We start from the raw sequence: 72,089 nt of genomic DNA on the forward strand, positions 1-72,089 counted from the left end.
TCGCTGTGAAAGCAATAGAAATATCTGCACAGCTCTGATCTTATCTGTGTATAAGCCAGAATGAGACAGAAGTCTCATACTGGGTATTATGTGTCAGTATAGAATTCATAGAATCATTGAAAGGTTACAGGACGGAAAGAGGCCATTCGGCACAAGAGTCCGTGCCGGCTCTATGCAAGAGCAATTCAGCTAGTCCCACTCCCCCGTCCTATCCCCGTAGCCCTGCACATTTTTTCCTTTCAAGTACTTATCCAGTTCCCTTTTTAAGGCCATGATTGAATCTGCCTCCACCGCTCCCTCGGGCAGTGCATTCCAAATCCTAACCGCTCGCTGTGTAAAAAGGTTTCTCCTCATGTTACCTTTGGTTCTTTTGTCAATCACCTTAAATCTATGTCTTCTGGTTCTTGACCCTTCTGCCAATGGGAACAGTTTCTCTCTATCTACTCTGTCTAGACCCTTAATTAAATTAAAAATGGCTGTACCTGTGAGTGCAGTCTCTCTTAACAAAAATGGATTCCTGGGAAGATGATAGATGCATAAGGGCTGAAAATTGGCAGGTTGTAATCCCACCAGTGCCCTCCCTGAAGTTCGTGGGATTAGCGGGAACAGTGCAAATGCCACTTCGGGTGTACCCATTTTCCCGGATCAGGGTTCATCCCGTATGCCAGGTGAGCTCCTGGCAGGATTCCCACTGTCAAGAGGGAGTCCTTCAGTGCCGGGTCAGCAAGTCCTGAAAAGGTGGCGAGGGACTTTAAAGGTGCAGCTGCATCCCAAAGATGACAGCAAGGCTTCCATTGAAGGCCTTTGCCTGATCTGAAGAGGATGCCACAAGGCATTCTTCCTCTACTGGGGGAATTTGGGGTCTTTACTATCGCTTCACCATCTTTCACATGGCAGCCCTGGGAAGTGGCAATAAGATGGGAGGGGAATCCTCTGGGGACTCGGGCACACACCCCTGTTGCTATTTTCATACATTGGGTAGAGGAAGGAAAATCCTGGTCGGGGTAGTGAAGCAGCGGAGATTTCAGGTGGGATTGCGGATGAGAAATCCCCCCCTCCCCACTGTTCAAGCTTAGACCTCAAGCCTTGCGCGAGACGGCTGTTGGTGCCTTTGGAACTCTACCCAGCGTGGGTCACCACCCTCAGAGAGAAGAAAGTACTACTGAGATGCTGGGAAACTGAAGGTATCAATACTTGTATTGAAAATACAAAACAAACAGGCAATTACATTTAAAAACCTTCATGTTTAATTGTTCCTGTATCATCCAGGGAAACAGTATTTAAATCTTATTTATAATATTCATATTGTAGGTATTGTTTTCTCATTAGTAGGATGTAATGAAAAGTCTTTTGAGTCTTGTTGCACTTTCATTTTTTTTAAGACAGCACATAAATGCATTGAAAACATTCTCCCAGGTCTACACCCTGACAGCAATAACAACCTAAGTATTTTTGGAAGTTCATAATTTTCAACAAAAAAAAAATCAGTGCTCTCATTGTAAAGTGACAAGTACGATTGCCTACACTAAAATCATGAACATTTACTTCATCAGGGCTGGAAACTGATTTTTATTAAAATTGCCTCAAGCTTGCTACATAATTCAGGTCGTAGGTTTTTTTTGTCAAATTGTACTAATCAGGACTGGATAAGATAATTTGCAATTCTCCATATGTGGCAAATAAAATTAAATGCTACCACTGTTCTGAATTACATTCAAAGATCCTGTGGCATTATTCAAAGAACAGGGGGTTCTCCCTGTGCCCTGGCCAACATTCCACCCTCAGCTTACCATCAAAAAACAGATTAATTGGAAACTAATCTCCTCACTATCCGTGGGTCTTTGCTGGTGCAGAAAAGCTCCATAGCTGCATTTCAAGATAGTTCATTGTGAAGCACTTTGCGATGTTTAAATATGATAAAGCATTATGAAAATGCACGTATTATTTATGTTCTGAGTAGGAGACAGAAAAGGGCAATGATAGATGCGATACAGTTAATATCCCCGGCTTAGTAAGAGGCAAATGTTCCGTTTCTGTTCTCTCTTCAATGACTCATGCTGGAAGTACGTGTGTGAGGACTTTAGGCGAGGGCAAGATCTGGGTTTGGCTCTGATACCCCACCCCCCTCCCTGTAGTCAAGTATCCTGCCAACACTCAATGTCAAGGGTCACACATGAAGATCAGCCACTTGGGAAAGATACTGGATAGTACCAACGATGGTGGAACTGTATTCCAGCAAAAAGTCAATAGACATAACTGTCACTTTTGGTACGGGCAGAAAACTGGCAGTTGCCGATTGGCCGCCCGTTCGGAAAAGAAAATCGGGCGGGTGTGTAACGGGTGGCTGATCCGCAACGAATAGGTTTCTGTCCGCACTCAGTGGAAATTACCCCCAATGTCTCTAGGAGAAGAGGGGCGGAGAGGAAATTGGAAAGAAAAATGCTGAACATTTGAGGTGTTTGAAAGAAAACTCTAATAAAACCTCTATTTACTTTCTCACAGTAACAACAGTGTAATAAAGATTTCAGGACTCATGAATAAAACAGAACATTAACTTGCAAGGATGAAGGATTTCTCAGTTGGATGTCAAGACATACACACACTGTGTGTTGCTTCCTCACAGCTCAAAAGGATTCCCGAGCTATTTGCTTGCCTTGAGGAAGGCAGCATTTATTTGTGGGACACTTAACAAGCCATATTTTCCCATTGAATTAAGCAAAAGACTTTTCTTAATATTTTCAAGTAAGGTAAATCCCAAAGTGTGGTTAACGAACTGCAAGAATGAGTATGCTACTGAGTCTAAAATATTGAAAATTGCCCAAATTCAGCTACTCTGATAAAATAGGTCACAGCCAACCTTTTTCTGGCTTGTCTCTGATTTCCCTCAAGGCAGATTGTTCTGTTCATCCAGGTATATGAATCCTCATCTGACAAAAACAAACTCTCGCTAGCATTACAGACTCAGCTGAGAAATCTCAGAGGATCGTTATATAGCTATTTTGTGCTTGATGGACTGGGTTCATTTCAGTTCCAAAACTGGCACAAGCCTTAGAATAGATACTGGGTCAATCAATCCTGCATTAAACTCAGTACGGGTGAATTTCCTTGCTATTTCCAGCACACTTACTATACAGGAATTTTTTCACTGATGAGAAAGTTTCCGCCCGATTTCTGCCTTTAAATGGTCTTACCCGGGTTTCCTAGTGCTTCTGGAGCCCTCCTGCGATTCACCCGCCAAGTCACCATTGCCCTCATTCGCATATGCCAGTGAGAGCCAGTGGCATACCAGCTCCAAGTTTCCTGGATTTGCACTGCTCATGCACTCAGGGTAAGTCACACCAAGTTATATGAGGCACAGCAACTTCCAGGATCAGCTGATCAAGGTGGAAGTGAGGAGTTCCTGACACAGAAGAAGAATCTGGAGATCTTTGAATACAGATTTCTACAAGTAGAAGATGATTTTTAAAGTAGCTTCTTTTTGCCATTCTGCCTACAGACATCTGCACTTGCTACTAACTGCATCTCATATGGTCAGACCACCGGCAGATTTTCAGACACCCCCTAACATTACCCACAGTCAGGGCTTCTCAGAAGCAGGTATGGCATTCCCTATGGGTATACTCTTGTGTAAATTATCATGGACAGCCAGCAGCACCACAGGATGGAGCAAAGGAAACGCGGGCAGCATTTACTACAAGAGGCATCAAAACACATGTCATCACTGCAATCACTTCATGGGACAAAGTCTACCTTTGACATCACAGCCTTACTGACTTCTCCTTCACTTTAAAATAATGGGACATTCCCTCAAACCACAACCCATTCTACTACATGATAACACATCAGTCCTTTTTACCCCTACATGACTGCGCCTATCATCATCTGAGTGAAGACGTCAACTCCATGTAAATACACCCTTTCCTGTTTGGCTCTAACCTCCATCAGTAATGAAGTGCCTTGTCAGTGCACATTCTATTTTATTACAGTGAATTTCAAAATTCACACAATCAACCTATTCTTTCTTAACACCATGGTTCCCCTGGAAGCCTACATGTGCCTTTTTTCCCCCTAAACTGCTGCTTATTCTAGGTGCTACCTGAGGGCCAGGATTGCTGGAAGTGGTTGGCTGTACATGTTGTACAGAAGACTCATGTGACTGAGATGGCCCTCATCTCATGCTAGCTTGTGCCTTGGCAGCTTGGTGGCACCTCCAATGTTCAATTGGTGTAATGCTATGAGGGGGTCAACTGGAGGCCTGGCATGTGCTGCTGTCCTGAAGAATAGCAGTATCATGCATCTTCGATTCCTGGGTGGATTGGTCTTCATCCTCTTCACCATCATCGTCCTCTTCTACCTCCTATGCCCACTGCTGTGGTGGATCTGCCAGAAAGAAGGGTAGAAGCTAAGAATCGGTGAATACCACCCCCTTGGGATTAAGGAGGTAGGTAAGGGGGTGGAAGGTTGTGCTGTGTGGTACTTCAGAGGGATACCAGGGTGACAGTGCAGGTGCTCAGTCAGTAACCTGGTACCTGCAAGATACCACTGTCCTTGCCATCTCCCATGGCAAGAGCTGAGTGCCTCCCCATGAGCTCCATGGCCTTCTCCTTGAAGTGTGTGAAGTACTTAAGGTTGGAGAAACCCCTCCAGTGCTCTGTGGTGGGCATTGTGCACCAAATGGTGATGGAAGAAGGCTATCAGTTGAAGAGTGTGTGCCAAGTGGCATGGGAGAGGTAAAGTAAGAGATGTGGGGGTATGAGGCGGTTAAAGTTGAGGAGGCGGTTTTAGGGTTTTACATATATTGCTGTGAGAGGAGCTGGGTAGCCATAGTTCAAGACGCTGAACTGGGGACCTCCTTTAGAAGACAGCACTGTGAAGGGTTAGTTGAACTAGTATTGTTGTAAGAGGGTGAGGAGTGTGCTGGTGCCCAGGGTGGGCAAGAAGAATAGGGAGAGGTTTGCAATGAGTTACCTTGCCTGCCTAGCGGAGGATATGGAACTTTTTGTGGCACTGTTCTGCAGTCCAGGGGTTAAAGAATTGGTAGTCAGTGTCACCTCCCTTCAGATTGCACAAACAATAATTCTGGGTGACTTGGTGGCATGCACACCCAGGGACCTGTTCATCTTGCCTTCAATGCTATCCAGGAGGCTTGGAGGTCTGAATGAGTCTGAATGAGCATTCCTCTTCTCTGGCTTGGTGCCATACCCTGTTGCCCTCTGGGAACAGATGGTGCTTGAGTGGTCATTATTCTGTTCAGATATGACAAAAATATTGCTAAGACAGACATTGAAGTTATTTGAGAGTGATGTGAAAGAGCCAAGCACTGTTCCTCTCTTATCTGTTCATCGCTCAGTCTGCTGCTGAAGATTGCAGGCTGAACTTTGTTTTTAAAAGCTGCACAGAAGTTTCCAGGTAGTTCAGCTGCTTACACCCGTTATATACCAGTTTCACACGAATGCTTGCACCAATGGGAATGCAAATGAGTACGTGTGTAACTCCCTCCAGAGGCCACCGGTGGGCATAATTTTTAAAGGGGCAACAGTGGTGTAACTCATTTAAGGAAATTCCAGGCTAGTAGCTAGGTAATGTGGTTCTGTTCCAACATTTGCAGAAGACAATCAATAGAAATAAATTAATAAAATTATACATTACAAGATTCCAAATCTACCTGAGAAGATCCTGGATCACTCCTGCCAACTCCTAGTGTTACAGGAAGGCCTCCACTGCAACCACTGCTCTGTCTGCTCTTTTTCCACACCGCCTGAGGAAGGGGGAAGCCCCCGAAAGCTTGTGGGATTAAAAATAAAATTGTTGGACTATAACTTGGTGTTGTAAAATTGTTTACAACTGTCTGGAGTAGTGCAATCAGGAGGTCTACCTCTACATTGGAACTAGGGCCAAGCACAGGTGACCTGGGATCCTCATGGATGAGTTGTAAGGTATAAAATATTATAACAAGAATATCGTTTTAAAGAATTGTATTTAAAAAATCATTAAAAAATAAGCAGAAGCTTTACCAGTGCAGCCACAGAATATACGATTTGACCACAATGGCGTCACAGTACACAGAATGAAGTACAGGAAGGAGAAATAGTGCTGATAGTGGTTTAAAAAAATGTAGCGTAACAAGTAGGATTTTTCCACTACTCACAGCATGATTCAGAACATTTGGTGGAGAATTTTGTTTGTGAGTGAACTTTTGAAATGTACCAGTTCGATTTTAAAAAAAACAGTAGAGTAGAATTCCCATTTAACATGCTTTAAGGATCTGGTAACCTGTGCTTTTGTTTAAATAAGACTTGTGCTTTTTATTCTGTCTGCTCTACCTTCTTTGTCTCCTTGTTCCTTCCGCTGAAACCGAATGTAATAATTGCACAAAACATTTTACCCTAGTAATTCCCCAAAAATCAGTCTTTACAAGCAACTTCTAACAGGATCAGTATATAAAGATCTTTGGTACCAGCAGAAAGGGCACCTTTACGTTTTTACAGTTCACATTCAGCACACCACATAAGACAACTTCTTCACATTCTTTGAGCTATAAAACTACCGACGACACTGAGCAGGGGTGCTATCAGCCCTTAAGTCCTCTTGTGGCCTTTTAATTCTTACAGCTGATATTACCCTCGGCTGATTCACATACGACAAGAAAGATGTGTCTTGAAACTGTGACTCAGTTGTAATTATAACACGCAGATAGCACTTTGGCATTGATCGCTTGGTGAGACGGCTGCTCAAGACAAATACTGACCACTAATTAACACTAAGCCCCATTAAGTTCTTAGGACTTCTGAGGCCACAATGAATGCAGAGCCCTACTAGTGATGACAGAGCTCACAGACCTGAAGCATTCTGTCAATCAATATTCAATCATTGTTAACACAGCACTTCTTGCTTTTTGCTCCTAACAGTGAGACTATATTATTTCATTACAACAGTCTGAGGCTGTAAACTTAGCTGGGCGATGGGCACTTTACAGCATTGTTGTAATTATCACTGAGGAGTTGTCGTTTCACAGAAAATCTACAGTGTGCAAATATCGCACCAACTCTGCTTTTTGAGCTGTGACATTTAGGGTTACACGCATTTCCCTGTTGTTAACTTCAGAGCTCCTTTGTCGTGTAACGATTTTAACGTTTTGAACTCCAGTGGCATTCGGTGTGGCCCAGCATTAGAAAAATATCTGTATTTTAAGTTGTCATAGTAGTGGTATTTAACTAGTGCCCCCTTTGCGTCTTTCGGGAAGGGCCAGTATCCGTAAAGGTGGATCTCATCACAGAATCGAGTTGCAAGTGTGTACATCAGTAGGCCTGTGCTTGGTCGTTTGATGTAAACTTTGTTTGTCAGCCAATATCTGTAAGAAAGACATAAAGAGACATTGATAACTACAGTTCAGAGTAACCTCCTTCATGTTACTATTTCATAAATGTCAGGAACACTCCTGACATAGCTTTAGCACCATACAAGAGTGGCACACTTAACTCCACCTACCCAAATATGGTAATCACAAAACTATAATGACGCAATCAAATACCATCAGACATTTACTACATTAACATAGCACACCCTGAGGTAGATTTTGACTTCTGGGTGGCTGACCACCGTTGCGTGTCGGCAGGCAACCTGTTCCAGTGGCGAAGAGGCCCCCAACCTTGTTTGAAACCGATTACCGAGCTGCAGACACCAAATGAGCCCCCCAAGGTGGCTCGCTGGCTTTGGATCACAGGAATTTCGTCTGGCTGGGGCGCCAGCAGTACCTACAGGTAGGTCCTGGGAGGGCAGGGGTTGAGTCCGAGCCAGGAACGGCTGTGGTAGTTTTGTGGGGCCCAGAGGAGCACTCCTGCTCCTCCTGTACGGAGGGTACGTGACAGAAGGATTCAATATTCAGCCCCCTAACTCTACTACCACTTCTCAAAATCAATTGCTGGGGTTGCACGCAGAATATATTGGAAGGTTTATTTATTGTCACTCTATACGATACATTCTGTGGGAGAAACTGTGGCAAATCTATAGGGTTAACTTCTTTACATAACATAAGCCAGTCTAATGGAATTTGAACCCTAAACATAGAGGTGAACAAAAATCTGCAGATCAGATTAAGGAGAGTTTCTTCTTGTACAGTCAGTATTGAGACTTGGGATGGTTATACCTATAGTAACGTGCACCTTGTTAACTTTTAGACAAGCATGTAGCAGAGGCAGAGTGATTTTAATGGGGGATTTTAACTTTCATATAGATTGGGATAAGCATACGAGCTCATGTCAGAAAGGTAGCAAATTTCTTGAGTGCGTTCAGGACAGCTTTCTGCAACAATATATCCTAGAAGTAACAAGGGGGCAGGCCATATTTAGATTTAATAATGAGTAATGAGCCAGATTTAGTTAACAGCCTAACGGTGCATGAGCATTTATCTAGTAGCGATCATAATATGATCGAGTTCAAAGTGGTGTTTGAAAGGGAGAAACCCGTAAAAGCTACTAAAATTCTAAATTTAGGTGAGGCCGACTTCAACGGGATGAGACAGAGACTGTCTACAGTAAACTGAGCAAATAGACAGAACATCAGTGGGAGGTGTTCAAAAAAGAATTTAACATGTTACAGAACCAGTTTATACCCCTAAGGGGCAAGAGCTCTACTTGCCAAACAAAACAGCCATGGACAACAGAAGAGGTAAGGGACAACATGAAAATAAAAGAAAAAGCATACAAATACGCAAAAAATAGCCCAGATCCTGGTGACTGAGAGAGATACAAAGAACAGCAAAGGGTGACAAAACAGATAGTAAGAGCTACAAAAAGGGAGTGTGAAAAGAAACTTGCAATGGTATCAAAATCAACACAAAAATGTTTTACAATTATATTAGGAAAAAGAGGGTGGTCAAGAGCAATGTGGGCCTCTTAAAAACTGATAATGGTGATATTGTAAATGAAAATAAGGAAATGGCAGACATGTTAAATAATTACTTTGTGTCAGTATTTACAGTAGAGGAAGAGGATAGCATGCCGGACAGCCCAAGGATACTCCAATCATTGGTGTTGAATTAGCTAAGGAGGAGGCTGAAAGAGATATGGGAATAATAGTAGATTCAACATTTACCATGTCCACTCATTGCAAAGCAATAATCAGCAAAGCGAACAGTATGCCGAGTTATGTTGCCAAATTCGTAGAGTCTGAGGCCATCGTGTTGAACCTGTATGGTGCCCGTGTCAGGCCACACCTTGAATACTGCATTCAATTCTGGTTAGCAAAGCACAAAGAAAACAACCATTCCCTTGGAAATGGTATAGAAAAGGGCTGAAACATTGATTTTTAGTATCAGAGGACTTGGTTATAAGGAAAGATTAGAACAACTGCACTCTTCAACCTTAAAGAGAGGACTTTAAGAGGTAAAATAGAACAGATTAATTCTGAGCTCTTCTTCAAGGTGAAGCATGATTGTAGGACTTGAACACATATGTGCAAATTGAAAAAAAGGCAAGTTCAGGAAGCAGTTCTTTATACACAGTACATTAATCGCAATGCATGGAATGGTCTTCAGATAGGGTAGTGGAGGGTACCCTACCCGAAGACCATTCTAGGGTAGGATAGCGTATTTAAGAAAGGTAAGAGAGGGAAACCAGGGAATTATAGACCAGTTAGCCTAACCTCAGTTGTCAGGAAATTACTAGAGTCTATAATTAAGGATAGAGTGACTGAACACTGTGAAAATTTTCAACTGATCAGAGACCCAGCATGGATTTGCAAAGGGTAGGTCATGCCTGAAGAACCTGATTGAATTTTTGAAGCGGTGACTAAAGTAGTGGACAGGGGAATGACTAGGGATGTTGTTAATATGAACTTCCAGAAGGCACTCGATAAAGTCACTCATAAGAGACTACTGATGTCCCACAGGGATCTATGACGGGGCCTCAACTATTCACTGTATTTATTAATGACTAAGATGACGGGATAGAATGCCACATATTCAAGTTCGCCGATGACACAAAGATAGGCAGCATTGTAAGCAGTGTAGTTAGAAGCATAAAATTACAGAGAGATTTTAATAGGTTATGTGAATGGGCAAAGCTATGGCAAATGGATTTCAATGTGAGCAAGTGTGAGGTCATCCACTTGGACCCAAAAAGGATAGATCAGAGTACTTTCTAAATGTTGAAAAGCTCAAAACAGTGGAGGTCCGAAGAGACTTAGGGGTCCATGTACATAGATCATTAAAATGTCATGGACAGGTACAGAAAATAACCAAAAAGGCTAATGGAATGTTGGCCTTTATATCTAGAGGATTAGAGTACAAGGGGGTAGAAGTTATGCTACACCTATACAAAGCCCTGGTTAGACCACACCTGGAGTACTGTCTTCAGTTCTGGGCACCGCACCTTAGGAAGGAAATATTGGCCTTGGACGGAGTGCAGCGTAGATTTACTAGTGTGATACCTAGACTCCAAGGGATAAATCACGAGGAAAGATTACACAAACTAGGGTTGTATTCCCTGGAATTTAGAAGATTAAGGGGTGATTTGATCGAAGTTTTCAAGCTATTAAGGGGAACTGATAGGGTAGATTGAGAGAAGCTATTTCCGCTGGTTGGGGAGTCTAGGACTAAGGGACATAGCCTAAACGTTGGAGCCAGGTCTTTCAGGAATGAAGTTAGAAAACACTTCTACATGCAAAGGGTGGTAGAAGTTTGGAACTCTCTTACGCAAACGGCAGTTGATGCTAGCTCAATTGTTAATTTTAAATCTGAGATTGATAGATTTTTGTTAACCAAAGGTATTAAGGGATATGGGGCGAAGGCGGGTATACGGAGTTAGATCACAGATCAGCCATGATCTCATTGAATAGCGAACAGGCTCGAGGGGCTAAATGGCCTACTCCTGTTCCTATGTTCCTATGTAATTAAGTGCAGTTGTGAACCACCTGCAGAGATACGTTCGTCGGACAGTTGATGGTTCATGTCATTGACATGAGCTCAATGTTATCTATTTTATTTAACAGTTATAACAACCGTAGCAATCTCATTTTCTTATCCTGAGATAGGCAGGGCTCAGTATAAGCAATCTGGTTCCAAGCATCTTTACAGTCGAATTTTATTGAGATCCACGGGCTAAATAGCCTGATAAAAGTCAACAACAATGTTGTTTCTGACTACAAAGTGATTGTTCACAAGAACTGAATCTACCAATTATACCGCAGAACCTTGTGATCTCTATAGAATGCTTTATTTACAATACATTTACATAGATTAATATCGCATTATAAGAACTATTTAATTTGAACTGAACAGATCCATTATTTACTAATTAGAAAGAAAGTAATTAGACCATTAAACCTCAACATTTAGGTACATCATCATAATACAGGATGTGAGTTACTGAAGAGAATTAAGGACAATTACAATTAGAGTGCCAGACTTCAGAAAATTAAATGTTAATGCTAGGAGAAGAGATCACGGAGGATTAATTGGAAGACTGCATTAGATGATAAAGTAATTGAAGAGAAATTGCTTTCAGAATAAAATTAGGAAAGATGCAATTAAAATATACACCACTGAGAAACAAAAGAATAAAGAATCCATTTTGTGAAATTCTGCTACTGGCGCAGGGCCTTGCTAGCACTGAGCATGGGTCAAAGAATTGGGGCTATAGTGTTCCACCCCTACTACTGACTTGCACTAGCAGCGGAGTCTTGCAAAACTGCCCCTAATATTTAGACCCAGGCCACTGCGGTTGAACAAACAGGTAAAGAGAAGCCCACATGAACTTGTGTCATGGAGCCGTGTTCATTAATTGTTTAAATCTGCCGTCATACTCTGACTTTCTACATCATGCTGTGAAATAAAACCTGATATGATCATGTGATACAACTAACATGTTTCCATTACGATGACCTGCCACCCAATTGAAGCAAATTTGAATTTGTAAGAAATAATTAAACCAATGTATATAAGAAGCAGTATTTTTATATTGATAGCTTGCTGTTAGTGGCAGGTGCAGGGTACTCACTGCCTCCAAAAGGATTCAAAGCCCAACTTTTCTTGTGCCTCCAAGAACGGCCATTAGAAGCAGCAGAAAAAGTGGGCTGTAGTTCCACTGCTCCTCAAACAGGCCTAATAGGAAGCAGCCTTAGATTGCTCCATTCCTCCAGTTCATTGAGAATTTTACTATTTAGGGCATATTTCACTCTCTGTTATTTCAAGTCAAATGTACTACTTCACATTTATCTACACCGAATGGCATTTCCCACCTACCTGCCCCTCTTATACTTATCTGTAAACTGTTCACTTTGGAGAAAACAGGGATTGAAGCAGCTCAATGTTATGTTTTCTTTTGGGGAGAATTGTCAACTGAGTCACTTAAGTCTTTTGCTTTTTTGTTCAACAGATAGATAGAAATTGAGCATGTAAGTACACAATCTAAGAGCCAAGAAAGCTAAATTTTCATCAAAGTCTTCACTGAGTTTCAATTTTAGCTCTGTACAGTCAGTTGCATTCTTTTCATTACATCTGAATGATTTCCACAGTTTTCTCCATGAATACTATTTTTTTGAAAGGAGGTGGTATTTGCAATGCTCGCTTTTGTAGTTAAACCAACTTCGCAACAAATTAAACAGTATTCAAGATAATTTAAAATTGGTTCTTGGAGGAAAAAGGTAAAAGAAATATTGGATAGATCAAAACTGCTCTTTACTGTCTGCTTAGCAACCTGTAAGTAAGACTGCTGGAGACTCAGTAGTACATCATTTACCAGTGCAATGATTCCACGAGCACTTTGCTGATGTTGTATTTTAATAGCCTTAATAGAGCTTGGAGGGAAATATACCTTTTTCTAAATCTGCCACTCACCTTTCATTAATGACAATGAAACAGTACAATCAATGTTTAGTCTGCCTAGCCTGCTGTTGATCAAATCTCCATTTAACACTAAACGAATCTGAGCTACTGCAAGTGATCATTTTTGTATCTGTCCGAAGCATTCTTCTAACAACCCTGAGCTCATATTGATTCACAATTACAGAAAGACGGACTTATTAGTCTACACTAACATTCTGTCACTATTGCTTGCATTAGTCTGAAGCACTTAAAATTTAAAAAAATGATCTGTAATTGGTAAGACTATTTAGTGACTTGTAAGAACTCTAAAATTACCTCAGTTGATTCTTGATGGAAATGGATACATTTTCTGATGGATGAAAAGGAAGTTTGATTTAATGAATAAACAGAAGATCCTGCATTGATCCACTATGAGACCAGGCATCTGCTGAACCTTTTAACATGTCCCAGACACCATTAGGCAAATGATTTATCGTTTGCTTATTTTTGGTGGGATTTTGTTCTGGAAGACAATTCTGTTAAACACCAATTGCAGCCCTTGGTGTTTTGATCCTGTACAACAGTCAGTACTTATACAGGAGTTATTTTTACTCTTATGAACATGTTACAGGTTCTGACCTAAAAGAAAAACAATACATTTTGAAAACCCAAAATAAAAAAAACATGCTAGAAATGCACACCATATCCATCAGCACCTGGAAAAAGAGAGGGGTCTACATCCAAAATGTAACTTGTCCTTTTCCTATATTGAAATGAGGCCTATGCTAATTTCAGATGGGCCCCAAGGCTGCCTAAAAAAAGGCTTTCACGAATTTAGTGGTGGCCCAAACACATGTGCAAATCGAGTGCGAGTTGACGCTCAGCTAAATTCGACGTCGTTGCACCTGTAAATTGTGCATTTCCAATATTTTCTGTTTTTTATCATAAACTTTGGCTTTTCTGTTCTCCACTTCTTTATAATAGGCAGCTGCAACTGCAAATCAAACACACTCACTATAGTGAGCTTAACTTTAAAAATATAATAGAATTAAACTATTTTAAATTAAACTAACTAGTAGATACCAATAGTTATTCTAAATTACAGTGGCACAAAACCCTAGGTAAGTGTACGCTAGTTTATCGATTCTGGAAAAATCCGTGGGTGCACATGCCGATGGTGCATGTGAAACTGTGCATGCTGCAAGAGAAACTGCTCTGGCCAGGTTATTTGATTCAAATCCCAAACCCTCATTCGAATGAGCTCCCTGCAGGTTGGCTACCAATAAGAAAAGGAAAGACACTTCCCAACAGGATTTTGGAGCCACAGGATGCTATTAGGATTTGCTGAGACGATGGCCTCTGGGAAGATACCATTATTCAGCTCTGATGCCTTGGAACTGCTCATGATGGAGGTGTGGCAAAAGGAGATTTTCATCCTCAGATGAAAAAGTCACGCCTCAAAATCAGAGGGCCATGCTGCCTGGGAAGAGGTTGCCCAGAGAGTGAACACAGTGTACCAGGATCTGGGAACGAATAAGGAAGATGTTTTGTGGCATCAGGAGAAGTGCCAAGGAAAGTGTCCTCATTTTAGCATACATGCGTACTCTTCCTGCATATAAGTGTTGGTCCTAATACAAATGACCATTTGCTATACCTTCTGGGAGAGCAGCTGCTTTCAGAAATATGTCCAACCTGAGTTGGCAATCCTAGTCACAGATCACCCACAAAAGAAAACTAAAAGGCAGCATGCAAATTACTGGGAGAAGCTTACGCCGGGGGCGGACATGCTCAAGACACATGGGTGTAGTTTCCAATGTTCAGTCACAAAGTAACATGTTCGTCAATGTGCTCCTGTTACAGACTCCGCGGCCTTTGTAAAGCCTTGAAAAATTTTCCTCCACATTTAAGTTTGACTTTAATTTTTAATCAGAAACATCTATCTGCATGAAAGTCTAGCTTCTAGCATGTCTGTCATACTTCAGATATCACACTTCCAGTGCTACATTCCAGATTTCAAATTTTGATCAAATCACAACTGAACAATCTAAAATATATACACAGAAAGAAAAGAAAGCCAGTCATTTTCTGTTTTTTCTTGTGATCTTCAGATATCCTGGCTACTTTCCCGGAAAAGGACTCAAGCGGTTGCCAATCTGGAGAAACTCGAGGCAGCAACTTCAGAATGTGCCTATTCCGATGATTTCAACAGATCAGTGGCCTTAAAAGGACAGGCCAGGTTAGTACCTAAAAATCACAACCACGTGCCAGATTCTAGACTGTCAGTGAGCAGCGCCGCAGATTAGCTGGTATTTATAAAACAATCAGCCTGGTGATTCTAGTATGTGCAAGTCTATTTTAGTTTCCTAACATGTTAGCTTCAAATCTGACAGGGTTAATAGCCCATTTGTATCACAGTGCTAGCTTTCTTGTGCTACAATATACCAGAGAGAATGTGGAATCAATTATCAGGAGCAAACTGGAGGATCAATAACCTAGTTAGCAGCAGTCAGCATGCATTCAGATGGGAAAGAACCTGTCTGACCAGCTCATTGACTTCTTTAAGGAAGTGACAACCCAAGTGAACTGTGGAAAGTCAAATGACGTGATGTACCGTGACTTCTGATAAAGTTCCACACTAAGGGCTATGGGATTCAGGGTAAACCTTGAGAATGGATTACAAACTGGTTAATGGGTAGGAAGCAACGAGTACTCGTTCGAGAAGTTTTGTCAGAGTGGGGAGGTGGGGGTGGGGAATAATTAGTGGAGTGCCTCAGAGCTCAGTGCAGGGACCACAACTGTTTCTAATTTACATAAACAACCTGGGTACAGAAATTCAATGTAAAGTGGACAAATTTTCAGATTATACCAAATTAGGAGGGACCAACAAAATTGGAAGAGTCAGTTCAGAAATTACAGAGTGAGTGGGACAAGATATATAAGTGGGCAGAGCCATAGTAAATTAAATCTAATGCAGACAAGTCTAAAGTGCTACATGTAGAAAGGAAAAATAGATGGCATGCGTACTCCGTGAATGCCGTTAAAATAGCTAAGGATGAAGCTGGAAGAGACCTAGTAGTCTTAATCTACTCTATGCTAAATATGTCCAACCAATGCAGAGCAGCAATCAGCAAAGTCAATAGGATGTTGAACTACACAGCCAAAACAGCAGGATGCAAGTCAGAGGTAAAGTTATAAAACTTACTTTAAAGACACTATTCATGTGCAAACCCTACCCATGCACAGTTGTTCTGGTGTTGCTGCTAATCTCTGATTCTGCCCTGTAATATAAGCACCGAAAACCGCAGGAGCTCATTATGAAACTTTTCCAAGCTTTCTTAGGATCAGATGTTGCCTCATCTTTAAACTGACATATGAGGTAAATAAATGAGACTGCATCTCATTCTTGCTATTTTTGCCACAATGAGCCTGGTTCAGTAGATAAAAGCAGGAGACAGCTGATAGCTAATTGAAACCCGGGTCTGCATTAACATGTTTAACATTAACCCGTTTATTCTCGTTTGTTTTCATTGTTAAAAGTATGCATCAACTTCTTCATTTTAAATCCTCTGAGTTCATGGGCTCGATTTTCAAACGGTGGCGGGATGGCAGCGGGGGGGGGGGGGGGGGGGTCAATGGGCGCGCGGCACACCCGGATAATAAAATCTTACCGTTCCCCACGTGATCGAGAGGTAATTGATGCTCATTAATCTTGTTTCGGGTTTCGTGCCCGGCAGCCAGCTTGATTGACAGGCTGGCTGCCGACAGGAGCTGCAACGCCGAGGGGAGGGGGAGGAGAAAGAGAGAGAGGTCTTCTGGCGCTGGATCAGGGAGTGGGGGGACAAAGATCGGGGGAGACATCAGACATTGTCGGGGGGGAGAGATCAGGGGGTGAGACATCGGAGAAGAGACAACGGGGGTTGAGAGATCAGATAAGAGACATCGGGGGGTCAGATATCAGAGTAGGGGGGTGCAGGTGAGATTGTTTGAAAGGTAGGTTTATTTATTTTTTTAACTTTGTGAAATGTTATTTTATTTCATTTATTTTTGCCTGATCCGGCCCTTCACATCTGGTTTCACCAGGCATGAATCGGAAGCCGTGGGAAAGCCGCCCAGGTAAGTTGAAAATCGTTGTAACTACCTACTATGTAACAAATAAAGTACCTTTAGTATCTCAATGAGGTACATTTGCTTCTTTAAATATCTTCCTGCCGGCTTTAATTGTAGGGTTGTAGCCGGGTTCCTTACCCGCTCGGGATTTTCCCGATTTTTGCTCCCTCCCCAGCTCCCGGACTTTGATTTGAAAATCGAGCCCCATGAGTCTGACCCACCTCACTGATGTCATTAGTGCCAGGCAATTTCCTTGATAACTTTGGTTTTAGTCACTGGCTATTTTGATGCATGGAATAGGTTGCCTTCTCAGAACAAAGTGCACTTTGAGGATGAAACCAATATAGAAGACAATAATGGCAGAAGATAAACTAAAGATTCTCAGTTTTGAAATGTTCTGCTTGTGGAAGATATTGGGTATAAATAGACTGAAGTCACAATGGAATGAGGACTGAGGACACCAGGCAAAAAAAATCAATATGGAAACAACTCTAGTTCACAGAACTGAGGCAAGACAGCTACAACGTGGTTGAATTTTAACTGCCCTCTTAAGTGGGCTAGCAAGCCACTCAGTTGTATCAAACTGTTACAAAGAAGAAGAACAACAACTTCCATTTACATAGCGCCTAGTAAAATGTCCCACGGCGCTTAGTTTATGGTTACAGGACCGTTACAAACAAAATTTGACACCGAGCCACATAAGGAGATATTATGGCAAGTGGCTAAATGCTTGATCAAAGAGGTAGGATTTAAGGAGCGTCTTAAGAATAAGAAGAATAAAACCAGACGGACCACTCGGCTGCAACCAAAGCATAGAATTAGGACAAAACAAATGGAAGATGGATTCGAAACTCAGGTCTGCTGGCAGTTGCAACAGACAACTCATGCGCTCAAGGAAGCTCTCATTGCTTCAAAGTCAGCCATTGGTGCCCATGTGAGAACCTCAACTGTGTCAGATGAAGCCGCTTCCTCTGGCAGTGGGCTGAATTTGCACTGTTGAAAGCAGTAAGCAATGGATTCTCCTCTCAGATCCTCACAATGAACGGATCAAATGTGTTGCCTGTAGAATATCCAAATAAAATGGCACTCCAGCATCATGCATGGCCACCACTTTCTGCACCAAACATTTCTTGCAGCGCTGTTTCACAGCATAAGTGATAACAACATATATTGCCCGGTTCACAGACGCCATGTTTGGCAATAGATATATTCGCTCTGTTGCACATAGATTAAACCACTTCACGTCATCCACAAAGTTGTCCACTATCAAGGTGATTTTTCAACCTTGCAATGCCATGCTTCAGTTAAAATGACATCGCCACTCCTCAAGAAGAACACCAGTCATCCATGATTTCTTGTTGTTTCTGTAAGTTACAACCAGAGTAACCACACCACAAAAACATTGGGGGTGAACATTGGAAGATTTGGAATTCCCAATCACCAGCAGCTTTATCTTTTCCCAGGTCATAGTAGTGGAAACCGCTGTGTGGCTTTTTTTCCACCTAAGTATTTTCATTGATGGAAGTTAGTATATTGCTTTGGTGCAGCTCGTAAAAAAGGCCAGTTTTATCAGCATTAAAGATGTTTTCAGGCTTGCAATGAGACAAAATTTCATGAATTTTATCATGCACCCAGTTGTCGATACTTTCTAAGGGAATGCTAGTTGCATGGAGTCAGTTCCAAGCTCTTCAGCAAATTCATTTGTCTTTTCCAGAAAGACGAGGCCAGACAGACCTGAAAAGTTAGCTGCTCTGGCCTGTTTGAACCAGCTTAGCAAAGCTTTAACAAGTTGGAGAGTGCATCCTTGGACACAGGTTGGAAAAATTCTGCTAGTAATCAGCGAAGATTCCTTCCTTCTTTTTCAGGTGATGGAGGGAGGGATGTTATGTTTCTGCACCACAACTTTCTTCATCTCTCCATGGTGCTTCTCAACATATTTAATGACTTTAGCCTAGAAGTTCCTGCAGCACCATTATGCCAGTGGAAGTGCAGCGGAGTGGAACTTCCACATACTGGTCTGGTTTTGCTGTAATTATGTTCCAAATCTCGGGAACTGCTGGGGAGCCCACCCCGTGAACCTGGTGATATTTCAAAGCAACGCTTTGATGTTCCATCAGGTCAGAGGGGTAGGCGACTAGCCTGATCTGCCCAAAGATCTGCAAGCCCCATAACTTCTTTCTTGATGCTCCTATTCAAATTGCAATCTATCCAAGTTGAATCAATTGCCATTTGGATAGGGCGTTGTGGAGCCCAGATGCTTTACGGAGGTGACTGTACTGGAGGTATAACTGGTGGATTTAGGGGGATTCCAGCAGACACCCCCAAAAGTGGTGTTGGGATGAGGAGGAGGGGGGGGACGTGGAAGAAGTAACTACCCCCACCCCCCAACCCCCTTGGGAGTGAGTTAGAGGTGGAAACCCAGCAGAAACTGATTCTACCCCAATTTCCTGATTCTCCACTCCCAACACACTTGATTTTATCCCCCAAAAAGAGCAATATTTCTTGGCTTTTAATTTTTCCTCAACGGTAGGTGTCTTGCGAACTGTTCCCAAAACTGCTCGCTCTCTCCACTCAATGTGCTCAGATGGGGAAGGGCTGTCACACCAGGCACCTGTTGTTGACCGTGGGGCTGAATTCATATTAAGCTGCACATTTCACTGGTCAGGACCCGTATGGGGTGATTTTGATTTAACCGATAGTTTGAATTAAGAGGTTTTCAATTAAGCCACAATTTTCAATTGGAGATACTTATTGCAGGATTTCAATTTGAACTATCAGGTAATTTAAATTAAGTAACTTCAAGGAGTAGACGATATTCATTTTCAGATTGGTCTTCAGAAGGCTAAATAGGGTATTATGTGAAAATACAAACTTTTAAAAAAAATCATGAAAACTACAAGTGGAAAAATTAAGCAGGAAACTTAAATTTGTTTATCTGAGATGTGAACAAATAAGTAAATAGTTTCCACCCCATTCTGCCAGTACTTCAAGTGTTGAGATCAACAATGGTGAATTAAGAGCTAGCCCAGGGAAAGGTTTTTAATCTCAACATCCATCGCAACCCTGCAGGGAGCATTTTTTGTGTTACTGTTTGCATATTGTTGCTGATCCTTTTAACGAGCGTTGCTCTCAGTTATTTTTAATATTGTTGTCTTTGAAGTTCGAATGCGTCTTTGAATGCATGTTCAACGGTTTTTCCATTCTTGGTAATCTTTTTTGCCTTTTCCTTTAGCACTCTTGAAAGCTATTGGAAAATATGTTTCACCATGTAACTTCCTTTGGTTTCTTAGTAGTTTAAATTTTATTTTTCAAGCGTCCTGTGAAACTTGTGAAATGAGCTGGGCCTAGAATCTTATATTTGCTGTGCATTGTTGCTAAGAATTTAAAAGTACATGTGTTTATGAACTATCAGTGTGAAGAACTAAATTAGTAATGTGCTACTTTATCACCAAAAGAATATTCTTACCATCTACATTTTTCATTCGCTTGAGTCCCATTTTGGTAGCCCTCCCATGATGTGGTTAAAGGGTAGTCTGGCCTGGCTGGATCTCCTGGCCAGCCTCCCATCTTCCACCCTCCATAAACTTGAGCTCATCCAAAACTCTGCTGCCTGTATCCTAACTCGCACCAAGTTTCGTTCACTGTGCTGTGCTGTGGACATTGGATCCCGGTCCGGGAATGCCTTGATTTTAAAATTCTCGTCCTTGTTTTCAAATCCCTCCATGGCCTTGCCCCTCCCTATCTCTGTAACCCCCTCCAGCCCTACTATCCTCCGAGATCTCTGCGCTCCTCCAATTCTTGCCTCTTGCACATCCACGATTTTAATTGTTCTACCATTGGCAGCCATGCCTTCAGCTGCCTAGGCCCTAAGCTCTGGAATTCCCTGCCTAAATCTCCCTGCCTGTCTACCTCTCTCTCCTCCGTTAAGATGCTCCTTAAAACCTATCTCTTTGACCAAACTTTTGGCCACCTGTCCTAATATCTCCTTATGTGGCTTGGTGTCAAATTTTGTTTGATAATTATTCCTGTGAAGCACCTTGGGATGTTTTACTGCATTAAAGGAGCAATATAAATGCAAGGTGTTGTTGTTGTTGTTGTTGTGCTTTGTGACCTGGAATGGGGTTTCTTATGTTTACTGTGGTCCGACTGCAGCCAAAACACACCAGTGGTTCATTCTAATCTAACAGCTTTACTGAAGCAATATATCATGGCAGAAGTAAAAATATTACACATATATTGGGCACGGTAGTGATGTGGTTATGATAGTGGACTAGTAATCCTAGGCCTGGACTAATAATCCAGAGAAAGTGCGAGTTCAAATCCCAACATGACAGTGTGAGAATTTGAATTCAGTTAAAAAAATCTTGAGATAAAAAGCTGGTATCAGTAAAAGTGACTGTGAAGCTGCCAGATTGTTGTAAAAACCCAACTGATTCACTAATGTCCTTCAGAGAAGGAAACCTGTCGTCCTTACCTGGTTTCCCCTATATATCACTCCAGTCCCATGCCAACATGGTTGACTCTTAACTGTCCTCTGAAGTGGCCTTGCAAGCTGTTCAGTTGTATCACCACCTTCTCAGGGCAACTAGAGATGAGCAATAAAAGCCAGTCTTTCCACATCCCAAGAATGAATTTTAAAAAACGTACTGATATTGAAAGGTACAGGTCTCACAGATAGAATTTACTTTCCACTTTTAAAAAAATTGCTTAATCATGTAACTTTGTTTGTCTCCCACTTAAAACCTATTTTTCTCAGTTATTTACATTATAAGTATTTTTTGATCTTTTTACAGTGGATTTGCTGAAGATGAAAATATTCCATTTGTTATTCTTCCCTCCTCCTTCTCCAAAACTCAGTTATTTACATAAGAACATAAGAAATAGGAGCAGCAGTAGACTATCCGGCCCCCCTGAGCCTGCTCTGCCATTCAATAAGATCGTGGCCAATCTTCGACCTCAATTCCACTTTCCCGCCCGATCCCCATATCCCTTGATTCTCCTAGAGTCCAAAAATCTATCCATCTCAGGCTTGAACATATACAATGACTCAGTATCCACAGCCCTCTGGGGTAGAGAATTCCAAAGAGTCACAACCCTCTGAATGAAGAAATTCCTCCTCATCTCAGTCTTAAATGGCTGACCCCTTATCCTGAGAGTATGACCCCCTAGTTCTAGACTCTCCACCCAGGGGAAACAGCCTCTCAGCATCTACACTGTCAAGCCCCCTCAGAATCTTGTATGTTTCAATGAGATCACCTCTCATTCTTCTAAACTCCGGAGTATAGGTCCATTCTACTTAATCTCTCCTCATAGGACAACCCTCTCATCCCAGGAATCAATCTAGTGAACCTTTGTTGCACCCCCTCTAAGGCAAGTATATCCTTCATTTAGTAAGGAGGCCAAAACTGTACGCAGTGCTCCAGGTGAGGTCTCAACAAAGCCCTGTACAATTGCAGTAAGACTTCCTTACTCTTGTACTCCAACCCCCTTGCAATAAAGGCCAACATGCCATTTGCTTTCTTAATTGCTTGCTGTATCTGCACGCTAACTTTTCTTGTTTCTTATACAAGGACACCCAAATCTCTCTGAACACCAACATTTAATAGTTTCTCACCATTTAAAAAATATTCTGTTTTTCTATTCTTCCTACCAAAGTGAATAACCTCACATTTCCCCACATTATACTCCATTTGCCACCTATCAACATATGGTAAGAAAATATATTTTTTGTCCCCTTGATTCCCCGTATTTTTTTTGGAGTGGTGAATCAGTAAATACTGATTTCCTCCCAAATTTGAGCAAAAAACCCAGTAATTTCCATTGTTTTCTTACCAGACAGAAATCAGGTCTGGAGATGTGCAAGCACTGCATCCATAATGTCAGGACACGCGTTGAAGAACCTTGATAATGACTACAGCTATGTTATTACCAAAATGGATACACTGCACACAATGATCACAATACACCATTCATAGCCCATACTGCAAAACAAACTGTAACATCGGCTATTTCATATTTGTCGCACTTTACAAGTATTTGCTTCACGATACTATGGTGGTGCGACTTAAACTTACATTCTATCTGAGCAGTTGACGTTTTATAGCACACAGTCCATTCATAAATAAAAGATGTATTTTACTGCAAAAGTAGTGAAACTTGTACAAACGGATATCCCCAAAAAGCAGACACCTGCAAAAAATGGACACTTATTGACAGTCCCAAATAACTTACATTGTAATAGATACAAGTTGCACCTTGAAACCACAAACACTCTCAAATTATGAACTACAGACAGCGTTCAATGCACCAAGTCCGTTTACAATTTAAAACAGACAGGCAGGTAAGTGCGAGGCGGCTGCATGTGAAAGAACGCTTTGCGGAACAGAGATCTCTTTAGCCAGCATCCACAGCGGCAGAGAAACCGCTCTACCTCTGGGATTGAATGTTTGCATAGCTCCATCCCAGGGATAGAGCAGTTTCTCTACCGCTATGGATGCTGGGTAAAGAACTCCCCATTCTACAAAAGCTGGGAACTGTAGGTTGAGGGCCCTGAAAGCATGGCGGGGAAGAGGGCTGAAATTGCGGGGGGCTCAAGAGTTGGGGGGAAAGGAGGGAGGCTGGGAAATGGAGGTTTGGGAGGAGAGGGAGACTGGGGAATGGGGGCTCCCCTCTTCCGCTGCTCACGGGTGGCCTCCTGGTTCTTGGAACATCTCACACAACAGCTGCTGGCTCGAAACTACAAATAAAGATTCTCAACTACAGGGGACCAACCTTTATTAAGGAAATCCAATAATATTTGTAGAAGTCATGTGATCCAATGTCATATGATCAGATGTCATGTGACCTGACATCACATGATCTGATGTCACATCGTCAGAACATCACGTGATCAAACCTTCAGGAAAGCCTCCATCCAGAGTTGGCAACCCTACTCCACCAGTACGGTAAGTTCGGATGAGCTGCTAACAGCCCCCTACCCACCCACCCCCCAGCACTTCAAACATTAGCAGCTGCAGCACATGGAGGGAGTGGGTCCCAGACAGGGGTCTGCAGGACATTAATCCTCCACCTTTTTTGCTGGGATCTGCCAGGCAATCCGGTCGTACAGCAGCTCCCTCGCCCTGTGCAGGCGGCCAATGTAGCAGATCACAGGATCAGGACATCCCTCCCTCAATGGAAATGAACTGGAAAACCCAACAAATAGAAAATGATCTGAAATCACATTCCGTTGGCAAGGCTCCAGAATTAGGCACAATCCCAGGTGAGGACGAAGAAAAGAAGAAACACTGTGGGAGATACTGCCAATCCCGGGATATGTGGCTCATCCAATTTGCTGTACGTACAATGACCATTTTGAAAATAGGGACATCTGCAAATAAAGGACACCTGATGCAAGTCCCTTAGGTGTCCCTAATTTATTGCTTTCACTGTAGCTTGACAGTATTTTATAATCATGGAAACTAATATTACATTACTAGAGAACTACCATTGAGGCTCACAAAAGTGTAGTGTGTGAACTGTGTAAATAATTGTGGATAGTCATTTAGCTTAATTGTGCCTGGTTAGTCTCTTGCTTGTTTTCTTGAGATTTAGTAATGTTCAAAATATATTTTTTACTAATTTCCTGTGAATTTAGCCAAGTTTTTGGGCTCTAATTTTTCTCCCCAAACTGAAACTGGAAATTACCCAAAAAAATCTGGGGCTAGAAATTTGGCCGTGCAGTGCCCATTTTTCAGGCGCTACGCAGCCACCTGAGATTCCAAAATGGCATCCGGAATGCTCACGCACGCTTCTAGCGTGACGTGCGCCGGATGCCATCTTGGTGAAAGGGTTCGCACAGGCGCAGATACCCAACGCCAGCAGCATGTAAAGTAGGGAGAATATGCATTTAAAGGGATAGATACCATTTTGGCACTCAATGCTCCAGCCAATGCTTACCATGTCTTAGAGGGCCTGAAGGACCCCCCCCCCCCCCCCACCGGTGCAATTTAAAGTGACCATGCAGGATTTACAGGTTAGTTGCTGGATTATTGCTTCTTGCTGCTGATGCATTTGTACCTGTTTTTGGAAGTCTTAAATACTACGACGAGGGGACATAGCCTAACATTTAGAGCCAGGACATGCAGGAGTGAAGTTAGGAAACGCTTCTACATGCAAAGGGTGGGAGAAGTTTGGAACACTCTTCTACAAATGGCAGTTGATGCTAGCTCAATTGTGAATTTTAAATCTGAGATTTCTGTTAACCAAGGGTATTAAGGGATATGGGGCTAAGGCAGTTATATGGAGTTAAGTCACAGATCAACCATGATCTCACTGAATGGCGGAATAGGCTCGAGGGGTTAAATGCCACTGCCACTTGCTGCCTCCTGTAATGTGTCACCTTCTCCTGCAAGAAAGCAAGAAGTATGTTGGTAAGTGTCCTATAGGACGTCTGGGTGATGTGCCTGTCATGGTTGACTAGCTGCCGGGTTGTGTGACCTGAGATGTGGGTGTACGGCTTGCAACAGTGGTAATGTGTGAGGGCAAGAGGAAGCATCTGATTGGAAAAGTTGAGTACTGATTGAAAGAGTTTGTTGGTATGTGGGTGATGTGGGGTGTAGTGCGTGGAGCAGTGGATGCGGCTAGTGGTGCAGTTGGTAGGAGATGCCACTTGACAGTTGACCTCACTCACCTTAACCACTCGTGTCAAAGCACTGAACTTCTTCCTGCACTGCATCCATGTTCATGGTGCTATGCACCTGGCATTGACCTTGTCCCCTACTGCCTCCCACTGCCTTTTGAGCATATGTCTGGAGGGCCTCTTGCCCCCCACCCCCCCCCCCCCCCCCCCCACTACACCCGGATATAAGATGCCCCTCCTTCTGTCCACCTCTTGCACCAAGGCCTCTAGTGCATCATCAGAGAACCTTGCTGCACACTCTCTTGCAGGCCTGGTATTAACTCAGATCGGCAGATTGGTGAGGCCTGGCGGCAGATTGGAGGATGTGGGATTTAGTAGTGTGCAACCTTTATTCAATGTTTTAACATAACTCAACAGTTTGTAAACATCTGTGTTTTACATGTGCAATGTCTGATCTCTGTTTGAACCCGTTTCTTAAATTTTGCACATAAGAGGTGCAAGCTGCCTTTAAGAGGTGCAGGCTGCCTTTAAGAGGTGCGAGCAACTCACTCGATATCTGGGCCCCCCTGCTAGTGAGAAGTGGGAAGCTGGTGAGAACCTTGTAGCTAGGTCTGATTGCTGTGCTACAATCAGATGAGCGAGGAGGCAGCACGTGCTGCCTGCATCAGAACGATCGGGCGCTGGTTAATCACACACTGCAATGTATACGCCAGGATTCGGGGAGGATTAATCAATTTAACCCCCCCTGGATTTATAAACTGGCACTAAAAATGGACTTTAAAGGTCCTTACAAAACAGCAGTTAAAGAGAAAGTATATTCCACTGAGTTGCCTCATTGTCCCTAAAGGTTGTAAAAGGAAGAATTTTGCACATTTACTGGGTTCTCTATTTGTCACTTATTATGGTATTTTATGTTTTAGAGGGAGTCTGGGAGTGGAAGTTTTGTATAGAAGTCCTCCTTATCAAATATCATGAGCTTCCACTCCAGTGGAATGGAAACTGTGGGATGAATGAAGAAAACCTGCTTCTACTGAACAGTTTTAAAGCATAAAAGATGACAACAAGGGGTTACTGAGAGTAAGCATATATGCATCCTCCCTCACCACATTTAGGGATTTTGGGGGGAATTCAGTTCAGTGTACTTCCTCTTTAAATCGAAAGATAAAAAAATGTCATTTTTTTTTACAAAGCAAAATTTAAAATAAACTGGTGGATAGAATCAAGAACAGGGAGGCCTATATAACCCACTTATGACTTTATTTATATGAGTAATAGGATGAAATGTTCCAAGACCATTTACCGCTGAGGGGTGACCTTGCACTTAGCTGAGTGCACCTGCAATTTTCTGATAAACTACCTGCGATGTGCAAGGCTCCACTGGTGGGGTGGGATCGCTGAAATTTTACCTATACGGCCAGCCTGACTTGTACAATAAACAATGTTTCACTCCCATTTGAACCAATCGTCCTCACTATACAGCAGATTCATTTATATCATATTCTTTAAGACAGTGATGTATGTGACTTCCACAGTAATTTTTTAAATGTCAGTAAAGGTTATTTACACATCTAAGCCCATTAGTAGCATCTACATCTTCATAGAGGCAGACTTTCATCAGACAGAAACTTATGGCAGAGGCGTGAACGGCTATTAACTTTTCAGTAGTTATCTTTTCACTTGCACTGCCTTTGAATGTAGCTGATAAACGAGTTTATGATCGGGAAAGATTTCAATTGCAGAAAGTTTAAATTATATTATCAATCATAAGCCCTTTGTGTACTACTATTTCACTGAGAATGGATTAATTTTTTCGCACTGTTCTAAATAATGCTGGGGTACAATTAGTTCTTCCCTCATGCCACATGTTCTTTGTCTCATTTAGTGTTGGGAAGGTTATACACCAAACCTTATAGATTCAAGCACTATAGCTAGAGGATGATTAGTTTGAATGGAGGTGATATATTGTTTATTACACAAGTCAGGCTGGCCTTATGGGCAAAATTTTCCAAAATCCTAGGCCACTTTAATCCAATTATTTTTTTTTCTATCTAATTGTTTGGAATAAACTGGGGTGGGATCTTAGGAAATTAGACAAAAAAAACAATTTTTTATCTAATTGTTTGAATTAAATTTGAACTTATATTAACAGCTGAGTGTTTAAGGTTTAGGAACACAGGAACAGGCGTAAACCATTCAGCCCCTTGAGCCTGTTCCATCATTCAATTAGATCATGGCTGATCTGTATCTCAAATCCATTTACCCGCCCTGGCTCCATAACCCTTGATATACTTGCCTAACAAAAATCCAACAATTTCAGTTTTGACATTTTCAATTGACCTCGCCTCAACAGCTTTTTGGGGGCGAGAGTTCCAGATTTTCACTACCCTTTGTGTAAAGAAATGCTTCCTGACATCACTCCTGAACAGCATAGCTCTAATTTTAAGGTTATTAAGGACTCCCCCACTAGAGGAAATAGTTTCTCTCTATCTACCCTATCAATTCCTTTAATTATCTTAAATACCCCAATTAGTTTCTGGTCTGATGTCACACACCTCTGACCAGCATACGTTCAACTTGCTGTCTGCTTCATGGTCCAAGATTTATACCTAACTTAGTCTGAGTCATGGAGAGATACTTACCCTCGTACAGCATGTATGAGTCGCAGGGATGGATAGGCTGTCTGTATGCTCAGTCTGTTTTTCAGAATCAGCTCATTTACATACTCGATGTGTTTTTCTCCACCTTTAACCATGAACGCGGGGATCCATAGAACGCTGTCATTCAACACTGCCAGTCTGTCGACAAATTTCTCTCTGTCTGTCTCACTCTGCAGACTTCCAAAAGCTCTTTGCACAACTGATGGATTCATAGTGACAAAATCAGATTTGAGTCCAACATCATCAGCGTATTCCACAAGGGGCGCAAGATTACACCTACAACAAACAAAATAATTGTTTTTTTTTTGCATAAGATTTTGTTACCAACTAACATGTTTATTAGTATTTAGAAATAAATAACAGACAATGTACGTGATCAAAAATTACTCAAAAGAACAATATCGCTTCATACTTGTTCTATCATATTTTATATCTATCTATATTAATAATCTATGAAAGGCAGTGTGCGTACATATCACTGCCATTTTCCTGTAATTAGCACCTGGAAATTGCCTATTCTCTAGGCCTAAGTGAAGGAAATAGGGGCTATGACCCATGAAGTCAGGTCACTGCCCCCTTGAGGTTGCCCCGCGATTTCCGAAGCTTCTCCTGATGGAGGGGGGAGGAGGCAGGCTGAGGCAGTCATTCAAATGAGGCAGATGGATGTGTTCCTGGCCCTCCCACCTCATTCTCCTTGTTCCCTTACTAGTCAACACCCATTTGGAGGGGTGTCTAAAAGTAGCAGGGCTTAAGGCCTTGTGCCCAGTCCCTCTCTGATTAGGGAAGAGCAAACACCAGCTCTGCAGTAGGTCCCTTTTCTGCTTTTGAGAAACGTCAGACCAGGGATGGAGTTTTTGGACAGCAGCCAGAAAGCCCCGATCACAGCAGCTATTGATGCTTTTTTCACACTTTTCAAGGATGTAAACTAATATTTAACTGGTATAACTAATGAAAATTTGGTATTGTGAAGTGTACAATACTTGTGCGTAATAGCACCTCTAAAATGGAAAACAAATGACTTACCAACAAGACCCTCTAATTCCAATTTAGCTTTATAGTCAACCTGCTGTAATTTATAACAGGCACTGAAACTGTTAATGGGATAGTTTGCAATTTTTTGATGTTTAAATTAAACAGAATTAAAATAAATTGAAATAAACAACTTTAGAAATAGCTGGTCATGTAATCAGTGTTTATAATTTTTTACACATAATTTCACTCAAAAGCCTTATGTGAAAAGGTTCAATAATAAGAATAACAATAATATTTTCAGTTCAATAGAACAGGAGAAATGGTTCTAAATGTGTTTCACATCAACAGCTTGAAATGTATTAAATGGTTACAGCAACTTACATTTTCTACCAACTACAGAAAACTCAACTGGTTCAGTGATAGGCATTCAATAAATTTCCAGTGCGAAATGTCATGTGTTTACTATAAAACAATTGGTGGCATTGGGGTCCTTGAGCTGATATAGATAATCTCAGGCATTAGATTACAACAATAAGACTGCCCACGAGACATTAAACAAACATTTGAAAAAGATGGATGAAATCTGGAAATCAAAAGTGATAACGGTGCATCTGAAGTCATGGCTTTATCAAGTCTTATGATTCCAGTCATCCTTTATGGCAGTGAGTTGGAGACATTAAAGGCAGAAGATAAACTAAAGATTCTCAGTTTTGAAATGTGGAAGATACTGGGTATAAATAGACTGAAGTAACAATGGAATGAGGACATCAGGCAAAAAAATCAATACAGCAACAACTCTGGTTCACAGAACTGAGGCAAGACAGCTACAACCTGCCATCTGAAGTGGGCTAGCAAGCCACTCAGTTGTTACAAACTGTTACAAAGAAGAACAACAACTTGCATTTATATAGCACCTTTAACATAATAAAACGGCCCAAGGCACTTCAAGGGACCAAACAAAATTTGACCCTGAGCCACATAGGAGATAATAGGACAGGTGACCAAAAGATTGGTCAAAGAGGTAGGATTTAAGGAGCACTTATGAATAAGAAGAATAAAACCGGACGGACCACGTGGCTGCGACCAAGGCATGAAATTAGGACACAACAAAGACACACCCAGCCCAGTCAACCCTGCAAAGTCCTCCTCACTAACATCTGGGGACTGGTGCCAAAATTGAGAGAGCTGTCCCACAGACTAGTCAAGCAACAAGCTGACACAGTCATACTCACAGAATCATACCTTTCAGTCAATGTTCCAGACTGCTCCATCACCATCCCGGGGGATCGGGCGGGAAAGTGGAGTTGAGGTCGAAGATCAGCCATGATCTTATTGAATGGTGGAGCAGGCTCATGGGACCGTATGGCCTACTCTTGGTCCTATTTCTTATGTTCTTATGAAACCTCTTGCTGATTTCGACCTATCGCCCTCCCTCAGCTGATGAATCAGTAATCCTCCATATTGAATATCACTTGGAGGAAACATCGAGGGTAGCAAGGGCACAGAATATACTCTGGCTGGGGGGCTTAAATGTCAATCACCAAGAGTGGCTCGGTAGTACCACCATTGGCTGAGCTGATAACATAGCTGCCACACTAGGCTTGTGGCAGGTGGTAAGAGAACCAACACGATGGAACAACCTACTTGACCTCATCCTCAGCAATCTACCCATCGCAGATGCGTCTGTCTATGATGGTATTGATAGGAGTGGCCACCATACAGTCCTTGTGGAGACCAAATCCCAACTTCACGCTGAGGACACTCTCCATTGTATTGTGTGGCACTACCACAGTGCCAAATGGGATAGATGAAGCTGCGACTATGTGCATGTGAAATGGCGGAATCAGCATGCTATAGACAGAACTAAGTGATCCCACAATCAACGCATCAGATCAAAGCTCTGTAGTCCTGCTACATCCAGTCCACGAATGGAGGTGGCAATTAAGCAACTAACAGGAGGAGGAGTTTCCATGAACATCCCCATACTCAATGATTCCAGATCCCAGCACGTAGTGCAAAAAACAAGGCTGAAGCGTTCGGAACCAGAAATGTCGAGTGGATGATCCTTCTCGGCCTCTTCCTGAGGTTCCCACCATCACAGATGCCAGTCTTCAGCCAATTTGATTTACTCCATGTGATATCAAGAAATGGCTGAGTGCACTGGACACAGCAAAAGCTATTTGCCTTGACAACATCCTGGCTTTAGTGCTGAAGACCTGTGTCCTGTGCTCCAGAGCTAGCCAAGCTGTTCCAGAACAGCTATAACACTGGCATTTACCTGATAATGTGGAAAATGTCATAGGTATACCCTGTTCGCAAAAAGCAAGACAAATCCAATCCAGCCAATTATCGCCCTATCAGCCTACTCTCAATCATCAGCCAAATGATGGACGGTGTCGTCGACAGTACTATCAAGCGACGCTTACTCATCAATAACCTGCTCACCGATGCTCAGTTTGGGTTCCGCCAGGACCACTCGGCTCCAGACCTCATTACAGACTTGGTCCAAATATGGACACGAGCTGAATTCCAGAGGTGAGCTGACAGTGACCACCCTTGACATCAAGGCAGCATTCGACCGAATATGGCATTGAGGAGCCCAAGTAAAACTAAAGTCAATGGGGATCGAAGGAAGACTCTCCAACGGCTGGAGTCATTCCTGGCAATCATCTCAGCCCAAGGGCACTGCTGCAGGAATTCCTGGGCAGCATTTAAGGCACATCTATCTTCATCAATGACCTTCCCTCCATCATTAGGTCAGAAGTTGGGCTGTTTGTTGATTATTGCAGTGTTCACCTCCATTCACAATTCCTCAGATAATGAAGTAGTCCATGCCCGTATGCAGCAAGTCCTGGACAACATCCGGGCTTGGGCTGACAAGTGTCAAGTAACATTTGCGCCACACAAGTGCCAAGCAATGACCATCTCCAACAAGAGAAAGCCTAACTACCTCCCCTTGACATTCAATGGCATACCATCGCTAAATTCCCAACCATCCACATCCTGGGGGTCACCATTGATCAGAAACTCAACTGGATCAGCTACATAAATACTATGGCCACTAGAGCAGGTCAGAGACTGGGTATTCTATGGCAAGTTGCTCCCCTCCTGACTCCTCAAAGCCTTTCCCCGACCTGCAAGGCACAAGTCAGGAGTGTGATAGAATACTTTTCACTTGCCTGGATGGGTGCAACTTTAAGAACACTCAAGAAGCTCTACACCATCCAAGACAAAACAGTCTGTTTTGATCAGCAGCCAATCCTCTAGCTTAAACATTCACTCCCTCCACCACCGATGTACCGTGGCTGCAGTGTTTACTATCTCTAGGATGGACTGCAGCAAGTCGCCATGGCTTCTTTGGCAGCACCTCCTAAACTCGCGACGTCTACCACCTAGAAGGACAAGGGCATTAGGTGCATGGGAGCACTTTCACATCCAAATACCCCTCCAAGTGACACACCTTCCCGACTTGGATATATATTGCCGTTCTTTCATCATTCCTGGAACTCTCTACCTAACAACATTGTGAGAGCACCTTCACTACATGAACTGCGGTAGTTCAAGAAGTAGGCCCACAACCACCTTCTCAAGGGAAACTAGGGATGGGCAATAAATGCCAGACTTGCCAGCAACGCCCATATCCCGAGAATGAATATATTAAAAAAATATTTTGGGCCACAGAAAGACCGCTTCTACACACAATGAACACTTACGTCAATGGCACCAGAATTTGCGGAAGAGCGTAACAAGTGATAGATTGGTTCTATCAGTGAAACCGTGAATGGAAGGCAAATGACTGCAAATTGTACAGTAGAGAGATGAGTGGTGCATGCCCAGAATGACTGTAAATAGCAGCAGCTTTAGACCAAAGTTGGATGAAAGGGATAAGTTAATGATGAATAAGATATTATAAACACTAATTTCTCAATTTCAAATTAAAACAGACTGAACGACAGCTTTGGATGTTTCTCAAATTGTAAGAATCACAAATTCTGTTTTTACCATACATCAGTATATATATTATGAATGCAATCTTTTCCTGTGGTTTCACACTCATTTATAATTGAGAAGTACAAAAGAACAATTTTGGGAAGCAAAGATAGATAGTGCAGGATACTCTGCAGCTGTAGTGAGCCTATGCACAGCAAGATCCCACACAGAGCACTGAATGAATGATCAGAAAAGCCAACAGTCTAGAATTTAAATAAAAGCATCTGAACTAAAAATTATAAAAACTTAAATGTCAGTTCATTTCAAATACACAGTCTGCAGTGTAACATCGCTGTGAAACTATTTCAGTAAAGTTGATATATAAGGGTAAATTCACCAATCCTGTTTTCGAAGTAGGGAACTGCGCTCAAAGAGATCATGGACTGGATAATCAGCACTACAGTGTTGTAGCTCTATCTCTCACATACGCTACCTTGAAGCCTGGCTTCCCACTGGGAGAATGGAATCATAGGAACAGGAGTAAGTCATCCAGCCCCTCGAACCTGTTCCGCCATTTTATTCGATCATGGGTCAACTCCATTTTCCTGCCTTTTCTCCCTATCCCTCAACAACCTTACCTAAAAGAAAATCTATTTTCCTCCCCTCCTTGAGTTCATGCACCACTCTTTAATAGAAAAATGCTTCCAGACCATTGACAATGTAACTCTTATGATGTTTTTGAATATATTAGAATATATTTTAATATACTTATTACTAGGAGATGCACGACTAATATGAAATATAGCCTCCTATTTACTGCCCCATCCTTAGGGAAATAGCTTTCTTATGTGCACTGCATAGATAACCTGAGTGAAATTTGGAATTCTCCAAGTGAGGCATTATGCAGATGAATTAGTATTGCCCCCTTCGCCCATGATTAACTAACCACATAGTACAACAGTCCAGCTTGATACCATCAGCTACAACATTTAACTATTACTTGACAATGGGCCGGCTTTTGCTCTGAGTGGCGAACGAACGTCGCCCACTGTTCGGTAGACTTGCACTTGCCCGTAGACTTTACATGGGAAGTTCCTCTCATGGGGCCCTCAGTCCTAAGCGGCGTCCTCTCCTGGGCATCTAGGACCTGTGTGAATGGGGCAAGCAACTGTCTATCCCTTTCCATAATCAATCAGATTGATGCATGTTAATAAGCTACGCAGTCTCAGAACCAGGAAGTGTAAGTTAGAATAGTAAATTAATGTCAAATCAGGTACAGAAAGCAAAATAAATAGAGTATAAGAAATTATGAATTAAAAACCAGAGATGAAAGAAAAAATAAAAAAATAAAAAAAATTTTTTTTAAATGTCCATCAACAAATAAAATCGAAAGGAATGAGATTCAACACTTGTAAAAGTTAATTTTCAGTGCCAGTGAGGTTGTTTGACAGTCATTAAGACTTACCACACCATTAAAACTTTACTTAGACTTAAAAAACTTGACATACCTATTTTTGGCGAGATTACTTCATTTCCATCAGGGCAATAGAGGAGCTTCATGCTGTTGCATTAATTTTAACGGGGAGCCAGACGGTGAAATATTGTTCTCGCGAAACTTACGAAGGAGCAAGGCATCTGGTAGAGGAACTTCTGGATTTCCGCGTTTAACTGTGCATAGGCGGTCGCCAGAAGTTGCTGTACCAGATGCACAGAAATAACAGTGAGCCTTGTTAACCTCGCCATTATTTTCAGAGCAAAATCCAGCCCAACATATATAGTTAAGTAGACAGATGCTGAAGGCTTCATCTTGTCCATTTGCTCTAAGTCTGGGCATTACTAAATGAGGCAGCCAGTTACAGGAAACACAACGACTGCAGTTAATATTACAAACTTAATTAGGATTTTTATATTAGGAAATATAAAGATACCATTACAGTTATAATGGAAATTTATTGATTACTTTCCAGTAGTATTAAATTCTCAAAAATTAGCAAACGGAAGCTGAGCCTCGTTCTGTAGACCCTGTGGTGAGGGTAGTGCCCTATGCGAAGCATCTCTCTCTGCGGTTGCCCTCCCTCCTGCTGTGCAGGTGGATGTGTCACAGCACTGTGTTGTGGAGCTCCACGTGTCCGAGGTGGACGGCGTGGCTGGTGATGCTGTTCGCCCTCCGAGGAGGTCATGACTGCAGCTACAGCGGCCCCCATCCAGAAGATGTACATTTGAGGGGGTCCGCAAGGTAGGTAAATGTGTCTGGACACCGGGGTAAGTGTGCAAGTTTATGCATTTGATTGTTAGGAGGAGGGTGGTGGAGGCCAAACTTTGTCCCAAGTGACAGAGTGGCCTCCTGCAATGAGTGAGGGTCTCCCCCACCACCTGCCAAATGGACCTTTGCAGCTGCCACAGGCTGATGGCTGCAACACGTCCATTTCAACTGGGAGTGTTTCCCACAGTACGGGAAACAGTCTCAATTAATTGCAAAATCTGATCCCTCCTAAAATATCAGGTCAATCAGGTCTGTAAACAACCTGAAGTATCTGTTCAAGTACTTTATGTGGCACCCCTCTGGCTTTAATTGCCGGCAGGAGTCCCACATGTGGGGGCTGCACGCGCATGTGAGCGCGTCACTGGGGAACCCGGAAATGGGTGGGTTGGAGCCGGGCTCCGGACCCGCCCCAGGGATCCCAGATTTTCGCAGCCCCCCCACCATGAACGCAGCCGATCGCGGGTGCGAAAATAGAGCCGTTTGTCTTTTCTCAGAATTAACAAACCATTAACAAAATTGTGGGAACAATCGACTTTGAAATTCTGATTTTTTTTTAAGTTCTATAATTTATTTTTCAGCAAAATAACAGTGCAATATAAAATCTCCCTATGTGTTTTATATAATCAATGATGGTAACTTTAGGACACTATGGCACAATTCAAGTTTTGCAGAAACTTTACCGATTCTTCAAGACTCCTAAAGTCTAATAGACTTAAGAAAAAATCTCATTTGATTTTATCCTACTTGCTAAATGTCTGCTGTTTGCTTTTAAGTTCTTCATCTGGTGTAAGCTTCCAATACGTTTGTATATGATGCATGATGTGAAGATTAAAGAATTGACCATTTTCAAACTGTCAACAATTTTATGACAAGAACAACTTGTATGGTAGGGACATTCGCACTCTGTATATACAGTTTCTGTATTCATGTAACCGAGATGATCAGCTGTCCAAATGAAAATCGGGCAGTTTCTATAACGGGCTGCTGGTCCACCACACCAGTTTTACGCCCGTTGAAAATCTATTCTACTATTTTTACAACATGAAAAGTAATACTGAGTCATAGTGAACTCCAAAATCAGCTATGAAAACACTTTGAGCTATAAATTGGGCCGTGTAGCGCCCTTTTTTTAGGCTCTATGCGGCCTCCAAAGGTCCCAAGATGGCGTCCGGAATGCACGCAAACATTTCTAGCGTGACATGTGCCGGACACCACCTTGGTATAGGTGTTTGCGTACACACAGATACCAAACGCCGGCAGCATGTAAAGTAAGGAGACTTTGCGTTAGATCAGCATGCAATTTGGCACTCAACGCTCCAGCCAACACACGGTCTTAACCACGAACAGCTGAATATGTCGTAGATGACCTGGAGGACCCCCCATCAGTGCAATTTAAGGGGACCATGCAGGATTTATAGGTTAGTTGCTGGATTTTGCTTCTGGCTGCTGATGCATTTTTACCTGTTTTTGGAGGTCTCCTCATCTTGAATACTAGGACTAGGGGACATAGCCTAAAAATTAGAGCAGGACTTGCAGGAGTGAAGTTAGGAAATGCTTCTACACACAAAGTGTGGTAGAAGTTTAGAACGATCTTCTGCAAACGGCAGTTGATGCTAGCTCAATTGTGAATTTTAAATCTGAGATTGATAGATTTCTGTTAACCAAGGGCATTAAGGGATATGGGGCTAAGGCGGGTATATGGAGTTAGGTCACAGACCAACCATGATCTCATTGAATGGCGGAACAGGCTCGAGGGACTAAATGCCACTGCCACTTGCTGCTTCCTGTTATGCGAGAAAGCGGGACGTGTGTTGGTGAGTATCCTGCGGGATGTTTGGGTGATGTGCCTGTCATGGTTGAATAGCTGCCAGTGTGTGCGACCTGTGAGTTGTGCAGCTTGCAACAGTGATAATGTTACTGATTGAAAGAGTTTGTTGGTAGGTGGGTGATGGGGTGTAGTGTGTGGAGCAGTGGATGCAGGTGCAGTTGGTAGGAGATGCCACTTGACCTCACTCAAATTGATCACTCCTGTCAAAGCATTGAACTTCTTCCTGCACTGCATCCATGTTCGTGGTGCTATGCGCCTGGCATTGACTTTGTCCCCTCTGCCTCCCACTGCCTCCTGAGCATATGTCTGGAGGGTCTCTTGCCCCTCTGCGGATATAGGATGCCCATCCTTCTGTCCACCTTTTCCACCAAGACCTCTAGTGCATCATCAGAGAACCTTGGTGCACACTTTCTCACAGACCTGGGTACAAACTCAGATCGGCAGATTAGTGAGGTCTGGTGTACAGATTGGAGGATGTGGGATTTAGTAGTGCGCAACCTTTATTCAATGTTTTACCATAACTCAACAGTTTGTAAACATAGGGACGGGACCTGCATCTATGTTTTACGTGTGTGATGTCTGATCTCCGTTCAGACTCCGTGCGGAACCATATCTTACTTTTTGCAAATAAGAGGTGCAGGCTGCCCTTTAAGGGGTGCGAGCCACTCAAACGATATCTGGCCCCCCAGCTTGTGAGAAGTCACTGAATAACACAGCTAGACCTGGCTGCTCGCGCTGGAATCAGGTAAGTGAGCAGGCAGCACGAATCTCGCATGCTGGCTGCATCGGAACCACCGGGCACGGGTTAATCGCGCACCGCAACCCCCGTGCCCGGATTTGGGGGTTATCGAATTTAACCCCCTTTGTATTTGGGTCTTGATCTGAATTTCAAATATCAACATTTTCTGGGGGTTCTATGCCCAGACCAACCCTAGAAAATAAATCTAAAGCTTTCAGCACCCATATACTCGCTTTGAAATGTATAAATCCACTGCCGCTGGCCAGTTGCTTCTAACATAGCCAAGAACAGCCATCAATTTGCTAGTTAGGTCAATCAAGTTTTTTTTAAAAATTGTTTTGGTTTCTTTCTTCTCCCAGAGAATGCACCAAGCACAGTTCTGATCAACAGAGCGATCCCGTAAGAATATTAGAAACGAGAAAAGACTACTTGCTTCATTGAATCACATCCCTCCAGTTCCCGAACTCTCCCATTTTAGCATTTAACTGAGTGGATCTATAAGCTGTTCCTAGCCTCTGCCTGTGGTGATACTCCAAAATCTTCCTCTTCATTAAGTTCACTAACGCCAGGTCTAAACTGAAGTAAAATACTGATTTTTCAGTTTGACTATGCAGCTGTGAAATGCTGCTCGAATTCATCATTAATGACCTTAACAAAGCCTTAATGGAAAAAATACAGGCTTTTACTTACTTTTTGCTAATGTTTGTTAATCCATTTTTGATGAGATGGAAATAGATAGAGCAGAGCTCAGCATGACTGAATAGTCCAGTAGTTTCTACTTGCATTACATCACTCTTTTATTCACACCTATTTTTCCACTATAATTAGCAAAGTGTTAGAATTTGCCTTTAAATATAAAATAATTACTCTTTAAGCTACACTTAGCTCAATTTTTAACTTGTATAAAATCACAGTTCTGCTTCTTTTTCTCCTAGTTAAATAGAGCATTTCTCCACATCGACCCTGCTGACTCCCTTTATGATTTCAAAAACCTTCACCTTAGTCTTTTCCAATAGCAGTAGATTTACTTCCCTTTGCTATTCTTCATAGATCGAAGACTTAAAAGCTGCTTTCAGTTTTTGCTTTTTCTCATAAAAATAACAATCACACAAGGCACAATACTCCAAGAGAAATATATCGACCCTTTTACAAATAAACACACCATTCTGATATTTTCTTTTCTTTACAGTATTATTTTCTAGACCTCTGTCTATGCCACTCTGTAACTTGCTGCCAAGAGGATTGCAGATCTGCCCCCTCCCCATAATGGCACAGTTAAGATCAGAAATTCAACATGTGGACGATGGCCTATGTGAACTTTCTTTACACCACTGTGTGGCACAGTCTGTGAGACCCTGTATTAGCCTGTGCCATTGCCCTGCATTCCAGTACTTTAAGCCCAGACTGACAGCACTTTACCAGACATCTTTACATCACCCCTTTTCATTTTGACTGTTTTTCAAGAAAAAATAACGTGAAATTACATTCAAATAGGGAAATTTAAAAATGTTGTTTTAGAATCAAAAGAATTTGTTTGTTTATAGCAAAAGGCCAAAGCTCAGTGCTTTAGAAAATCATTGCTAACTGCAAAAGTGGTAACTTCCTGTTGTAGAAGGGGTCCTACCTTATCACAAACTCATGGCTGTCAATCTCCTTTCCACATCCACTATCCAGAAGAATCCCAGAATTCCCAACAACTGCACATGTACTGAATCGCTTGTTCTTCATCGGTGACACTTCCGGGAGAAGACTGTGCAAATTCTGAGAGATGTTGAGGGTCCGACGTCTGTCCAGCACATAATGAATTATATCCCCTGGTTTCAAGCTGCTTTTCACTACTGATATGTCTCTTTCAGCGTCTAAAAATCGAAGAATATCCTTCCTGCATTAGAAGAAGTGACACTCAGTAAAAATGATAAATGACACAGAAAATAGGCTTTATACTTTTACTGGACTAAGACAACATGATAAAAAGTCAGAACGTATTATTTATCAGCATGAGGCATGGTGACTGGCACCTTTGGAAATTCTGTCTTTATTATTAAACATTACAATAAATGCTAAAGTGGTCATAGTGATTCTACAAAATGGTGGTCAGGCCTCACATGAAACGCTGTGTGCAGTTTTGGACTCCTCAGTACTAGACCAAATATAATAGCCATGGGGAAAATACAATGCAGATTTTATAGGCCAACAGGGAGGGGTCTGAGTCACAAGGATTGAATACAGCAACCAGAAAGAACTTTATTATTTTGAACTGAGGAGATGGGGGGTGGGGGGGTTGAATCTTATTAGAGGTTATCAAAGTGAAATGTGGAATGCTTTGCTACAAGTGACGGCTGATACTAAATTGAGTACAGCATTCAAAAAGATACTGCATCCAAAAAAATACTGGATAATTACACAGCAGAAGGCTGTCCTAGGCCCAACCATCTTCAGCTGCTTCATCAATGACCTTCCCTCCATCATAAGGTCAGAAATGGGGATGTTCGCTGATGATCGCACAGTGTTCAGTTCCATTCGCAACCCCTCAGATAATGAAGCAGTCCGAGCCCGCATGCAGCAAGACCTGGACAACATCCAGGCTTGGGCTCATAAGTGGCAAGTAACATTTGTGCTAGACAAGGACCGTCTCCAACAAGAGAGAGTCTAACCACCTCCTCTTGACATTCAACGGCATTACCATTTCCGAATCCCCCACCATCAACATCCTGGGGGTCACCATTGACCAGAAACTTAACTGGACCAGCCATATAAATACTGTGGCTACAAGAGCAGGTCAGAGGCTGGGTATTCTGCGGCGAGTGACTCACCTCCTGACTCCCCAAAGCCTTTCCACCATCTACAAGGCACAAGTCAGGAGTGTGATGGAATACTCTCCACTTGCCTGGATGAGTGCAGCTCCAACAACACTCAAGAAGCTCGACACCATCCAGGACAAAGCAGCCCGCTTGATTGGCACCCCATCCACCACCCTAAACATTCACTCCCTTCACCACCGGCGCACAGTGGCTGCAGTGTGTACCATCCACAGGATGCACTGCAGCAACTCGCCAAGGCTTCTTCGACAGTACCTCCCAAACCCACAACCTCTACCACCTAGAAGGACAAGGGCAGCAGGCACATGGGAACAACACCACCTGCACGTTCTCCTCCAAGTCACACACCACCTTGACTTGGAAATGTATCGCCGTTCCTTCATCGTCGTTGGGTCAAAATCCTGAAACTCCGTTCCTAACAGCACTGTGGGAGAACCGTCACCACACGGACTGCAGCGGTTCAAGAAGGCAGCTCACCACCACCTTCTCAAGGGCAATTAGGGATGGTCAATAAATGCTGGCCTCGCCAGCGACGCCCACATCCCATGAACAAATAAACAAAAATTATAAAACAATCCCATTTTTCTGCTTTCTCCTCATATAGAAGAATTTGGGGAGAAAGCTTGAAAATGGGATTATTTTGTGAGAAGGCAAGAAAGTGGACTTTGTAAATTCAGCACCCAAGAGGGGCCTAAATTTAGTAAGAGCAAGAAGGAGCGAATAATGCTAAAATATCTATGCTTCAATGTCTAAACTAAAACTATGCGTATAACAGTCTCAGTAAAAGTAAAGCAGTACAGAAATTCTAAGTGTGAAAGTTAGCCTTTCTGCTCCTTCTCCTCTTGGAAGATCCAAAAATATATACAGTAGCTACTCATCATTATAATATTTTCTGATAGTATAAAACCTCTCATTGAAAAAGCACTCATTGTTTATGGCTCCTTCCTTAAAATAAAATGCATTTTACTTAACATGCCATTTACTGGAATGTGAGGGAGTTTTTCCTTGTCACACAGGTTTGCACTTGAAGGTTTTTTAGTATTATTTTGAAACAATATTGTCAACATGGTAAGTTCCTTATGAAACACTTTACTTTGTACATAAATAGAGCTCGTAAGGACACAGTAAGTGGTATTATTAAATCAGTGGTCACATCTGGCATTCAATTTTTTAATAAGAGTAATACTTTGAATAAAAATTACAATCAAAAACTTTAAAACTGCATTGAAAAAGTTCCTGATATCACAGCTATCGTATCTGCTGCAGCATCAATATTTACACAGGAAACATAGGAACATAGGAACAGGAGTAGGCTATTCAGCTCCTTGTGCCTGCTCCGCCATTTGATAATATCATGGCTGATCTGTGATCTAACTCCATATACCTGCCTTTGGCCCATATCCCTTAATATCTTTGGTTGCCAAAAAGCTATCTATCTCACATTTAAATTTAGCAATTGAGCTACTTTCAATTGCTGTTTGCGGAGGAGAGTTCCAAATTTCTACAACCCTTTGTGTGTAGAAATGTTTTCTAATCTCGCTCCTGAAAGGTCTGGCTCTAATTTTTAGACTGTGCCCCCTATTCCTAGAATCCCCAACCAGCGGAAATAGTTTCTCTCTATCCACCCTATCTGTTCCCCTTAATATCTTATAAACTTCGATCAGATCACCCCATAACCTTCTAAACTCTAGAAAATACAACCCCAATTTGTGTAATCTCTCCTCATAACTTAACCCTTGAAGTCCAGGTATCATTCGAGTAAACCTACGCTGCACTCCCTCCAAGGCCAATATGTCCTTCCGAAGGTGCGGTGCCCAGAACTGCTCACAGTATTCCAGGTGCGGTCTAACCAGGGTTTTGTATAGCTGCAGCATAACTTCTGCCCCCTTGTACTCCAGTCCTCTAGATATAAAGGCCAGCATTCCATTTGCCTTCTTGATTATTTTCTGCACCTGTTCATGACACTTCAATGATCTATGTACCTGAACCCCTAAGTCCCTTTGGACATCCACAGTTTTTAACTTTTTACCATTTAGGAAGTACCCTGTTCTATCCTTTTTTGATTCAAAGTGGATGACCTCACATTTGTCTACATTGAATTCCATTTGCCACAATTTTGCTCATTCACCTAATCTATCAATATCCCTGACATAACAGTTACATAAACAGAGTTTTCAGACTGAACTGTTACAAGGGGGTCAATTTTCGGATGGCCGAGCGGGTGCGTTCGTGGCGGGGGGGCTCCTAAAATTGGGAATTCCCAGAGCGGGTCTGGAGCCCGGCTCCAATCCGCCCACTTCCGTGTTCCCCAACGATGCGAGTCGGCGCGCGTGCAGCCCCCGCTTGCGGGACTCCCACCGGCAATCAAAGCCGGTGGGATCCCACTTAAGATCATTATCTGGGTACTTGAAGTCGTTTACAGACCTCATTAGTTGGAGATTTTAGGAGGATTTGGATTTAGGACTACCCAGAGTGTGTTTCCCATGCTGGGGGAAACACTCCCTGTTTAAACAGGCGGGTTACAGCCACCAGCCAGTAGCAGCTGAAAAGGTCCATTTAACAGGTGCGGGGTAAACCCTCATTCATTGCAGCAGGGCACTCTGTCACCTCATACAAAGTTTTGCCTGCCACACCGTTGTCTCCACACTCCAAATTATTAAATCATACCCTAAACTCTGCTGTCCAAACACATTTACCTACTTTGTGGACCCCCTCACACTCAACCGTCAGGATGTGGGGGTGGGGGGGGGGTTCCATTGCTGCCTTCATCACTCCATTAGAGAACGACCAACATCACCAGCCTCCCCAGGCATGCCGTCCACCTCCGCCACGTGGAGCTACACAACACAGTGCTGCGCAACAGGCACCTGCACAAAGTAGTCGTGGAACTACACATACACTCACTGTAGGGTGACCCAATGGGTGGCATCAAGGGTGTTCATGGAGAACCTCATGAAAGGGTATTATTGCACAAGCCATCAATGGCCAAGATGTGGCGGTTGTGGTGACAATATATGTAATGTGAGTTGATCAGAAATCAAATATAAGTAAAAACCATGGCGGGATGAGTACTGGCGAGGTGAGTAAGTGCAGGTTAAAGTGCAGGAGGATGGGGAATCCGGTCGCTCCTCCAAAGAACCGAGCTGGAAGTCTACACTTAAAGACGGGAGAGGCAATCCCAGGAGGGTCAGGTTCAGGGAATACAGAAAGATCGGTAGCAGGCCGGAAGATCTTTGTGACACCAAGTGGAGCATTCATGCTCCTTCTGCCCCCTCAAAAATCATTTAGAAAACTTGGTGGTGCTGTTTCCAGAGTTGGCTCAATCAGTCCCTTCAGGACTCATGCTCCACCCACTCAAACTTGCATTAGGGTCCTACAACCAGCATAGGCCCCCGATTGAAATGTTGAAATAAGGCATCTGCCTGTTTGGGCAGCAGCACTAGCCACCCATTTCGAGGCCCGCTGGAAAATTGAGTCAGGTGAGCCTCAGGCAGCCCTCAAAGGAAGAGCTTTGAGTGGGTATGAGGAGTGATGTGATAGAGTAGTGTTGGCATTGCAGAAGGAGATGTGGGGTGGGGGCGGTGATGTGGCAGACGGAGTGTAGGGGAATGAGTAAGTGTACTCACTTCGGCTGATCTACTTAGGTCATTGAGGCACCTCCTATACTGTATGCAAGTGCGTGATATGTTGGTGGTGCTGGTGACCTCCTCTGCCACCTCGAGCCAGGCCTTCATGGAGTGACGCAACATTAAACCTGGGAGCAGCCTTCCCTCTGGGTTGCTCCATGCTGTAATTTTGGCTCCTTTCTGCAGCATCAGTCAGTGGAGGACTGCCCCTTTAAATAGGGCTCCTCCAGCTGACAGCCTATGATGCGGGTGCGCAGTTCGCCCGCTGCGCAGCTTTCCAGAGCGAAACCCGGAAGCCAAGGTAAGTGGCTTCAATTTACTTACGATCGCATGGGGAACACACTGATTTTACTGGGCGGGTTACCCACTCGCCCAGTCGACCCCCCACTGGCAACCCACCTCCCTCCTAATATCGGGCCCAAGATCTCAACCTTCCCAAAACCCTTCAATTCATCTTTAAGATGTTCTGTTTTGGGGAATAGTGACAACAGTTAACTTATTATATGCTCTGCAAAAAACAGGAAACCACATTTAAATTATATATCTAATGACACCATAAGATAGTAACATGTACGAAGACCAATAGTCATGGGATCAAGTTGTAACCAGAAGGTCAATTGTTCCAATTCATACTGATGCGTTATTCTTTTTTTGTGTGGGGTGAGTGTTGTTTACTATGTAACAGCTATCATTCTATATTCTTATTCTGGAAAACTTTGTTCGTCTTATTAAGTGCCTTAGTCCAGAAATGTTGGTGTTGGGGGCAATTTTCGTCTGCCTACGACCCCATTCATGCTAAAAAAAAGGATGGTTGGCAGATCAAAACTTTTAAAAACAGATTGACCACTCGCGGGCTGCCTGAGGCTCACCTGACTAAATTTTCCAGCGGGCCTCGAAATGGGCGGCTAGTGCTGCTGCCCAAACAGGCAGATGCCTTATTTCAACATTTCAATCGGGGGCCTATGCTGGTTGTAGGACCCTAATGCAAGTTTGAGTGGGTGGAGCATGAGTCCTGAAGGGACTGATTGAGCCAACTCTGGAAACAGCACCACCAAGTTTTCTAAATGATTTTTGAGGGGGCAGAAGGAGCATGAATGCTCCACTTGGTGTCACAAAGATCTTCCGGCCTGCTACCGATCTTTCTGTATTCCCTGAACCTGACCCTCCTGGGATTGCCTCTCCCGTCTTTAAGTGTAGACTTCCAGCTCGGTTCTTTGGAGGAGCGACCGGATTCTCCATCCTCCTCTCCCCCTCACCCCGATCGGCAAGCTGCTGTCAGCAACAACTGTCCGCTAGCAAGAACCATGAAAGTGGTTCGGAACGCCCACTGGGCAGGCATAGCGGGCCCACCACCCACCTCATTTTCACCAGAGTTGAAAATCACCCCTGATGTATTTAGCACTGATTATATTAAGCCTATTGCCATATTCATTGTGATGTTTCAACCCATGAGCAATTCAGATAAAGAATATAACTGGTAGGGATACAGCAATACATAATAACAATGACAGAAAACAGGGTTGATCCCTCACTCTTCTGCACGTCCAATCTCAGCCATGCTACTAAAGAACAGTATGGAAGCTACACGTGAAAATCAAAGAGAGGGTTGGTCTGTGGACTGCTCTTGTTCCCTTCTCCAATTGCACCTGGGAGCAGGACAGCAGCCCAGGCCAGTGTAAAGCACAAGGAGACTGGAAAGAAAGTGAAAGAACTCATATCCTCAAAAAGAAATGCATCCTGCTAATGTTACAGTCTTAGGGCGATAATGTACCATATTCACAAATCAAAATCAAGCAACTCACTACTCAGATTTGGCTCTGGATGAGCTTTTTGATTTTGAATGAGCTTAAGTATCAAATCGCTTTAAGAATTTCGGGAAAAATATTAAAAGAAAATCTCTAAAATATTAAAATTCCTTGCAATCTTGTTGCTGTACATGTTTCAAAGTCTCCACTTATTTCTTAATTGCCTCAAAGTCCCTTGATGGCTTTCTCTTATTAGTCCTGTTAGCTAATATTGGTTGGAATGACTGGTCACACTATCAGTTCACACATCCTGCTTGTGTTAGACTTATTGGGCTTGATGTTAGCAGAGCTGCGGGTTCTCGGCGGGGGGGCTATCGGGCATGTGGGTAACGACCCCAGTGAAATTAGTCAGCCACCCGCGCGATCGCAGCCCAATTGGATCCACTTACCTTGTCTTCCGTGTTCCCCACTGCTGATCTGCGCGTCGGGCGGGCTGCGCATGCGCAGTAAGATCTGTCAGCTGGAGGAGCTCTATTTAAAGGGGCAGTCCTCCACTGACAGATGCTGCAACAAATAGAAAAAATTACAGCATGGAGCAGCCCAGGGGGAAGGCTGCTCCCAGTTAAATGATGCCTCACTCCAGGTATCAATACATGGGGTGAGGAGGAGGGGGAGGACAGAGATCTTCCCCCCGGCGGGCGGGAGGAAGCGGCCTGCCTCTGCCACCAGGAAGGCCTGGCTCGAGGTGGCAGAGGAGGTCACCTGCACCACCAACATATCGCCCACCTGCATACAATGCAGGAGGCGCTCCAATGACCTCAGTAGGTCAGCCAAAGTGAGTACACTTACTCATTCCCCTACACTCCATCTGCCACATCACCGCCCCCACCCCACACCTCTTTCTGCACTGCCAACACTACTCTGTCACATCACCCCTCATACCCACTCAAACCTCATCCTCATCTTACCTGCATTTACTCACCTCACCAGTACTCATCCCGTCACTACCACTCAACCCAATCCTCATACAATCTCATGGCTCTATCTCATACTCACCCTCTCGTGCATCTCTTTCACGGTCAGCCTCACTCAATCTGCCACTACCTGTGCTGCAGCCACAGGGCATGCATCACATATGTGCAGTAGGCAGCGTAAGGAAAACGTGTCGTGAGCATGAAGGGGATGCACAAGGGTGTTTGAGGGTTTGTCATGGTTGTTACTTGTATTGAATTTCTGACCAACTCACATTACATATTATATTGGCACCACTACTGCCATGTCTTTGCGAACCTTGTCTGGTTTGTGCAATAATGCCCTTTCCTAAGGATCACTATGAAGACCCACAACTGATGCCACCCATTGTGTTACTGCAGAGTGGGTGTAGGTGTATTTGCAGGGCTCTTTTGTGCAGACGGCTGAGAGACGTCGGCGATGTCCCCGGTGGCACCTGGGAAGGATGCGGAGGAGAAGTTGTTGAGGGCAGTGGTGACTTTGACAGCGACAGGTAAGAAGATGGTGCTCGGGCCAGCCAGGAGCAGCTTGGCATGAAGGAGGCAGCAGATGTCCACGACTACATGTCGAGTGACTCTGAGCCTCCGTGTGCACTGCTGCTCAGAGAGGTCCAGGAAGCTGAGCCTCGGTCTGTGGACCCTGTGGCGAGGGTAGTGCCCTCTGCGACGCGTCTCTCTCTGTGGTTGCCCTCCCTCCTGCTGTACAGGTGGATGTGTCACAGCACTCTGTTGTGGAGCTCCACGTGTCAGAGGTGGACGGCGTGGATGGCGAGGCTGGTGATGCTGTTCGCCCTCCGAGGAGGTCATGACTGCAGCTACGGCGGCCCCCATCCGGAAGATGTACATCTGAGGGGGTCCGCAAGGTAGGTACATGTCTCTGGACCCCGGGGTAAGTGTGCAAGTTGGTGACTTTGATTGTCAGGAGGAGGGTGGTGGAGGCCAAACTTTGTCCCAAGTGACAGAGTGGCCTCCTGCAATGAGTGAGGGTCTCCACCCCCCCCTCCTGTCAAATGGACCTTTGCAGCTGCCACAGGCTGATGGCTGCAACAGGTCCATTTGAACTGGGAGTGTTTCCCCCAGTACGGGAAACAGTCCCAGTTTGCTATAAAATCCCACCCCTCCTCACATAATCCCTTAATCAGGTCAGTTAATGACCTGAACAAGCAAAATAAATACCTTCAAGTGGAACCCCGCTGGCTTTAATTCCCTGCGGGATTCCCACCAGCGGGGGCTGCGCACGCACGCCGGTGTGTCAGTGGGGAACCCGGAAGTGGGCGGGTTGGAGCCGGGCTCCCGACCCGCTCCGGGATTCTCCGATTTTCGGAGCCCCCCGCCAGGAACGCACCCGATAGCGGGTGCTAAAATGATGCCCATTGGTATCATGTGATTTCTTTTAAATGCATGTTTTCCTTTTTTGCATCTCACGATATTGTAATGTATCTCACAACTGAAATAGTCTGGAGTAGCAGCAGGTGATTTTGAAAAATCACACGTTCAAATTTTTCATAATTGCGTTTTCTCAGAATTTGATGTGTCAGCAGTATCACAACACTAATGTGGAAAAATGGTAACCTTAGAAGATGGGACTGTTTTATAGTAGTGCTACTACACGTTTGACAGGAAAGAATCTGCGCTCGTACAGTCCATATTTACTGTTGCTTCCAAAATTTTCTACTGCCCACTACTCTCTTTTATTTTGAATATTTCAATGAGAATCATTAATAGTAAAGAGGAATAATATTGAGCATATATAGAATTCTAAATGATCAACCAAGAAAATATCGTTACTGTGGGATATGAAGAGTGAAGGAGTCAAAAATATGACATCACAGATGACCTAATTCCAGGGAAATATATTTTATCAGCCCCCACAGCTTGATATGACTTGTAAATTAAGGCCACAACTAGAATCTAGTTCTTCCTGCCTCTCTACTGTTGTAAGATTGCACGTGTATCGACCGGCCGACTAAACTTAAGCAGTTTGAGCTGCTAATTCTTTCCATAAAGTGCCAATAGCCGATTTTCAAAATTATACATTTTGTTACTCAATTTTATGCTCATCAAGGTGAACAGTGCTAGTACTAGAAGCTGGAACTATCATTTAAACTGGATGCACAATGGGGAACAGTGAAATCCCATTTTATTTCGTTTGTGAGCAAGTTGTTCTTAAGGCTCTGATCACACATGAGTTATGTGAATAAACTGGGAATTTCCAGGTTCTTCCAATACTTCAATGCATCACATACTAAGATACTAAGATGTACCCACCCAATTTCGATCATAGGTCTGTGCTCCTAGCTGATCTCATGGGGCAATAGTAGGGATGCTACTGTTAGTCTCTGTACTCCTGGGCTAAAGAGTGGGGGGGGGGGGAATCATCCAGGATTTCCACACCTATTTGCTATCCAGGGACCCCTGCTGGAAAGGAAACATGTACAAATCCTTTGTGAGGACAGGGTCAGGCTCAACTATAATGCTGCCCACACTCAAATATCTGCCAACAACTATCATCTGGACTTGTATGTGGTCATTTGTCCAAGATAACAGAGGGCTGTTGGTATCACTGGAGCTGTACTCCAGAAATATTCAGTGTCTTCAAGAGAGATGGGGATAGAATTGAGGGGAAAATTAGTAACATATTCTGCCCTCCCATTTACCTTGGATATGGTCATTTATTCCAGATGTCACAGAAGGGAAATAAAACTTCCCAAAACTCCTGAGGGGATTCAGACTGATCGGGTAAGCTACTGCATTGTAAAGATTTTCCTGTTTGCAAGTGCTTATTGTAAACCACTTCCTCTAATTCTTTATTAGTACAAATTACAGTCAATTATGAAATGCAACTGAAAACTTCAAAAAATGTTGCAGCTTACAATGACCTTCAATACTGGAAGTGTCTGTAACAGGAACTGCCTCACCATTGTGTCTTAAAAAGAAGGAAATTTAAAGAAAAACTTTAGCTGTTTAGTTCTCAAAAGTCCAAGTGGTCTTCTGCTTTTAGAAGAACTGCTTAGTAAAAGCAAAAAAGTGATTGCGTTAACCAGTTTAGCTCCAGTCAGAATGCAATGTTAGCTTTAAATTGAAAAAGTTTCCCACGTATATTGTGTATTTGGCCAATATGAGTAGCTTTAACAGCAGAAAAGTCAATTGCATTCTGGGCACCATTTGATATATATCATCCCAAAGTCTCTCTTTTAAGTGATATTTTCCAAGTAAATGCATTACATTTACAAACGTTTACTATATGTATGTAGAATATCTTTCAGTGATATAGGGAAACTACATCTGGCAATTTTATTCCTCAGAAACTCAACTGAAAACATCAATAACCAACGTAACAACCTAGTACTAATTCAGCAAATTAGCTAAATGCTGTAAAGAATAAATAAATGTCGCATAATGCATTGTGATAGTTAATGTGTTAGTCCAACAATTTTATTTTAAAATCCACAAGCTTTCGGAGGCTTCCTCCTTCCTCAGGTGAATGTGGAACTGACACTGCGACAACGGATGAACGGACACCGCGCAACAATCACCAAACAGGAGGGTTCCCTCCCAGTCGGGGAACACTTCAGCAGTCAAGGACATTCAGCCACCGACCTTCGGGTAAGCGTACTCCAAGGCGGCCTTCGAGACACTCGACAACGCAAAATCGTCGAGCAGAAATTGATAGCCAAGTTCCGCACCCATGAGGACGGCCTCAACCGGGATCTTGGGTTCATGTCACGCTACACGTTACCCCACCAGCGAACAAATGTTATCTGTTTTTAATATAACGGGTCAATTGCTGTCTTTTCCTTCCGGATGTTTCTATGTTTCTACCTCTCTCGCTCTGTTTTTTTAATTGGCATCTCCACATCATCTGTTTTTTTAGTTCTGGCCGTTTGTATATTCGGTGGGCCTGTAGGTAACACCTATCTGTCTGAACACTTTGGTTGCCTTGGCAATGGGCAGTTGAAAAGACTCTCTGTAATCACCAGGCATTGTTCTGTGATTTATAAATGCGATAGGTTCGAGGATTTCAGTTCCACATTCACCTGAGGAAGGAGGAAGCCTCCGAAAGCTTGTGGATTTTAAAATAAAATTGTTGGACTATAACTTGGTGTTGTAAAATTGTTTACAATTGTCAACCCCAGTCCATCACTGGCATCTCCACATCATAGTTAATGTGGAAATATTTTTGGAAATGTTAGAAGGCATGTACAATTTTTTTTTGATTATGTGATTGTCATGTTCCAGAGCATGTCACCTGATACTAAGCACCAAGTGATAACAAATTGCAGTTACACGTAAGAGATAAAAAAAATACTTTTTCCCAATCAAATTTTCTTCTCTTCTATCCTGAAAACCCTGGGTACAATTTCTAGGGCATCAGCTACCTTCCTGTGCCTTGCCATTTTGATCCATGAGCTGGATAGTGAGGATCAGCAGCTTATTGAACTGAGGAGTGAGGGGGGGTTAATCTGACCCTTTCTTCACGTGACATCCACACAGGTGCACTTTCCAACAGAAGTCACTGAGTAGTGGTCAGGAGTCAGAGCCCTGCCCAGTATGAACCCGACCAGGCAGACCAGGAAAGTTGTAGGTTCTATTCCTAGTCTGTGCTAAATTAGCTGATCTTAGCCAGGGGAGAAGTAGGAATATTTAGGAATATTACAACTGGCCTCAGTAATTTTGGACTAGGAAAGGGAAATCCAGCCAGAAATCCCACTCTTCATCATATCTTGTGATGATCCTCCCTCTCCACTCCCATTTGGAAAATGCAGGCCTGTGGCCATTGGATGAGGACATATTAAAGCTCAGTTGTGATGCCCCCCATGGTCAAATAGATTTCAACTTTCACTCTAAACTTACTTATGAAAAGTACCAGAGGATGACCAGTACCTATAGAGTCATATTTCAATGCCTTCAGGAGAAGAAAGAAGAAAATAGGAAAAAAATAATAATCAGTACTAATAATAACGGTAAAAAAAACTGGGACAGTTTTGCCTAATTAAAAGAAGCTATGAAATATGCTAAACTAAAAAATTGATGGGAACTGTAATCCTTGACTTTTGTTGTAATTGATAAAACGTTATGGGTGACTAATATGCCATAGGGTTTTTTAATTTCCTTAGTCACATGTAACTAGAATTAGGATTTTGCTGCTAGCCTGTACAAAGTAGATTCTTCCTGCAATTAACTGTCAAAAAATAATCTGCAACTACTACATGTCCCGTGTCCCAAATTCAATACATCTCCAGATTCTATGTCACAAATTCAATATTCCTGCAGGTCACGTGCCACAAAGTCGATATTCCTTCAGGTTCACTATGTCACATGGCTTCTTCAAATAGTAACGGAAATGCACCATAACAATAAGAAAATAATTATAAAAATAAAATTCACTACCTTGTGTATATAAACAGTAACAGATATGTCATAGTGCATTTATGACAGTGGCCCAATCTAATTGTTCAAATGAGCTTTATTCACAGTTTATCTAAACCTCTCAACGCAACTACTGTTTTGTTAACCACTAAGAGATACTCACTGTCCTCTCCCTATATATATTTATTAGAGATGCTTAAAGGCATAAAAGCAAGCCTGTCTTTGATAACAAAATCTGTCCAGAGATCTACAGGTCCTCCACAGCCCTTTATTATAGTTTATATTCTGTACTAAGAGTTGAGGTGGCGGGGGGGGGGGTTTGAAGTATTTCTCTTTATTCTTTATTTTTGGAAACATTGCTATCCAGCTCACTTCATTTTAATTTCAGTGAATATATATTGAAATTTTCTTGTAACTGTAAATAGACATTAACATTAGGATTTAACTGTAAAATTTATTCACAAAAAATCCTTTCCCCTCATTATATTTACCCCTGAATTGTGTCTCTGTGTTGTTTCACAAGCTAGCTGACTAATAATCAGCTAGACCACCTCCTGTATTACATTTCAGATTTTGATTTTTTAAATTGTTACATTTTTTCACACTGAAAGTATAAGGGACTATGCAGCCCTGTGGACATTCTTCTATTAATATCAACTACTGTCTGAGGAATACCCATGGTTCATTAAACATTTCTATCATTAGTGTTCATATTACTCAATTGTGTACATCATAATATGAGTACTGCCTACAATTTAAAATGTTCAGCTAAATGTCAGGTGTCTGGGGGCGGAGGAAGTATGGAGACTAGATTAGTAACATCAAATGTTTTATTACAATTCATATACTAAAGATCAGAATATCTTCATCTCTGCCATTTTTTTCTACTCTGATCTGTGATCATATAAATTGGTTGCAAAATTGAGAAAATAAACAGAGCAAATACACAAATACCTACTGGGCTCCAAGATCATGCTGAAACCTTTAATGAGCTTTGCTGAGTGATGATTTGGTGTAAAATGTTGCCTTAACAACAAGCAAGGGCCTGGTAAACTTACATGAATTGCTGAATGCCTTTTTAATTCCTGTTCTGTTCTAACAATGAAACCAAACTCACTCCCGTTATTGCTCATTTCCTACTGAAATTCTTTTGATATTAGTACACTACTACTGTAAAAAGGATCAAATATACTTAGTTCTATTATGCAGTGTGAACACAGCTTTCCAATGCCTACAACATAAGATGACTTCATTTTATCAAATATTTTTTAACTTTATACCTGATCTTGACTACTAGGGATGCATTGTTTTTCCAACCCTCCACAGAGTGCTGGAAGCGTGGAAGCACATTCTTCCTATTTACTTTTCTGGAAGTATTAACCATCAGTCGGGTAGGACTCGCTTCTCCATCCCTGAAACAGTTAAGATTAAAAAAACGTTACTGTAGGTGTTGCTTTCAGTAATGTATCAAACCAGATAGCGCGAGGCAACCACCAAACGTGCATCTTGCACATTGCAGGAACACCGCACAACAGCAATTGACCATCTCATGTTCACACCGATCTGCTAACTTTGCTTAACTCGTTTAGCCACTCACGTAGACATCGCTTTCCTGTTTATGACATGAAAGGTACTTCTTGCTTTTTAAGCGCACGTTACTCAGCCACAGGTTAACTTGTGAGCTGCGGTTGGGTGACTCTGGCTGTTCGCCTTGCCTTTACCACAGCTCCCCCATCCAGCGATAGTCAGAGCTTGGTATCATCTCTCACACCATCCAACGGACACTTGACTATTTTACTTGTGACACATGCTGAGAACTGACTTTCCGCTCTGAAACCGCTGCTCGTTTTGCTTTTTAAAAAAACATTAATTTTTTTCCACGGACCGTTTGAATACAATTACTGAAAGAATCAGAATAACCTGATGGAATTCTAATCCGCCCACCGTCGTGGAAACCAGTAAAACATATATTAAAATCGCAATGACAGTTTCATAAAAGAAACCGTGAGGTAAAATTTGAAATCAATATTAACCGGAGAAATCGGTTAATAGTTCGAAATTGTACCCTTCAAAGTCTGTTAAAAGAGATACACTCGTTACACAGAAGAAAACTGTTGCCTTTTGTCGTGCTGGGCTGAATGTGACTTCACTGCTACGAACAGATCAGTCAAATCACAACGATCCAGTGTGTGTACCAGACCAAATAGTGGCGCGTTAACCACATCTGAGGTGCAGGCACAAGCCCACCTACTGGAGAAAATGAGAGAGATGGCAACTGAATAAAACACAACACAAAAGACGGCACTGATTTTGAGGGGTGGTGGGTGGGGGTTGTTCCTTTATTGGAAACACAGCCCGTTTTCAATATCGAAAGTTGACACAATTCACACTCAGGCAGTGGCACCAGAGCGTGTCTGAGCATCGCTATCAAATTCCTGCTCGTTTCCTTCCACACTAGTTGTCTCGGGGGGCGAACAGGGTGGTTTTGTTTCGTGCAGCAGAGACTTGTCTTTCTCACCGATTCACTTCCACAAAGATTTCCATTCCATCCCAGCACTTTTTTAAAAAAAACTAGCGAGCCACGTCCTCAGCACAATGAAACACAAAGACTAAGCAGTAAAACTAACTCAATTGTAAATGTACATAAAAACTCTTTCAGTAACAGTAGCTCTAAAAGGTAAGAACAAAAAAACATCACTTGTGGATTACAAATGATAATTGTCACTCATCAAAAGAAAATTAAACACTAATATACCAAACCAAATCCATGTATTGATTTGCACGCGAACTCCTTTTAAAAAAAAATTCATCACTTTTTCATTTAACATAAGAATAATGCATATTACCCCAGTTGCGTTTGCTGGTGCTCCGATCTTGTTATGTCCTTTGTTTTAAAAAAAATGACTATGATACTTATGGTGCATAATGTCCAACATTTTCGAGGGAGACGCATTGTTTTATATATGTGTATCTATTTATATATAGAAATAAAGGAGTCCGCTTTCCCTTCCAGTCTGGGAAATAAGTAAGGCGCAAAGGTTTCTGTCTGTTAGATTGGAGACAGACACTTGACTGCCCGCCCCTGCTCCTCCTCTCTTTCTCTCTCCCAGTGCATCCACTCAGCGGGGAAGAACAAAACACAGCGCCGCATGACTGACACCGCCTTTCACCAATAACAGCATGGGTACTGCTTGGCTCCGCCCTCAGTCGTGTTGGATTCACCAATAGGAAAGCGAAGCTGCGGTTCTCGGCAAGGAAAATGATTGACAGGAGCCGGACGCCGGGCAGAGTTGCTCTGAAGCAGAGCGGGCGTCTGGTAGATAGAAAAGGGAAACGAGAAGTAAGGCGGCGGTAGAGTGGTAGAAAGCTGCGGTATTTGTAAAATAAGGGTGTTTTATAATCTGCGTAAAACGAATTAGGTTAAAATAAGAGTTGAAACTAAAATCTAAAAGACGAAGTAAAGTTTTACCTGTGCGCCGCATCACAAAACACTGCTTGAAACAGATCTGGGCGCGCCCCCACTGTTTAATGTGCATTAATGCAGGGTCCATGGGCAGCGTGGGACTTTACAGTGAGGAAGGGACAGCAGCAAGTTGGTTCTGAATACAGAAATCAGCCATCCTTATAAATATTTATACATGACATTTGTGCTTAGCCATGCTACCCAAACAAATAAATACTTCATATAAATATTTCTGATGTCGGCTGGTTGTTTCCTGCTTTAGAAGTTCGTTCCCCAGCCCCGCCTTTTTTGGCTCTTTGCCCTCCTTGTAATCTGTCCTTATGTTATCCCAAGTTCATTCGAGTTTCTCACCATGTAAGATTAGTGGCTGAGCTAGATGCCATTCAGTATCAGTGACATTTTTAATCACTACATTCAGTTGTATTTTTCCTATTTTAATTAGTGTAAATTCTTAAATTTGTATTTTGTGCTGCTGAATGGCGTTGGTGAAATTAGCCCGGAGCTAAGCCATGTTTCCATTTTTTTCTGAATTGACATGCTGAAAGATTCGCTACTCCTGTGGAATCATAACTGAATTGTCATTAGTTAGTACACATGAAACCATAATACTGAGAGTTGAGACAATGTTTAGTTGTCTATACTTGTCACAGTCCATAGAGTTCCATTTTAAATGACATGCTAAGAGAAAAATGAATAATTGTAAATTTTACAAAAGGAAAAACTTGCATTTATATAGTGCCTTTCACATTCTCAAGACACCCAAAAACTTCACAGCCAATTGAATATTTTGGAGTGTAGTCATTTTTGTTATGTAGGCAAACACAGCAGCCAATTTGCCCACAGCAAGACCCCACAAACAGCAATGAGATAAATATGTTTTTGGTGGTGTTGATTGAAGGACAAATGTTGGCCAGGACACCTCCCCTCTTCAAATGTGGAATCTTTTACATCCGTCTAAACAGGCAGACAGGACCTTGATTTCATATCTCATCTGAAAGATGAGACCGCTGACAGTGCAGAATTCCTGTATTGCACTGAAGTGCCAGCTTAGAATTTGTGCTTAAGTGCTGGATTGGTGCTTGAACTCACAACCTTCTCAATCAGAGGCAAAGTAATACTACCTAGCCAAGCTGACACTTCCATTGAAAGTTGAAGTAAATGAGAATATAGGTTCAAAGAAACCTAAACAAAATGACAGGAAGTGTGCTTTTATCTTGAATTTATTTTTTTCAAGGGACAAAAATAATACGTAAGACAAGAAGTATCAAAGGCTTTCACAACACCTCCCCTCCCCCCCCAATTCATGATGGCATTCTTCTCCCCATTATTTTCACCCCCCGTTCACTCTCGCACCCATCTGCCTCCAATTCACCTCCCAAAGACACTGCTGACTCCTACCTACTACTGATGTTCCAGGGGATGTTGCTGTGCACTGTGGGTGGCAAGTCCTGCTCTCAAAAAAACCGCTGCGAGATCAGGAAGTCACCACACTCTTATCCAGGCTTACATGTCAATAAAGTTTACTTTATAATTTAATACAAGCAGATAAGCCATTTTCCATTAATGTAACGTCCGGTCACCATCTTTATTTCCTTCAGCTTGCCACAAAGTTCAATCTCTGAGCAAAGTAGCAGAATCATAAGGGAGGAGCCAGAAGCTGTGAGCGGAGTGTGCTAATTACAACTGAGCCGCGATAGCCTTAATGAAGTGTGGGAAGTTTGAATGCCAGCTGATTTTTATCTGCAGATGCAGACAGTGTGCACTGGGCCAAAACACTGACTGTCTGCATAAAATGTGACTGCTTGGTTTGTGTATAACTATATGACCTGATGTGCAGGAGGGAAATAACTAGCAAAGGGAGAATATTTGCTTAATACAAAAAGGTGTCATACTCTAAGGACAAAAGGTAAATTTTGAGACACTTTCACTTCATGCTATCTGGGAACATGTATTCAAAAGTAGAAAACAGAAGGCTTCTAAGATTCAAAGAAGAGAGGTGATGGTAATTGTTAACAGTAAGTTGCAAGGGATGATATTTGAATAGTTCGTGGCAAACTATTCACAGATTTCTAAAATAACATTGTAATAATGCTTGTAGTTATACAGTTATTTATTACATTGAAATGTCTCAAAATTCTTTGCAAATACTTCTGGGAGTGAAATATTTGTTGTTATGAAGACTAATACCACAGCCATTATATGCCAGCAACATCCCACAGACAACAACCTGATGAATGGTCAGTTAATGTTTTTTTGGAGTAGCAGCAGAGGGAGGCATGCTGGCCAGGACACGAGGAGAACGTATTTCTCTTCATCAAAGAGTGCCATGCAATTTTTAAAGTGCAGCATGGAGATGCAAGTGGGACCTTAGGTTAACATCTCATTGAGTGGATAGCATTTCCAACATGTCAAATTCACTCAGTATTGCACTGGAGAATCAAGCTGGATTGTGCACCAAAGTCCTAAGATGCCTATAAACCAATCATTTGCCTAACAAACTATAAGTACCTACTGAAACCAGCATCACAGGTTAAAACAACATCCAATAACTTTAATAAATATGATTTATATTTATCACACCATTGTTTAGAATTATTTTTTCAGCTATGAATGATAAATCTACTTAGCTCAAATCATGTTTCAAATACAAAAAATGTTTTTGATGCCTTTTTTTCTCAAAGAGTGATAAATATTTGGAAAATCCACCAGGTAGAGTAGTAGAAGCAAAAACATTGGGGTTGAATTTCCGCAGGGGTTCTCCCGATTGCCCAATGTAACTTTGGTAGAAATGGTGTAAATGCCATTTAAGCCATTTCTTCAGAGTTTCTGCAGATCTTCCACCAAAGTTACAGTGGACAATTGGGAGAACCCCACGGAAATCCCATTGAATTTGAAGAAAATATATTTGCATGGTATGAATGGGAGAATTATGATACCAGATGGTTGAGCTTCAATGGGCAAATAGTCTTTTTGTGCCTGTTATGCTTTTCACATTCTGATATCAAAACTTAATAATATATTAGTGCAAAACATTTACAAAATGAATCCAGCAGCACAGCAGCGCAATGTGGAGGAACACAACAACAACTTGCATTTATATACCTTTAATGCAGTAGAACGTCCCAAGGTGCTTCACAGGGGCGTAATCAGACAAAAATTGACACCAAGCCAAAGAAAGAGACATTAAGACAGGTGACCAAAAGCTTACTCAAAGAGGTGAAAAGCATCTTAAAGAATGAGAAAGAGGTATAGAGACAGAGAGGTTTAGGGAGGGAATTTGAGAACTAAGGACCTAGATGTCTGAAGGCACGGCAATCAATAGTGAGGCGAAGGAGGTGGGTTGCACAAGAGGCCAGAGTTGGAGGAACACAGATTTCTCAGAGGGTTGTAGGGTGGAGGAGTTTACAAGGATGGGAGCGGTGAGGCCATGAAGGATTTGAACACAAGGTTGAGAGTTTTAAAATCGAGGCATTGGTGGACTGGGAGCCAATGTAGGTTAACAAATGCAGGGAAGGTTTGAGTCCCATCCACTGAGTTTCTTATCGCAACTGCATTAGCATGAATTTGGGATTTGTGATTTTGTCCAGCTTGTGAAGACATTTATTTATATAAAACAAATAAAGGACAGATTTTACCTGTGCTTTTTCTTTCATTTTCCTAATGAAGGCTCTTCTAAAGAGAGTTATTAATCTGACTAGGTTTCAAAAGCCTGTTAGCAGCTAACACATTGTATAGAGTTAATGGAATTACTTACATATAGTGGACCTGCAAGGAGCTAAAAATACCTTATTAGGAATTATTTTGCTGTATAAAATTGAATTACAGTGTTTTTTTAAAATCCATTAATAAGAATTCATTCATTGTTCTAGTTACCTGGTATAAGACAACAATTGACTTACCATTAGAATAAGAAGATTTTAGCTTTCTCCTTTTCTCTGATTGCTAAGAGCTGATAGGCATATTGGTATTTGTAGTCAAGGTTGTGCACCAAATGGTCCTTAAGGCTCTGGAAGCTTGTTGGATCAATGAGTTCTACAATGTTTCCCCTCAGTGACAGTGTATAAAGTGTACTCTTAAACATAGTTTTTGGTGCTACCTTAATATTAGGAGTGAATGAGATGGCTAACTATTGTGTGTACATACAAATTTCTTGGGATTAAAATGGTCGTCACCACCTGACACCTGACTCCTGAGATGATGCAGGCTATGACATTTCTGCTACTGCGTGGACAGTTTTGGTCCATGTGCTTTCTGTCCTTGCACAGGGATTGGAGGTGGGGGAGGGGGGATGGGGGGGGGGTTCTGCAGAGGTCCAGAAGTGTTGGCATCCTAAGAGACTATCACCTTGCCCACTCCAGCCATGCACCTGCTATTGGTCACCACCTCACCAAAGCCACTGCTTACTATGACAACAGACCCAATGGCACAGTGAGTTCAGTGAAGCTCTGCCTCATTTCTCTGTTTAACTGATTCTCAAGCCTGTTGAAGCTGGAAGAGATATCTTATTCCATTCTGGAACCCAGGCCTCTATGGCAGTTGTTTAAGGATCGGTGTGAAAAGCGTTGACTGCCTCAGGGCTTCTGGCATGGGGAGCCTCCACAAAAGATGTTCCTAGAGTTCCCACATGCTCCAGGAGTGGACCATAATGTTAGGAAAGCATTATTCAGGGCTGCCCACATGCGGTGGACTTTTCCACCCAAGCCGTCATCTGCAACATGCTGTTCGACACAATCTCTAATGCTTACATTGATACTCAGAAAATATCCTTCTTTGAAAATCACATCCCATGGCGTCTAGATCTCCAGGCTCAGCAGCTGAAGCAGGGTGCAAGATGACCATCTGGGCAGCAGGTTGCTTTTTCTCTTCTGCCACTATCACTATCTGCTTCAGCTCAGTCATGCTGTCTGTCTCTCCCAGTGCTCACAGAGATCACATTGGCTACAGAATCACTGGTTATGTGCCTGTAATTTCCTTTGATGACCTTCTTGTACCCAGGGGAGCATGGAATCCACTTTACAAAATATTGCACATCAGAATAAAAAATAGGTGACATATATTCCATGATTGGTGTTGAAATAGCTAAAGATGTAATTGAAAGAAACCTAGGAATTTTAGTAGATTTGATGTTCAACATGTCCAACCAAAGCAGAGCATAGGAACATAGAAACAGGAGTAGGCCATTCAGCCCCTCGTGCCTGCTCCGCCATTTGATAAGATCATAGCTGATCTGTAATCTAACTCCATATACCTGCCTTTGGCCCATATCCCTTAAACAATAACAATAACATTTGTGCTGCCTGGTGATTTCAGTGATTGCTGCGTGCAGCCAGCGCTACCTTTGCTGTTGATTGACTGCATGCACCAGCAGGGGGCCCCAATATCAGAGGTGGCTAGCACCACTTAAAGGAAGCCTGCACCTCTTAAAGGGGAGGTGGACTGTGGCTGAGGGAAGTGCTTTAAGTCAATTGGGAAGTAATTCTGTGCTGGACTGTGTTGAAAAATGATGAAGATGGGAACTCTGGAATTTTTCACGAGCAACAACTTGGCCGCTCAAAGTCTGCAGGACTCTTATATTTTTCAAAATGCAAGATATAGATCTGAACAGAGTCTGAAGGGAGATCAGAAATTGCACACGTAAAACACAGATGCAGGTCTTGTCCCTATGTTTAAAAACTGTTATTTTATTTTAAAATATCGCAAAAAGATTTCACAAAACTACATCCCACATCCCCCAATCTGCCGATCTGAGTTTGTACCGAGCCTATGAGAGATGCACTGGAGGCCTTGGTGCAAGAGGTGGACAGAAGGAGGGGCATCTTGTATCCGCGGGTGGGCGGGGGGCAAGAGGCCCTCCAGACATATGCTTTTGAGGCAGTGGGAGGCAGTAGTGGACGAGGTCAATGCCTGGAGCATAGCACCATGAACATGGATGCAGTGCAGGAAGAAGTTCAATGATTTAACATGAGTTGTCAAGGTGCATGGGTTCAAGTTTCAAGTGGCATATCGTACCAACTGCACCACTAGCCGCATCCACTGCTCCACGCACTACACCCCCCATCACCCACCCACCAACAAACTTTTTCAATCAATACTCAACTCTTCCAATCAGGCACTTCATCTCACCCTCACACATTACCACTGTTGCAAAACACACACCCACAACTCACAGGTCACACACACTGGCAGCTATTCAACCATGACAGCCACATCACCCAAACATCTTCCAGGACACTCACCAACACACGTCCCGCTTTCTTCCAGGAGAAGGTGGCACACAAAAGGAGGCAGCAAGTGGCAATGGCTCCATGGAACGTGAACTTGTTGTCCTCTCTCAGGATGACAGCATTCCTGTCCCACCCCTGCCACTCCGCCAGTGCCCTTGCTGTTTCCTGTCAGCTAGCCAGCCCACTTCCTGTAGAGTATTGAAACTTTATTATAGGAACATAGGAACAAGAGTAGGCTATTTAGCCCCTCAAGTCTGTTCCGCCATTCAATAAGATCATGGCTGATCTATGACCTAACTCCATATACCTGCCTTAGACCCATATCCCTTAAAACCTTTGGTTAACAAAAATCTATCAATCTCAGTTTTAAAATTAACAATTGTGCTAGCATCAACTACCGTTTGCGGAAGAGAGTTTCAAACTTCTACCATCCTTTGCGTGTAGAAGTGTTCCCTAACTTCACTTCTGAAAGTCCTGGCTCTAATTTGTAGGCTATGTCCCCTAGTCCTAGTACTCATGTATAGGAGACCTCCAAAAACAGGTGCAAATGCATCAGCATTGCACACTGATTTACCTACTCTACATGCTGCCGGCGTTCATTATCAGCGTGTGCGCAGACACCTTTACTAAAATGGCATCCTGCACACGTCACACGGAAGTGTGCGTGATCATCTTGGATGCCATTTTTGGGGCTTAGGTGTCCACAAAGTGCTACAGAATGGGCACTACGCAACCCAATTTAGCCCCCTATATGTTGAAGTCACTACTGAGATACTGTTGGTGATGAACATTGAAGGATATATTTTGTACCCTTTCTTTCCTCAGAGCCTCTGCCAAGTGATGTTGAAATTCCAGAATGGGATTTATATTGAGGATATGGCAGCCATCATGACTCTTTTTACTTTGGAAAAGGCAGGAGACATCGGGTTAAACTGATTAGCAATCAAACTATCAACATGGCCATTATGTTGGTGTCTGGAGGAACCTCACTTCAATATACATTCTGGGCATCATGTGAGATGATTCACATTAAAGGTGAAGGTTCTGGATTTGGAAGGGGAAGATACAAAGGAACAGGTAGCAGGATTCTTAGTTAGAGCTCACGGGACAGTCGGAAGTCCAACACCTATGGGGGCCAAGCTTGATCACCTCGGATCTGCAGGAAACCAGGTTGTATGAGTGTATTGTACAATCGTAATAGTTATTATACCATTGGTGTCTGAGTAATAAACTTGCATTTGGACAATACGCTCGAGCCTGAATCACGAGGAGTAATTTAATTGAGTTTAAGAGATTTCCTTACACATATTAGCTAATGTTGCAGTGCTAACCACAGGCATTATAGTTGAGGACAGTGTTAACCACTGCCAGTGCTATCCCTTTGTTGTAACTTGGCTGCAGAGGTCCTTGCCGCAGATGACAAAGCTCTGCAATGGCCTCCCTGAGAACCCTGAGCAAGCTGATGCAGCTGTTCTCAGTAATTGACATGTAGGTATGCCAAGGTTTGTGGATATGGACTGGTGCCTGTTGATCTGTCTGGCAAGCATCATTTCACCTTGTACCATCAATACTATATTTGAGGCACTGTAAAAACAAACTTACCTTAAAGAGTAAAAAAAAGGCCTCAAAAAATGTTCTCACAAAAATATTACTAAAAATTCCAGCAATGTGGAAAAATATATAATACAAACAATGCTGTACTAAAAAGCACAGTAATCATAAAAACAAAACACTAAACCATGTGCTATTTAAGAGCTCTTTAGCCCATGGAACCACCTTACTCCCATTTCAAATGGACGCACAAGGGAAAAAAGGGCAAACCTCAGGCAAACCCTCCAAAATTGTGCTAGGTGAATATTTAAATATTTTTGCATAAATTCTAGGGCCTTAGAGGATAAGGCATGAAATAAGCACAAGCACTCTATCACACAACAATGCAGTAGACCATAGAATAACAATCCAGTAGAAAATTCTGTGATTCTACTGCACCATGACATGACTGCTATCCTGGTACGCAGCCCTAAGTCTGATATCTCTGATGTGGAGATGCCGGTGATGGACTGGGGTGGACAAATGTAAGGAATCTTATAACACCAGGTTATAGTCCAACAGTTTTATTTGAAAATCACAAGCTTTCGGAGCTTACCTCCTTCGTCAGGTGAGTGAAGGGTTCCAGCAGGTTTCAGAGGAAGAGAGGTGAGAGTGCTGCTGTGTTGATCTACATTTTGCTCAGGGAGATTCACTAGGAGCTTAGGACAGCCCACAATCTCAATCAGTTAGCTATGAGAGCCAATTTGTACCCTTTCATTTACACCACCATATTTTTCTGTGAAGAATGAGGCAAAGTACTTATTTAGTATCTCTGACATTTATTCATCCTCCATAAAATTTCCTTTTTCATTTCTAATCAGCCTGACCCTTTCCTTTTCTATTACTTCTTATATGTTTAGAAAATCTTTCACTATTTCCCTTTATGTTACCTGCCAGTCTTTCTCAGTCACAGATTTTCAGGATCACACTGACCTAGAGAGCAGGACACATTGTAGAAAGCTTTCTCCTGCTTTGCCACTTATTTTATTTTTACCCTGGTTTATCTTTGGATGATTAAAGTCACCCATTATTATGGCTCTGTTGTTCCTGCATTTTTCTCTCTTTTCTCTATATATCTCTTTCTCTAACTCTTCCACTGTTCGATGGTTTATAATATACTTCCAATAGAATAATAATTCCCTTCTTATTCTTCAACTCTAACCGAATTGTTTCAGCTTTTGCACCATACCTAATAACACCCCTATGTTCTTTGATGAACACTGCTACCCCTCCTCCTTTTTCTCATACTCTATCCCTCCTGAACAGTTGTTAATGTTCAACTCAAACCTGCCTTTGTTTGTTTGGCAATCTTGCTCTGATTTGTTCCTGGGTGTAAGCCATGGCTCAGTGGTAACATTTTTTCCCTCTGATTCAAAAGGTTGTGGGTTCAAGTCCCACTCCAGAGACTTGAGCAGAAAATCGCAGGGAGTGCTACACTGTCACAAGTGCCGTCTTTCAGGTGAGACATTAAATCAAGGCCCTGTCTGCCCTCTCAGGTGGATGTAAAAGATCCCATGCTGCTATTTCAAAAAAAAGCAGGGGAGTTCTCCCCGGTGTCTCGGCCAATAATTATCCCTCAACCAACATCACGAAAGAAAACAGATTATCTGGTCATTGTCACGTTATTGTGTGTGGGACCTTGCTCTGTGCATAAACATTATATCTTGAGACTATGACCCCTAGTTCTAGACTCTCCAGCCGGGGGAAACAGCCTCTTAGCATCTACCTTGTCAAGCCCTCTAAGAATTTCATACATTTCAATGAAATCACCTCTCATTCTTCTAAACTCCAGAGAGTATAGGCCCATTTTACTCAATCTCTCCTCATAGGACAAACCTCTCATCCCAGGAATTAATCTAGTGAACCTTCGTTGCACTCCCTCTCAGGCAAGTATATCCTTCCTTAGGTAAGGAGTCCAAAATCGTACACAGTACTCCAGGTGTGGTCTCACCAGAGCCCTATATAATTGCACCAAGATCTATACACTCTTATACACCAACCCCCTTGCAATAAAGGCTAACATACCATTTGCCTTCCTAATTGCTTGCTGTACCTGCATGTTAACTTTCTGTGATTCATATACAAGGACACCCAAATCCATCTGACTACTGACATTTCTTAGTCTCTCACCTTTTAAAAAATATTCTGCTTTTCTAACCTTCCTACCAAAGTGGATAATTTCACATTTCCCCACATTATACTCCATCTGCCACCTTCTCGCCCACTCACTTAACGTGTCTATATCCCTTTGCAGCCTCTTTCAGTCCTCCTTACAGCTTACTTTCCAACCTAGCTTTGTATCATCAACAAACTTGGATATATTACACTCGGTCCCCTCATCTAAGTCATTGATATAGATTGTAAACAGCTGAGGCCCAAGCACTGATCTTTGTGGCACCCCATTAGTTAGCACCTGCCAATCCCAAAATGACCCGTTTATTCCTACTCTCTGTTTTCTGTCCATTAACCAATCCTCAATCCATGCTAATATATTACCCCCAGTCCCATAAGCCCTAATCTTATGAAACAACCTCCTGTGTGGCACCTTATCGAATGCTTTTTGAAAATCCAAATATACTACATCCACTCTGCTCTTATCTACTCTGCTAGTTACACCCTCAAAAAACTCTAAAAGATTTGTCAAACACGATTTCCCTTTCATAAAACAGTGTTGACTTTGCCTAATCATATAATGATTTTCCTTAATAATAGCTTCTAGGATTTTCTCTATTACTGATGTTTTTTTTGGTTAAGGGATGTGGGCGTTGCTGGCGAGGCCTAGCATTTATTGCCTAATTGCCCTTGAGAAGGTGGTGGTGAGCCGCCTTCTTGAACCGCTGCAGTCCGTGTGGTGAAGGTTCTCCCACAGTGCTGTTAGGAAGGGAGTTCCAGGAGTTTGACCCAGCGACGATGAAGGAACGGCGATATATTTCCAAGTTGGGATGGTGTGTGACTTGGAGGGGAACATGCAGGTGGTGTTGTTCCCATGTGCCTGCTGCTCTTGTCCTTCTAGGTGGCAGAGGTTGTGGGTTTGGAAGGTGCTGTCGAAGAAGTCTTGGCGAGTTGCTGCAATGCATCCTGTGGATGGTACACACTGCAGCCATTGTGCGCCGGAGGTGAAGGGCGTGAATGCTTAGGGTGGTGGATGGGGTGCCAATCAAGCGGGCTGCTTTGTCCTGGATGGTGTCGAGCTTCTTGAGTGTTGTTGGAGCTGCACTCATCCAGGCAAGTGGAGAGTATTCCATCACACTCCTGACTTATGCCTTGTAGATGGTAGAAAGGCTTTGGGGAGTCAGGAGGTGAGTCACTCACCGCAGAATACCCAGCCTCTGACCTGCTCTTGTAGCCAGGTTAACTGGCCTATAGTTCCCTGTTTTCTCTCTCCCTCCTTTCTTGAATAGCAGGGTTACATTTGCTACCTTTCAATTCACGGGGACCATTCTAGAACCTAGGGAATTCTGGAAGATCAAAACCAAGGCATCCACTATCCAGGTCCAGGGGATTTGTGGGCTTTTAGTCCCATTAATTTCTCCAGTATTTTTTCTTTACTAATATTAATTACTTTAAATTCCTCACTTTCATTAGACCCTTTGGTTCGCCACTATTTCCGGTATTTTTTTTGAGGTCTTGAAAGGCACTATATAAATGCAAGTCTTTTTTCTTTCTTACTTTCCTGTATTTCTCTTTAATCTTTCTTATACTCTTTGTCCCTTTTTCTCTCCTTTCGTATTGCTTTGCTTTTGCCGTATTGGTTCAAACTTCCCTCCACAGCAATACTTACTTTCCCAGTGAGGACACTGGTCATCCTTTTTGAGGTGAAACTTGTGTGTCCTGCACTCCTGTCCCAGAACTGGTTCCAATATCCCTAGAATCTGAACCCTTACTTCCTATATGATCTCTCCCGCAATACATTTAACTCCCTCATCTCATTATTCCTATATCAATTTGCACGAATCCTGAAATTACTAGCTGCGAGGTCATGCTCTTTAATCTAACTCCTAATTGCTGAAACACCCTATACAGGATTTTAATTTTATTTCTTTCTAAGTTATTGGTCCCACAATGAACCACAACTTCTTGCTGTTTACCTTTCCTCTGCAAAATTTTTAATACCTGCTCCGCTATATCCCTCACTCTGGCAGCTGGGAGGCAGCATTCAAAATTCATTGTCGTGGCTACAAAAGCACCTGTCTATGGAATCCCCTATTCTGCGTTTCTGAACTTAACCAACCCCCTTTGGTAACCATTAGCTCCACGTTGCTCTGATATTTCTCATGGTTGCGCTCCTCTGAGTTGTTGGAGGTGCCAATTTCTGGATGAGATGTTAAACCAAGGCCTCATCTGCCCTCTCAGATGGATATAAAAGATCCCACGGCACTTTTTGAAGAAAAGCTGGTAGTTCTGCACTGTCCTGGCCAGCATTTATCCCTCAGCCAGCACCACCAAAAACATTATCTGGTCATTTATCTCACTGAAAGAAAAAGAAAGACTTGCATTAATATGGCACCTTTCACAACCTCAGGCCATCCCAAAACGCTTTACAGCCAATGAAGTATAGTAACTGTTATAATGTAGAAAATGCTATTGTGTCTGGGACCATGTTGTGTGCAAATTGGCTGCTGGGTTTCTCTAAACTACAACAGTGACTGCACTTTAGAAGTATTTTATTGGCTGTGAAGCATTTGGGACATCTCGAGGTGGAGAAAGGCACTTTGTAAATGCAAGTTCTTTCTTTCTTTCTATTTACATAGAATTTGGGAAGATAAAGGCGCACTCTGGTTTTTAGAAAATGGGAGCTCTATTTATAGGAACGGCCAGACTTTATATAGAATTAAATTATTTTTATAATTGAAAATAACCCTTCAAATTCAACTACTTAAAGCACATCTCAAATATTGAGTTGAAGATTCAGTTCTCTGTCATGATTGCACGAAATACTAGATAATAACTAGTTTAAAAGGTATATTTTCCAACTTTGCACTGCTGGTGGGGAGCTTCACCCGCCAGTAGCACAAATCAAAAATTTGAGTATGCACTGTGCATGATTTTGCTACCATTTAAAAAGTTTGTGAAATTACACCTTCATACTTTAGTGATAAAAAGAAAAATTGCAAATGAGGAAATCGAAAATAAAAACAGAAAATTCTGTAAATATACAGCAAGTCTGTTAGCATCTGTAATGTATGTGGTTTGCCTTGGTGGTTTGAATTGCCTCCCCCTTACACTGTTCTAAACGACGGGAATTATGGTGAACAGAATTGACTCACAGACAAGTTTTTCAGACTCAATCGTACAGTGTTTATTAAGGTTAAAACACACCGCCATCTTCAATATATCAAAAAAAAACGGTGGCGTAAGACAATACAGTGCACTACGTCACTACCCAGAGTAGAGTATACGCCATACCCCACCCGCAGAACCTTCCCAACAAAACACAACACCCCTTCACACAATACCGGTGGTCTTAAGGATGTGGACTTGGACAATGCTCACCCCGATTGTCCCTTGACTTTCTTGCTGCTTCCCCTTGCAGAAAATGTGTCTCCTGGTTCCGTACCGCTGACGTAGTATTTAAGTCTCAGTTTGAGGTTCGTCCATACAGTTGAAGAGCGAGGCTCCGCTTCTCGTTGTGGTTTCTTCTCTCCGGCCCAGGCGGAGTGCTCGGTTCTTGTTGTGAAGGTGAGGACAAGTGAAGATGAGAGCAGGCGAGGAAGCAAGAGAGCGAAAAGTCCCAAAACGGCCTCCTCTTATACCCCCCAAAGTTCCAAACTTCTTCACGCCAAAAAAATGAAACGTTCGTTTTCCTGCGGTGCTGTTTCTGCAGCCTGCTGTTTTTGTGTATTCAGTAATCTTATAGTGATGTCCTTTTGCTTCCAACCAGTCTGGGATTTTAATGGCCCTCCTTTGTTTGGTTTCCCGCCCTTTGGGGTTACCTCATCTAGACAATTGTAAACAATTTTACAACACCAAGTTATAGTCCAACAATTTTATTTTAAAATCCACAAGCTTTCGGAGGCTTCCTCCTTCCTCAGGTGAATGTGGAAATGAAATCCTCGAACCTATCGCATTTATAAATCACAGAACAATGCCTGGTGATTACAGATAGTCTTTTCAACTGCCCGTTGCCAAGGCAACCAAAGTGTTCAGACAGATAGGTGTTACCTACAGGGCCACCAGATATACAAACGGCTAGAACTAAAAAAACAGATGATGTGGAGATGCCAATTAAAAAAAACAGAGCGAGAGAGGCAGAAACATAGAAACATCCGGAAGGAAAAGACAGCAATTGACCCGTTATATTAAAAACAGATAACATTTGTTCGCTGGTGGGGTAACGTGTAGCGTGACATGAACCCAAGATCCCGGTTGAGGCCGTCCTCATGGGTGCGGAACTTGGCTGTCAATTTCTGCTTGACGATTTTGCGTTGTCGAGTGTCTCGAAGGCCGCCTTGGAGTACGCTTACCCGAAGGTCGGTGGCTGAATGTCCTTGACTGCTGAAGTGTTCCCCGACTGGGAGGGAACCCTCCTGTCTGGCGATTGTTGCGCGGTGTCCGTTCATCCGTTGTCGCAGCGTTTGCATGTTTGCACCAGCGAACAAATGTTATCTGTTTTTAATATAACAGGTCAATTGCTGTCTTTTCCTTCCGGATGTTTCTATGTTTCTGACTCTCTCGCTCTGTTTTTTTTAATTGGCATCTCCACATCATCTGTTTTTTTTAGTTCTGGCCGTTTGTATATCCGGTGGCCCTGTAGGTAACACCTATCTGTCTGAACACTTTGGTTGCCTTGGCAACGGGCAGTTGAAAAGACTCTCTGTAATCACCAGGCATTGTTCTGTGATTTATAAATGCGATAGGTTCGAGGATTTCATTTCCACATTCACCTGAGGAAGGAGGAAGCCTCCAAAAGCTTGTGGATTTTAAAATAAAATTGTTGGACTATAACTTGGTGTTGTAAAATTGTTTACAATTGTCAACCCCAGTCCATCACCGGCATCTCCACATCACATCTAGACAATGGTGGTAATGGCTGATAGTGGGTTTCACTTTGCACCCCGGTCCTCAGTTAAGTTTAACATTGATTAACAATGGTGTCTCCATCTCCTGCCAATTACCATGTGCATTGCCCTTCCTGGCTTATTGTGTTCCCAGAGAAACTCTGTCCGCTCAGACATTTCTCTTAATTGGCTTAGGGGTCTGGTCAGAATCCCTTGTCCATTACACACACCTGGGCCGCACCCACTTTTCAAACGGGCTGCTGTTTTTTTTCAGCAGAAAAATCTTAAAACACAAAAGTCCACAAAATGTCTGTTTGTAAATCCCTGGGGCTTGCGCCGATGCTTAGTGTAAAGAAAAATGACAAGTTAACATTTTGGCATAAACCCTATGCCAGAAATGTTCTGATGATGGGGTTCAAGCCAAAATATGAATCTGTCTATCCCTGTTTCAGGTGCTGACAGCACCATTGTGTTTTTCCAGCTTATTCTGTTTTTATTTAAAGTTTAATTTCTTGTTATTCCTCATTAAATCAGTAATTGTGATTCTGCTGAGGGTTTGTTTGTACTTTAATTATCCTTATACCGTGACAAGCTCCACAGTCCAAGACAATACTGAAGTTGTTCAGTAAACATAAGAGTTATTGACTGCAGCGATTAAAACTGAATCTTTTATTTGAGAACTATGAATTACTTATTGGATTATTGCAAATGCACTGGTTAATATGCAGTATTTCTATATGTGCATGTTTCTTGGACAATACTTGGGTGAAAGATAGAAATTTCACTCTTGTCTAATAGGTGATGCTCTTCTGAAGATGGTGGGGGTTGGGTGTTGCAGCATATTTTTGGGGCAATATAGGCAGTGTCTTTGACTTTCATCTATCATATGCCACACCTGGGAGGCCTGGATGTAACAAGTAGAAAAATATTCCACTAGACATAAAAACCCAAAAAAGTGTTTTATTTTGTTGATTGTCAATAGTTGCTCAGTGTAATTTAGTAGGCAATGTTGACATGTTTAGTTTGAAAGTGTATAATAGTTTCCTTTTAATCATTACAGAAATAGGCCTTTAAATTAAAAGATTCAGATAATGGCAATGTCCATATTTGATAGAACATGAATCAATTTTAGACTGCCAGCAACAGGCTTATATCAATATATCGCAGTGGATATTAGTAGATACATTATTGAATTTTAGAAATGTAATTGGCTGACATAGTAGTCATTAGTCTATGTAAAAGCTTACATTCCTGGAACAAAACCAACAATGGCTGTAGTTTAGTAGCTACATTGCTTTCTATCATCGTCATAATGAGCACCTCAGC

At 42.5% G+C, this 72,089-nt stretch overlaps 1 protein-coding gene and 1 long non-coding RNA gene across 3 annotated transcripts; one reads left to right on the forward strand and one right to left on the reverse strand.

Moving 5' to 3' along the window:
• Positions 1-1,229: 1,229 nt before the first annotated feature.
• Positions 1,230-55,555, reverse strand: LOC137320915 (CMP-N-acetylneuraminate-poly-alpha-2,8-sialyltransferase-like). Of its 2 annotated transcripts, XR_010962675.1 has the most exons (6): positions 55,335-55,555; positions 53,769-53,900; positions 39,543-39,800; positions 28,169-28,462; positions 5,666-7,351; positions 1,230-4,380 (listed from the first exon to the last, which is right to left on the reverse strand). XR_010962675.1 is itself a non-coding variant. In XM_067982906.1 (5 exons), the coding sequence occupies exons 1-5, from the start codon at positions 55,439-55,441 to the stop codon at positions 7,075-7,077; spliced, it is 1,068 nt and encodes a 355-aa protein (XP_067839007.1). In that variant the 5' UTR covers positions 55,442-55,555; the 3' UTR covers positions 1,230-7,074. The 2 variants fall into 2 exon arrangements, 1 of the variants encoding a protein (XP_067839007.1); XM_067982906.1 differs by having other exon boundaries at positions 1,230-7,351.
• Positions 7,600-16,915, forward strand: LOC137320916 (uncharacterized). The gene is made up of 3 exons (XR_010962676.1): positions 7,600-7,760; positions 14,911-15,038; positions 16,883-16,915. It is a non-coding gene; the product is annotated as an uncharacterized lncRNA (long non-coding RNA).
• Positions 55,556-72,089: the final 16,534 nt, after the last annotated feature.

This window comes from Heptranchias perlo, chromosome 4, assembly GCF_035084215.1.
Source record: "Heptranchias perlo isolate sHepPer1 chromosome 4, sHepPer1.hap1, whole genome shotgun sequence".
In the NCBI taxonomy this organism is placed as follows: Eukaryota; Metazoa; Chordata; class Chondrichthyes; order Hexanchiformes; family Hexanchidae; genus Heptranchias; species Heptranchias perlo.

Bases quoted from the DNA above. Each gene is read 5' to 3' on its own strand.
- LOC137320915 (XM_067982906.1), bottom strand. From the start codon at position 55,441: ATGCGTCTCCCTCGAAAATGTTGGACATTATGCACCATAAGTATCATA. The intron at 39,801-53,768 runs GTATAAAGTTAA...CTTCTAATGCAG, and splicing joins TCCCTAGTAGTCAAGATCAG to GAAGGATATTCTTCGATTTT. The intron at 7,352-28,168 runs GTAAGTATCTCT...TCTTTCTTACAG, and splicing joins CTCATACATGCTGTACGAGG to ATATTGGCTGACAAACAAAG.